This window comes from Patiria miniata, unplaced genomic scaffold (genome assembly GCF_015706575.1).
Source record: "Patiria miniata isolate m_02_andy unplaced genomic scaffold, ASM1570657v1 HiC_scaffold_13, whole genome shotgun sequence".
Lineage (NCBI taxonomy): Eukaryota > Metazoa > Echinodermata > Asteroidea > Valvatida > Asterinidae > Patiria > Patiria miniata.
Genome location: NW_024037051.1, coordinates 1636164 through 1699244, shown reverse-complemented (window position 1 = coordinate 1699244; position 63081 = coordinate 1636164). Strand labels below are relative to the sequence as shown.

General features: G+C 44.0%; 3 protein-coding genes across 4 annotated transcripts; 2 read left to right on the top strand and 1 right to left on the bottom strand.

Moving 5' to 3' along the window:
• The first annotated feature begins 3807 nt into the window (after positions 1–3807).
• Positions 3808–31463, top strand: LOC119719565 (apoptosis-resistant E3 ubiquitin protein ligase 1-like). Of its 2 annotated transcripts, none has more exons than XM_038189051.1 (16): positions 3808–4034; positions 8988–9208; positions 11124–11352; positions 12534–12718; positions 13852–14026; positions 14677–14885; positions 16431–16572; positions 17333–17454; positions 17928–18003; positions 19230–19339; positions 21219–21401; positions 22000–22125; positions 24494–24623; positions 25630–25775; positions 29733–29908; positions 30591–31463. In XM_038189051.1, the coding sequence occupies exons 2-16, from the start codon at positions 9008–9010 to the stop codon at positions 30691–30693; spliced, it is 2313 nt and encodes a 770-aa protein (XP_038044979.1). In that variant the 5' UTR covers positions 3808–4034; positions 8988–9007; the 3' UTR covers positions 30694–31463. The 2 variants fall into 2 exon arrangements, with proteins under 2 accessions (XP_038044979.1, XP_038044972.1); XM_038189044.1 differs by lacking the exon at positions 3808–4034 and adding an exon at positions 4448–4822.
• Positions 31464–37386: 5923 nt separating this feature from the next.
• On the bottom strand, positions 37387–39786 carry LOC119719155 (neutral and basic amino acid transport protein rBAT-like). The gene has a single exon (XM_038188489.1). It carries the CDS (start codon positions 39777–39779, stop codon positions 38016–38018), a length of 1764 nt encoding a protein of 587 aa, XP_038044417.1. The 5' UTR covers positions 39780–39786; the 3' UTR covers positions 37387–38015.
• A 459-nt stretch (positions 39787–40245) lies between these two features.
• LOC119721473 (alpha-glucosidase-like) lies at positions 40246–42088 on the top strand. Its single transcript, XM_038191553.1, has one exon. The coding sequence runs from the start codon at positions 40322–40324 to the stop codon at positions 42086–42088; it is 1767 nt and encodes a 588-aa protein (XP_038047481.1). The 5' UTR covers positions 40246–40321.
• Positions 42089–63081: the final 20993 nt, after the last annotated feature.

Here is a 63081-nt window from a genome sequence, read left to right as displayed (position 1 = left end):
GGCGTCGGACTTATGAGGCGTCGGATCTATGAGGCGGAATAAATAAATGTTATGACTCACAAGTCCGACGCCTCATACGTCCGAAATTTCGGACTTATGAGGTGTCGGACCTATGAGGCGTCGGACTTATGATACGGTCCCGCCTCAACCCCGGCCCGGTCCATGATATCGCAGTAAAAGAAAGTCTGGTCGGGAACGTCATTGCACCAAATTAAAAAGACAAACTTCACTTGTTGGACAATGTCAGCCCTCTTGGCGTGGTTTGAACACCACGCTCCGCCCCCCCCCCCCCCCGCCCCATCCCCAGGGTCGGAATATGGTATCCAGGGCAGGGGAAAGGAAAAAAAGAAAGTGGTATTCCCAATAATAAAGTCACATCATTTATCAGAAAACAAAACATCTTGATTATTTGGTGACTGCTCTATGTTCCGACACCCCTATGTTCCGACAACCTAGATTGTGTTACTCCCGGTTAGGGTTAGGGTTAGGAATAGGAATATGTGCAGTCGGAATTAACATAGGGTGTCGTCGGAACATAGAGGTGTAACCATTATTTTATTAATCTTGGGTTTTTATTAGAACGCGCGCGGTGCCGGCGGGCCGGATATAGCCGGCGTGATCAATTGAAAATCATTCGCAATTTTTGGCAGTTCCAGTGATAAATTTCCATGCATTTTGCTCGCGACCATCGCACTATTAAACCGACCACCCACTTAGGCCACACCATTCGCCAGCTAAAATACTCAACTACTCGGAATTAATTCATTTGATCTCAAACAAAATGTTGGAAGGAAGAAAAAAACAGGATTGAAAAGATGGACTCCCTTGGACAATACGAAGTTTGAGTTCCAAAAAGGAAAACGCTAAAACAATATTTTAATCGTCAAATCTCACCCTTTCATTTAACAATTTTGACGCTGTCTTCGGCAAAAGGAAGCGGACATCATTCTGTTGCTTTCAGCATGTAAAATTTCTGGCAGGTGCATCCTCCGATGTAGGCCTACAGTGATATTATTTATAAAACTGAAGGAGTCTGGCCGAAAATGGCCGAAGTAGATGGCATGCGCGTCAGCAAGAATTTCATGATGATGCTATAATGAGCGGCGCTGTTTACCTAATTTGCATATCAAGATTTCTGTGTTGGTGGGGGCCCCACCACCACCACCACCACCGCCCACTAGGGTCGGGATATGTTGCAAGGACCGAAAAAAAGAAAAGGAAATGTGAAATTCCACCCTCCTCCTTTTGAGCCCCCCCCCCCCCGCCGGATTTTAAGCTTCCTGGTTTTGAGTACTCTACCCCCGGCCCCCCTCTACACTCACGAGGCATCCTCCCCCACGCCCCCCCCCCCTCCACCGGCAACACCTTATGTGCACTCCCCTTCAATGGGGTCCTGATATGGTGCAGGTGTAAGAAATGAAAGACAGGAAATATTCCATTATCCTGGTTCTCAGTACCCCCCTCCCGTTCCTTTCCCCCCACCCAGGGGACCCCACCCCGCCCCTCAAGGTGTTGGGATATGTGCAATGGCCATTCAACCAAATAATGTGCATATTCCACCCACTGTGTCTTTGTTCCCCCCCCCCCCCCATCTCCTCCCCCTCCCCCTCCCCCTCCCCCTCCCCCACCCCACCTGCAGGCCTCCCCCACCCCACCCGCGGGCCATCCCCACCCCAACCCACCGCCCAACTCCGTTGCATCGGGATACAGGGTAAAAGGGACAGAAAAAAAGAGACACACACACATTTCATCAAACGGGATCCCTTTAATCAAACGGGATCCCCTTAATCTTCGTAACCGCCTTTCACTGAGCTATATATATCTCCTGCACGTTGCACGTGTTTATATCACGTGATTACTTCACTATCATTCGCAATTTTGGGCAGTTCTAGCGAGCAATTTTTATGCATATTGCTCGCGGCCATCGCCGTATCAGACCGGCCACCCACATATGCCACACCATATCAAAGCTGAAAACCTGTTCTATATGGAACTAATTCCCGTTTTCCGAACCAAATTCGAGAAGAAAGAAATTTAGGATTAAAAAGATGGACTCCCTCGAAAAATAAGAAGTTTTGGTTCCTAAAAAAAAACCGCTAAAAAATGTTTCAACTGTCAAAACTCAAGCAATTGTTCATCGATTTTGATGCTTTCTTCGGCAAAAGAAAGCAGATATCATGAGCTTTTTTACTGTAAATTTCTGGCATGTGCACTCTCCGATGCATAATGATTTCATTCATAAAACTGAAGCGAGTCGGGCTGAAATTGATGGCATGAGCGCAAGCACGAACTCAACGTTGACGTCATAATGAGGGGCGTGTTGACCCCAATTTGCATAGGTGAATTTCCGCGATAAGTTTGTATGTGCCTAGCCCAGGTGGACTCCCTTTCCTCCCTACGTAACGGAGGGAGTCCAGGCTATGAAGTGCTCAAAACCCAGTGTTCTCCAACTTTGAAAATTAAAGGTTGGCGCTGGGGTTGGCGGGGACTCCTGCAAGCGCGGAGCGCGAAGCCCTTACGACGTGGGGTCCGGGGCCTGCTTAAGGGCCCCGGGAAAATTTTGGATTCTAGATGCTCTGTGGTGCAATCTGAGGCGATTCCAGGCCAGTTCCCCCGATTTTTTTAGCATTCAAAAATTACCTTTTCAACCTAAAGCAGACTTCTCTCAGATCAAATGCCACCTTTTTGTAATTTGAAGAAGAAAAAAAGGGATACAAATTAGGGTTTTTGTACGCGATTTTATGGGTGGTGCCGGTGCCGTGCGATCGTCATCTTTATTTTCATGTTGCGTTTTGTCGTTGTCATCGTCATTTCCCCCCCAAATTTCCCTCTATTTATGACCTACCTGTATGTTCTTAATGTCGCCTAATACTACTAGTTTGGTAAGTCAAATAAATTAAAATTGGATTTTGTTCTCTTAGGGAACCGGGCCCATACACGATCGCCATTTGTAACTTTTGACAATCGGCATGATCGGAACACCATGTGCACGCGTGTTTTGCCCTCGAGCTCATTTGCCTCGTACAAGAACGTTTGGGAGTGATGACACATGAGTTTTTGTTGTTGCATATAACAGAGCCGATATAGCGCAGCGTGATTGTCCGGGCCGTGCACATCGTTCGTTTTTTTCAAGGCCACGTGCGCGCATCCCCGGTCAACGTGGCCGTACCGTGCACGGTGGCATCGTTTTTGCCAGACCTGTGCGCCCATTTGCCGGTCAACTTCTCCGTACCGTGCACGGTGACATCGTTTTTGCCAGCCCTGTGCGCCCACTTATCCCATCCTCGGTCGGTCAACGTGGCCGTACCGTGCACGGTGACATCGTTTGTGCCGGGCCTGTGCGCCCATTTACCGCGCCGGTCGACGTGCCCGCGTGCCGGGCCCGGCCCGGTCCTCGCGGCCGGGCGGGGCGCACCGGCCCGACGCGACGCCCTCTGTACATCGAGTATGCCCGCGCCGCACCCGTGATCGGTCTTGCCACAGATTTGTGCAACTTTTTCTGCTCCACGTGTATTCATTTCCATTAAGTCGACCTGTCTCAACGGTCGAGTTGTCTCAACGGTCATGACGGTCGACTTGTCCCGAGTCGAGTTGTCTCAACGGTCGACTTGTCTGACATTCACATCAATGCGTATTATATTATTGTGTACCGCGCGTGCAAGCACTGAAAAAAAGAAAGTCGGTTGGCTGCACGTAAGATCTGCCGTACGTACTCCTGCTGGTGTGTGTGTGTACTAATACAGATATATATTTTTGCGGCGGGGTTGTCGCTACTTGAAGTATCGGCACACTCCGGAACCGGGGATTCAGTTGTCACATCGTACTCCGTACAGTGCATGGGGAATCGCTGGTGTTTGGCCACGGCCGGCCGGCCCCCGTGTGTGATTGATTAAGCAAGATTTTAAGACAACCCCGATCGGGCTGGGATGACATCGAAATACATTGTCAATGTGTGGAAAAACAACTGAAATCAAGGATTGTAGTGGTTTCAATAGGCTGATGGATGTTTTTGTAAAAAGGGCACGACGGCCAAGGTAAATATGGGGCAAGGCAAGACTGGCCGTGAAGACGGGGATTTTTTGTGGGGCACCTCGGCCAGTGAGAAGGCAACGACGGCACTGGCCGTCGTGGCCGTCGTTTCAAGCCCTGCAATTTACTGGGAAGCAAACGAAACATTTTATTATATTATAAGGCTATCTACAACTGAAGTTCATGGAATACAACATCCAACAAAAGTTAGCCTTACCCCCGAAGTCTAGGGTTTATTTAAAACATCCTTTAGTCAAAGACTATTAAAAACGATGCCAATGCCCGCTGCAAATTCCGCAAACGTATTTAACAGTAACACGCACGTCGCCAGGCCGCAGTCCAAGCGCGCACGTGTGTACATGTACGTATATACGTACTGTACATGTACATGTACAGTACGTTGGTCGTGTAGCATTATTTTGCATGGGACAATGGTACATCTTGTTACCAGACGATCCCCGAATAATATGATGATAGAGGAGAACGGAATAGTCAGAACCAGACTAAACTGCATCGATCATATGACTCCTAGAGAATTGAGTTATGATCTGCGCGCATCGCAAACTTAGGTTCAGCGGGAAGTCATTCAATTTTATTCGAAAATGAAGTGGTTATTCTTGTTTCTAAATTCTTTTAGTTGTAAATGTACACTGTAGAGTCAAAAAATTTAAACCAGGCTGCAGGATGTTAAAGCTTGGCGGGGACTTCTTAAACATGGCGGGCGCCGCAGACACAATGGCAGAAAGCATGGCGGGGCGCCAGGTTTGTTCTACATGTTGGAGAACACTGCGCAGTACGTATCATAAAAGCATTGTAGAGGGCACTCAACAACCATGTAATCCGGATGTTGTTTTGGGAAAAAATAATTTTGTGTCCAGGCCGAATGCTGAATAATACTGATGTTGTGTACTTGGGGTAACTTTACAACTCAATAATTGACAGTGACACGGAGACTTTGATTTAGGGAAAGGGCCGAAAGTGGCCAAACATGTTGTCACTCGAAACTAGTATCACTTGAACAAGAGAGGGAAAGTACTGGAACTTTCCTAGCCCCATAAATGTGGCCTATTTACTGGACTGTCTCCATAAACATAGGCCACACATCCACATGTACAAAAACGTGTCGCACTTTGCCAAATTTTGATTTTCACATTTAGGCTTAGTTTGTAGGATTTTTTTGCTTTAGAAGCATACTCACCCTCTTTATAGGCTAGTCAGAAAGTGCTGCCTTTTTCAGATGTCTAATTTTTGTGAAATTTCATGTTGAAATTTTGATATGCAAACGTGTAAAAATGAATCTGGAAATTTCACGAAAAATGTACATCTGAAAAAGGCAGCACTTTCTGATTAGCCTATAAAGAGGGTGAGAATGCTTCTAAAGCAAAAAAAACCTACAAACTAATCCTAAATGCGAAAATCAAAATTTGGCAAAGTGCGACACGTTTTTGTACATGTGGATGTGTGGCCTATGTTTACGGAGGCAGTCCAGTAAATAGGCCACATTTATGGGGCTAGAACTTTCCATACAGATGCGGGCATGCATGTGCATAGACTAGTAGTACATTAATAGTCTACTAGCATGACTTGTGTTAATTCGGAGTAATTGCAGAATACCCTGCCACGCGAAAATTACCCCCTAAAAATAAATGGCTACGCAGTCGGAAAATGTTGCAGAAATGTCCAAAGTACATGTAGATGTCGGGAAGTGGATACGCGGATACAATTTACGGGGTGGATTTGAGCTCTGGAGGGTCTAAAGAGGGCGCTATTTCCCTGTATTATTTTTGAGAACGAAGCATCCATATATCCATGTTGGAAAATAACGAAGGCAGAGACAACGTGATTTGAATGGGGAGCAGGGGAAAAACGTCTAAGTCCAAAGTAGGTGCCGGGAAGTGGATACGCGGATACGGGGTGGTGCACGCGTGTGGTTTTGGGGAAAAACGTCTAAGTCCAAAGTAGGTGCCGGGAAGTGGATACGCGGATACGGGGTGGTGCACGCGTGTGGTTTTGGGGAAAAACGTCTAAGTCCAAAGTAGGTGCCGGGAAGTGGATACGCGGATACGGGGTGGTGCACTAGGGCTGAGTCAATTCGAATAATTGAATATTCGAATATTCGACCTTCCAATCGATCGAATATTCGAATATTCGGTTATTTGGCCATTCCAAATTCCTTCAAAAGCAAAAATATGCCATACATGTACATGTAGTCAACGTACGTGCGCACGTCAGCATGCCATGCATGATTTCTTCACAGGTAAGTCAGGTATTTGACAACAATCAGTTGTTCTTCAGTTGTCAGTAATTTAAAGATTAACAATAACCAGAGAAGCTAGAGTGAAGGATTCCTTGTTTGCATGGGGACGTATTAAGCCGTGAACCCCAAACACGGCGGGTGGCGTCAGCTATTGTGACTCTCCGACCCTTAACTCGCAAACAGGAACCGAGCATATCTATTACTGGAAGCTATCTTGAAGTCTACAAAACGGTGTACTTCCTAGTCACAGTATTGAGGATAAAAAAAATCACTTTTATAATAATAACTCGCACTTTTGTCACCAAGAATTGAGGAAATGATTTTATATCATTTTAAATAAACTTATTCTCAACAACCAAAAACTCCAAGAAAAAAACCTATGATATTTAATGTCTTTATTCAATGAAATATGGGTCTTTGAATTGTAAATGCATATTTAAGTTTATGCAAATAATGGGCGTGGGTGCGGCATACACACGCCCCAGCTTGACACGTGCAAAGCAGTATTTCCTTGTTTGCCCACAGCGGATGTATTATAAGCTGTGTACCCAAAACACGAAGGGTGACATTTCAGTATAAAAAAAAAAAATCGCAAGCCGAGCTCCGGCGGGCGCATTGTTGGCGGGCTAATTAGGGCACAGGTGCGTTGACCCGGTTCTTTTGTCTGGCTAAGTGCGTGCTCTGGAGATAACTTTCTAACAAATAGGCCACTAAAAGGTTTGGATATTCCAACTTGCAACATTTTGATACATTTTGTCTAGCTGTGGTTTTCTGCGCTGGGAATCAGGGGTACGGTGCGGTGAGTTGACCGCAAAGTCTGTCTGGCGAAATAAATGAGAGCTCTTTTGAATTTGAAATCCTCTCTGTTGTCTGCCCTTTTTCTTGCGTTTTTCTCAACTTGGAGGACATAAGCCAGAGGTTCCCGCTATTATTACTGAAAGTATAATTGCTGAACTAGTTTTTGAAGTGTTTATGTATGTTTTATTTGTGCAAATATTGGGTGCAATTAGCAGACTATCCCAGCGAACAAAGCTGACGGACAGCGAACGAAAATGTGTTCGATAAAAGGGTGCTCTGATCAGTTGAGAGAACTAGATTATTTTGTACATGTACATGTAAATAATTACGGAGGCATTGAGGCGAACATCTAACAGCCATAATAAATTTACCCCTAAAAGTAAACAAGAAATTCTTTTAGAAAAATCCCAGAGTCCGTAACGTAAATGAACCAAGGTTTTCAAAACGTTTTAATGTAATGTTGGGGTTCATGACAAGTTTTCTACAACACCGCCACGTGCTGTGAGCAGCATACTGCGTGCAAGGCGATTCCCTATAACCACGTGCATTCGACACGATTGAACAGGCGATGGAAAACTTTGGGGGGAATTGGCTTCGCTGTATCAGTGTAATGTACCGCTTCTTGTGCGACCCTGTGCGAGCAGTACGTCCTCAAAATAAGTACATGAAAACGGAAAATACAAAGGCCCACACAGAAAAAAGAAATCAAGTTCTTTGCATGAGATTGCAGAGGTCTTCTACATCGATGTTGGCATGCCATTTTCGCGATGTCAATAGCCGATCCAGTAAGCCCCTCCCACTGCGCACGTGGGCAAATTAACACGTGCTCCTCTCCAATGCCACGCTGCATTTTCCTATGCTGCACACATGTACATGTACATGTAACACCAACGCGCGGGGAAACTTGCCAGGATCGCATCGGGGAAAAACAGCGGCGGTTTTCTTTTGAAAGTAGGGATTGTAAGTAGGACAACAACAAACAAAAATACGGACAACGGAAACGTTACTACTCATGCTAGAAGTTTGATATGAAAAGGTGTCAGGAAGTGTTTTGTGAAGACATGAAAGACAAAATGTCTTGTTTATCTTGTCGGAAGCATCAGCGATTGGTGTTGCAGTCCGGCGTAAAAAAAATGGGCTGGCTTTACTGCAAGCACTCCCAAAGCAGAAGTAATATATGTATGGCATTATTGCTTGGCATATATACAAGCTACTTTTATGGGTTTTTTTGGCAGCAAATTGAAACTTAACTTTGAGAATACACTTTTGTTGTTTAAAAAAAGAGTTTTTTCCACCTTTTTATTTCATTGCATATCACCACCGAATATTCTTATTCGAAAATAAATATTCGAATATTCGTTTATCGATCGAATAACCGAATATCCGAATATTCGGCACAGCCCTATGGTGCACGCGTGTGGTTTTGGGGAAAAACGTCTAAGTCCAAAGTAGGTGCCGGGTAGTGGATACGCGGATACGGGGTGGCGCACGCGTGTGGTTTTGGGGAAAAACGTCTCAAGTCCAAAGTAGGTGCCGGGAAGTGGATACGCGGATATGGGGATACGGGGTGGCACACGAGTGTGGTTTTGGTTGAGCATCCAAGCGTGACTCCGTATCCGCGTATCCGGATACGAGGTGGGATAGGTGAGTGGCGGGGTATTCTGCAATTGTGCCGTTAATTCAAGTCCATACACAACACAACTGATCAAGTCTACTACGAATCTTTCTTCTAAACAGCAACTCACTAGGGGATTTCCCTGTTGTACTCTGGGGAGTAATCCTATATGTCATCAAGAACTTTTTGAGTCTAATTTCAAGTGAGCTACCACTTGTTTTCTTCAGTCCTCTTTTCAATGTTTGCACTGATCTTTCAACTGAGTATGTTATTAACTCCTCTGATCAGATCGTCTGCTCATCCTGACCATGCCCCTGGGTCTCCTCAGCTTCTGGGTCTGGGGTAACTACCAGCTAGCCCGGGGAATCCCCCAACAGCAGGGGCGGGAAAGGCCTTCGTCCATCCTCAACTACATCACAGGCAGTCTGCTGGACGTCAACTGCTGTAAAGTGGAGTGGGGCTGGGTGGAGCCGGCCGTGGTTGGCGAAACGATGAGCTTTATGATCAAGGTAAGACCGCGTCCGAATTACTTGGCTACGGCTGGAAATAACACACAGGTCTATGGGAAGTGGCTGTAGCCGCTACCATAGGCGCGTGTGTAATTTCACTTGGCTACGGCTGGGAATAACACACAGGTCTATGTGGAGTGGCTGCAGCCGCTACCATAGGCGCGTGTGTAATTTCAATTACTTGGCTACGGCTAGAAATAACACACAGGTCTATGGCAAGTGGCTGCAGCCGCTACCATAGGCGCGTGTGTAATTTCAATTACTTGGCTACGGCTAGAAATAACACACAGGTCTCTGGGGAGTGGCTGTAGCCGCTACCATAGGCGCGTGTGTATTTTCAATTACTTGGCTATGGCTAGAAATAACACACAGGTCTATGGGAAGTGGCTGCAGCCGCTACCATAGGCACGTGTGCAATTTCAATTACTTGGCTACGGCTGGGAATCACACACAGGTCTATGGGAAGTGGCTGCAGCCGCTACCATAGGCGCGTGTGTAATTTGAATTACTTGGCTACGGCTGGGAATAACACACAGGTCTATGGGAAGTGGCTGTAGCCACTACCATAGGCCTGTGTGTGTAATTCCAGCCGTAGCCACGTGAGAGCTCTTTGGGGAGAACAATCTGTATGCACGCAGTAATTCCACACGAAGAGCAGAGTATGTACAATTACTTGTTTCTTAATGTGCACTAACCTGCCTCTTTGTGTGGTCGTCAGACGTACAGTAGTAACGCATCCGAGTCCTACCTAACTCTTGCTTTGAAACCATGTGAGGGGGTTCTCGTGCACCAAGACCATAAGGGCTACATACAAAAGTACAGAGATTCATGATTGACAGACACTTGATCACCATTTGCCATTGTGCATTCAGACACTAGAAGTTTCTACACAGTCAGATAAAAAATCAATGCACGCACACAGATTGTTCAACACAGCAGAGCTGTGATGAGTGATGACTCTGCACCATCTACTGTTTCACTACTGTTTCTTTTCAAGTGCACTTTTACTAATTCAGTGGATGATGGCATTTTTGCATGGGGACTTATAAATTTCAATGGCTGGAATTTGGTATAAGGCTCACCTAGCAAACTCCAGAAGAGCTTAGGGAGGCCTCAGGTCAACTTGCTAGTTACTTGCGCTGCGACAGAGCCGTCGGCATCAAGCAGAATTGTAATGCTAAGTTCACAAACTGAGAAAGTTCTTGTGCAACAAACTGCATCTCGGCACAATATAATCTCAACCATGCTCACGTCACCCAGGACGCGATCACGATTCCTTGGCATAGACGTGATTATGTGACATCTTCAAAATAGCGGTGCGCGTGTTGATAACAATCAAACGGTCTGCCACGGACTCGTCTGTTCATTCGGTTATTTGTGCCACACGCTGATTGGTTACACAGTGAAATAAGTTGATCCGGATGTGAACATGACGTCATAACTTCACACAGGTCAACTGCCATTGATTCCTACCTGTCGGGAATACATTCCGTCAAGGCGCAAGAGTTGAAAGACTGTTCATTTTTTTTTTTATGCCGACTGATGCCGATCGTCTTAATATTGTCCCAGTTACACTCAGGTCGCAAAAAATCAGCAACTGATATGTTCCCGACAGTCATACTTCAGGCGCAGCTTGATCCTGAAAGTCTTGGGTCACTTGATCACTGTTCTGTGGCGTCGCAAGGTCAACCTGAGGGCGGCCTTAAGTCCCCCCCCCCCCCCCAGGCTTGCTAAAGACTCTGAGAATACAGTGCTGCGTGAAACCGCAACTCTTTTGGTGTAGGGCAAATGTTATATGGACCTTGGACCTTGGTACCCTGTAACCACCTATGAAAGCTCTTAATATCTTGCTTGATATTCTCACTTCTCAAATTCTTGTTTACTCGTATTTTGGTGAAAATCCTTTTTCTGGCAGTTTTTCCAACGGAATCGGAGGCCCTACATTATCAACCGAGACAACAGCCTCCCCGTCATCGTGGAGATCACGGCAAGCCAGCAACGCGTCGCCTGCTCGTTAGAGTACGGCACCATGAACGAAGTCAAAGCTTCCTTCACGGTCCGTCGGGCGGGGTTGTACACGATCACTGTCCGCCTGGGTCAGATGAACATCAGGGGAAGTCCCTACAGAATGAATTTCTTGCCAGGTAAGCGATAGTTATCGTTTAAATACAATATGATTTTTGAACAATGGAATTGACTGGAGTGGAGTTTGAACCTGCGACATCTGGATTGCCGTTCCAGTGCTCTACCAACTGAGCTATCCAGCTCTATGTTGGCAGTTCCTCATTTTGTCAGTGTCTTTGCTCGGTTGGTTTTGTGGTTTATTTTGAAAAAAATAAATACGATATGGTTTGAGGGGGAAGTGATCTGAAATTACTGGTCCTAAAGTTTTGGCTGATTTGGTTTGCATATCAGCAGGTAGTAACATCAGCCAATACTGAGAGATTCAGTTAATACTTTCCAAAAGAAACCATGGTTTATTTGTTTTGTCACACCTCGTACATTATCTTCATTAATTGTCAATCGCTGATACAATTCTGGGGTCAATCCCTCCCACAGAATTCGTTCAATAACCCTAACTCCCTAAACTCTTTTTCCCAGAACTAGCCTGACTCCTTCAATATCCTCCAATGGCACAAAGGTAAAATCTCTTTAAACACCCAAATCCTTCAAAATCATCCCTGTTTGTTGCTGGCAGTCCCTGCCTGGATCCATCGAATTCCTCCACTGGGTTTGCTGCCATGTTATTACATAGTTGGATTTCAATGCTCTTATGAGTTCATTAGCCTGAGTGTTGTTTGAAGCTTTTCATTTTGGATTGGTCTGTAGGTTTACGGGAACAGCATGGACAAATCTCTTTCTTTTTTTTCCCTTCTTTTTTATTTGTGACAAAGTGTTGGCTCTGAAGAGAGCTGTTGTTCTCACTACTGGCTCTCTTCATTGTCCAAGGTGTACCGACAAACCTACATCAATCAATCAATCAATCAATTTTTTTGCTTCAACCACAGGCTGTGTAGTAATTGGAGGGAGGCTTGCTTTTGAGCCACCAAAATTCTCAAAATTAATGTTTCCTCGCCGCCTTTATAAACTCGTCTCGGTTGAGGTTGGATGATGACGCCACAGCTTGCTCTAAAAGCGTTCCAATGCGGTTTCCAGGCTGTTTGAAGGAATCGGCATTGTATAGTAGCTGTTTGGTGTGGTGCTGGTTTGGTTGGCATATCAGGCGTGCGGTGAACTTGCGGCGTTGTGCAGTCACAAATTCCCAATTTATTAGCCTGTGTTATTTATTGAAATCCTCCGTTGTCTCGTTGTGTATTACCCACAGGTCCAGTGGATCCCTCAAAATCAGCCTTTGTGCGGCACAGTTCCACCATGGTGGTGACCCGGGGTAAGATGTGTCCGCTGTTAATTGAGCCTAGGGACAGGTTTGGGAATCCCTGCTTCACTCATCTGGATGCAGACAGGGGCAACAGGACCTATAATGATGACTACTGCCTACAAGTCACAGAGGTATGTGATGAGTGTTGAAGTCGAGTCCATCACAAGTCAGGTCACGGGTAAATCACTAGTCGCTTCACAAGTCCAGTAAGAAGTACATGTACATAGAACTGGTATCAGATGAATGCCTTTGTTGTAGTTCATTTGAATAGCTTACAACTTGACTTGAGACTGGAGGACTTGTGAATAAAGTGTGATTGACCATTGAGGACTTGTGAAGACTTGTGAGGACTTGTGAAGACTTGTGATTGACTTGTGAAGACTTGTGAAGACTTGTGATGGACTTGTGATTGACTTGTGGGGACTTGTGAAGACTTGTGAGGACTTGTGCGGACTTGTGATTGACTTGTGCGGACTTGTGATTGACTTGTGAAGACTTGTGAAGACTTGTGATGGACTTGTGATTGACTTGTGAGGACTTGTGATGGACTTGTGATTGACTTGTGATGACTTGTGATGGACTTGTGATGGACTTGTGATGGACTTGTGATGACTTGTGATGGCTTGTGATGGACTTGTATGGACTTGTGATTGACTTGTGATGGACTTGTGATGGACTTGTGATTGACTTGTGATGACTTGTGAAGACTTGTGATGACTTGTGATGGACTTGTGAGGACTTGTGATGGACTTGTGAGGACTTGTGATGGACTTGTGATTGACTTGTGATGACTTGTGATGGACTTGTGAGGACTTGTGATTGACTTGTGAAGACTTGTGAAGACTTGTGATGGGGAGAGGAATGTGACCCACCTTCCCTCCTCCCCCAAACTCCATTTGACATTTTGCTGTAGACAAAATCATCTTTTCGGGTCGGCCAAATTTGGCTCCTTGGGCAAAATAGGCCACCACTAACAGAATGAAATTGCTCAGACAAAATCAATTTCAACAGCCACATGCACAACGAAAGAATGAACTGACATTACAAAAGTTGTTAGGACGAAAATGGGAAATGGTCAGTGAGTGCTCAACGCCCGGCCATATTTTTGCACCAGGGTGTCCAGTTCTGTCCACCTTTAAAACATGTTCATGTTTTCTTTCGTCAAACTGTACACATTAGTTTGGCAACACCTGTGCCGATACCATTTGTGACAAAATGGTGAACCTACCTTGACTATTCTTTTTATCGATTTTATTAAACTCAGATTGGCAGTGATAGGTTTGACAGTGTCAGGCCACATTATGAGGTCAAGCCAAGCCAAGACAGTAGGCAGCTGGCTCTCCGTGTACGGATGGAATCCACCGGCTGCTACAAGGCCTTGGCTACATATAGAACGGAAAAGTTAAGCAACGGAGAGTTTAATATTCTTGTGCTATCTGGTGAGTGCATTTCACTTTAATTTATTGTAGGTCTTTCCAGTAATGAAACAAAGGTTCCTCAAAAGTGCACAAACGTTGTAGCTTCGAAGCCTGAAAAAACTAAGGCCTTATTTTTACGGATTTTGGGGTCTTTTGGGATTTTTGTGGGTTTTTTAGATTTGGATTTTTTTTGTGTTTTTTTTGTTTGTTTTAAAATGCTTGCTGCCTTGTCCTTTGTCAGCACCCTGTGCTGGATATCCACTAGATTGATTTTGCACAGTAGCTAACAGATGCAGATGAAGACCTATTTGTTCTCTCAGAGGCAACGTCAACATAATTGTGAACTTATTTCTGACTTTATAATGCGCTGCATAATTGCTGGTCAGGGTTGGACATTTTATGGAAAGCGCCATCAGCGCCCATCTGTGGTGGATACCGATGGTAGATACCGATGCTTTACAAGTCTTCTTCATTCATTCATGTAAAGTGTGAAGTTAGCATCTTCTGGACTCTCTGATTTGAGTGTGTAAATTTTTTTTTCAATCCCAGTTTTGGGTTGGAACAATTGATACCATTTTGTAGTTAACTCTAACTTTGGACTCACAGTGCATCTTTCTACATTTGCACCACTCCCCAAAATCAACCATCTGTAAATCCTTCTGTCGCAACAGAAAATGACTTTGAAAAAGTCAAGAAAAATCTGGACAAGAAGAGCACGGAAGGCTACGAGGCGACGCTTCTGTCCCACAACCACTCCAAACAACGACGACCAAAGAAGGTTTATTGTTACATCTCACCGAAACAGCTGACTGTCAAAGAGTTTTACCTCCGCATTATTCCCAAGAGGCTGCAGACGTTCAGGGTCTGTCCAGCTACTAAAGTAAGTCTGACAAATTTTGTGATGTAATCATGTTCTGCCTTCCATATCCTTCCAAATCCTCTATGAACATGATGAAACATGAAAGGTTAAAGGGTCTATGCAATATAATTTTTTTAATGCAATCCTTGAAAAAGCACCTCTGCGTCCTATTTAACCTGATTATCAATTTTCAGTTTGCCATTTCCAGGGGTATTTTGGTCCCTTTTTCATCCTCCTGACTGTAAGCCGGGAGGGGGATATTGCGATAGCGTATTCCTTCTGTGTGTATGTCTGTATGCGTGATCTGATACACCGTGCCCTCTGGAGACGTGTGTACAACAGGGAACAAAAGATTGTATACGTCTCCACAGGACAATTTCTATAGATGAATACGTCTCCACAAGACTTTCACGAAATAGATGTGTGCTAGTCCATTATTAACTTTAGGGCAAAACAGTTTTGAGTAATCTATTGTTTGAATATTCAATTTTGAATTGAACTTATCAAGTTAAACATGCATCAGCCTAAACTGGCCGCCAAGCGGGATTTGTGTGCGCCTGCGCTTGTCAAAAATGGACAAAGAGCTAATTAAGACATCATAAAGAACAGGTAGTGGAATGGCAGATATTTGACCGATTTTAAAAAGGAAATTTGAGCTAATATTACTTGTGGGAGCTCTCACATCATACCCTTTCAACAAAAGTGTGGCATCTGACAAACAATGAAACCACACATCTCCTGAAGACCGCTCACATTTTTCAAATATTTGATTTTATAAAATGCTCTTCGGTTGATGATTGAATATTCGAATATTTGGTATACTCGGCACAGCCCTTCCACACTTCTTAAAGAATCTCCCATTAATATACTCCATGTAATAATGGACTAGCACACATCTGCATGAAATAATAATTATAACTAAACTCCCCTAACATGAAACCTTGATATTGTCTTCAAATTAACTACACCCAATTCCTAAGCTCCAGAACATTTTGCTGAAAAATACAAAAGGTGTGCTGTGTCGTATTTTTTTACTGTGAGTACATTCTATTTTTGTGAAAGAATTTGACAGTCTGCATTTAAAGGCTCAAAATAGATTGTGCTTCTAAATTTGTTTTGACAGTTTTACCATCTTCATCAATGTGAAGTCAAAAATGAAAAGCTTGCAATACATCCCTGTGATATACAAGTTGCTAGAACAGAAGGCAATAGCTTGGGATGATCTGAATAAAATGTGTTTGAAAAAAATGGCCTAATGGGCTCTGTGCACAAACTATAGAGGGTGCTTGTTGACCACATTTAAGAGCACAGTGGATGGGACACACCACGTGCACATACTGGTTCGCGCGCCTATAATGTAAAATACGCATGACCAATTTTATTCTGAATATTCACAAAGCCATAGTGTCTTTGTGTGAGCATCAGGCCTCGTCAGCAATGCCTTCGAAGTCTCTCCAAGTGGTCTCCCCTGACTCCTCCTTTCTTGCCGTTAAGGGGGTCCATGTGTACGGAGCCCATACAGTTGCGATTCAAGCATGCAGTAAAGGCTCACAATTTCATTTGCAGTTCAATTTTACCGCGGACCACTCAGAGCAAGACGTGCCTGCATTTAGCATTGAGGACGGCTGTCAACCGCCCATGCAGCTCGCGTCCAAGCACAGGGACATCATGGCCGCTACCTTCACCAAATTCCTGCTCACAAATATCGGTAAGCCAGTCAACTGTAAAAGAGCCACTTCAATAAGACATGACAATAAGGTTTAGGCAAACTTAAATAATGTTATTTGCTAATAAATAGGTTTTGTCACCGACATAAAATTCATGAGCATCGTATACATGTACCGGTACATATCGAAATTCCAAAAGCATTGCCAATTGCAAATGTGCCAAAATATTTACGATAAATCAGAGTGAAACATGACACATGTATTTGTAACATTACCTGCTCTAGAAAAAAAATTAACTTCATGATTTCAGAAAAATAATGAAAAAGTACTCGGCGGCATCAAAATAGGGAAAGCATTATTCCTTAACCTTTTGTCATCTGATGAACTATAGTTGGGTAGTTGTTCAAAATTATTTTGGTGACTACGTGTCAGCATTTCTAACCATGACTGAATCGTATGTCATAGTTTTTGTAGTCATAATAATAAAATATAGTGCCTATATAGCGCTTTATACCAAGGTATAAAGGTACAATTATTACCCCTGTTCATCAGGCCATGAGACCAGTTTCTGCAGCAGCTCAAGATCAGCGCAATCTGGTCTCTACCTTCACAGGTACCCATTTATACTCCTGGGTGGAGAGAGGCGATTGTAGTAAAGTGTCTTGCCCAAGAACACAAGCACCATGCTCCCCGTCCGGGTTCGAACCCACGTACTGCGGCAAGTGAGTGAGAACACCATTGGACCACAGCGCTCCACAATGCTGACTTGTAATTTTGTTTTACATTTTTATCAATAATAAGGAGGGTCAGAGACATTTCAGGACAAGCAGAGATGTTTCCATCGGGAGGTGGTCAATCTTAGACCGCGGAAGTATCATTCAGTCCTCAACTTGAACATTGACAGGCACAGTCTCCTTGAGAGCGTAAGTGTTAATGTAACACCAAGAGAACGTTGTTTTTGGGGGCCATCTGTCAATCAGGGTAGGTGGATTCTGAAACCAGGGGGATTCTGACAACCACGGGAAGGGGATTCTGCCTCCTCTCCCCCCCCCCCCCCCCACCTCCACCTTCTGATATCAAGAACACAATGACTGACTGTCAGCATGCTTAACCCAAACCCATCTCAACCCTCCAAAATCCTCTTTGTGGTTTTGTCCCAAAGTACATTGCACTTTGCACGAGGACACAGAAACCCCTCGAGATTTCAAAGGCAGTGTTACATGTATAAACATGTACAGATATTTTTAATTAAATTAATTTAATGCAAAATTAATAGAACTTTCTGGTGTACACACTCCATCGAGAAGAAGCCAACAATCGAAAAAGAAATGTGAGTATGGGTACTTTGATTGAAGTAAGATCACTAAGAGTGTACTTTTCATTTTGTCATCCTCAGTCTATGAAAGCAACGAAGCCATATTCAACATCCGATTGGTGCAAGAAATTTGAGATCAACTTCTTAGGAGAAGAGGGTAAGAAGAGGAAATTAAAAAAACAACATAATTTTGTCTGTTGTCTGTTCTTTTCAGTAGGATTGCGAGTCGGCATAACGTAAGTCGTGCTCAAAGGAAGTTGTCCACTAGTTAGGCCATCAGCCTGGGATTTGGTCAGTATCAAATCAGGGCATAAATGATTATAGTGCGCATGCGTAAGGTATACTGCCCTTAGAGTGGTAACAAGCATTTTGATGGACATTTTGAAAAAAAGGTGATAATTAACACCCAAAAAGCTGCCACCGCTGCTATGCGATCACATATTTCCCAACTCTGGAGGTGTCTACCTTGCCAAAAATTGCTATGACGATTATTCCCCTCATTTGATACTGGTGGCCAAAATTTTGGACTGAGGCTGATGGCCTAAGTACCCTTGGCTGGTTTTTCTAACATGATACACGCACACAAATTCTTTATTTTATTTTTCTATATTCATTAACTAACCCTGCCAGATGCAACACAGTGCATCAGGTGGAAAAGAACTGGTGCACTTTGATGCATTCAGCTACCAACACCAGTGCATGAATGGCCAGCTCTGAAACAATGAGAGCTAATCCCATTGAACAATGCAACAATTGTATCCTGCTGCCTGCAGTGACCACAGACTCTGAGGCAGTGTGGCCTTGAGACTTTTCCCCTGATGGATCTTGCTACATTTGGCAGGCTTGTCACTTAGTCAAGTATTGCATGTTGCTACGTTTGGCAGGGTTCTAGCAAACATACCCTGGAGGATTAGGGTTAATACATTTCTAACCTATATTGTGTATTGGCGCATTACTATAAAGCGCAAAGGGTGTATTATGTGTGTGTTCACAAGTTGTTCGCTACGTCCCGCGAAGCTGCTAATCGCCCACGAAGCGGGCGACTCACCCGCGAAGCGGGGGCGACAGGGGGAGAAGCCACCTCCCAGCAACAGCAGTCGAGGCGTCGCCTCATTTTGCTATATTCTGTAATATGTTTTCTATCTTTTGTAAAAAGAGGAAGAGGATGTACTAGCAATACTAATTTTCAGCCCAAAATACACATTTCCATCTGTTGGGGATTAATATTCTTGCCTTCATGTCTATAGTTGAAACAATGGTAAAAATTACAAATCTGAGTGATTTAACTTTTTGAGAGTTGGAAGGGTTGGTTCATCGGTCCAGTCATCTGTTCATGTGCCTAAGTGATTAATAAAAACCGAGGAACGTTTTGACTTTGTTCAGGTCAAGATTGGGGTGGTCTGGGCAGAGAGTGGACGGAGTTGGTCTGTACGGCGCTCTTTTCCCCGGAGAATAAGTTCTTCAGGAGGTTTCGGGACAACAACCAAGGGCTGGTGAGTGTCTCTAGCACACAGGGAATATTTGAATGATAAAAACACTATGGTCATCTCATTAAATATCTAGGTTAAGTGTTGCAACAAGTTTATCCGCATTAGACCTATTGTTTCGGATATTAGCTGCAGGATTTTGAGCAACTTCCCCAGAATCTTCCCATAATGAAGTTATCAGCATTGTTTACACATTGATAACTTTGTTATGGAAAGATTCCATTTCTGTATTTTCACGAAGACAGAAACAAATTTACGGCTGATTTTCATCATTCAAATATTGTCTAAAACTTGGGAAAAATTGGTGAGGGATATTATGGACGCCATGCACGAACAGTAGATGGTGCATCGTCACCACTCAAAATGTCTCCTTTGCAGGACACACTATAATCGCGAGGACAATGCTTTGTGTTTCCCTTTGTCCATTCAATATAAAACCCTTCCATAGACTAAGCACACACACTCAAGATCGAGGACCGTTTTTGACAACAGAGGAACGCTCGAGGACAACAAAGAATCTGTTGTTCTTCCTTTGTCTGTCCTTCGGGTGTATGTAGTGCATGTACACATTGGTTCGTGTGCATAGCAAGAAGCACACACGACTAATTTTAGTCTTAATGTGCATAGACCTGTATCTTCACGTGAGCGGCGGGCATACGGCAGCAATGTGTATAAAGATATAGTCCATCATTTGCAATTTGTGCATTTTGTCCGTTTGAAGCAACACAAGTGCTCAAAATCAACAACTAACCTGATGAAGTTTCAGCTCAGCTTCAGCTGTATATTCCGAGAAAACAGCATTATAGGATCTCAATTTCAAATCAAAAGTTGCTGAACCATGTTTTGAATTGTTTTGAATTGCAGCTATACGCGATGTCGCGCACTGATCCGACGAATTATAGCAACCGGGGGCGCCTGTGCGTCGTGCCAATGCTTGCGCGCGCTGTGCCGAATAACAAAACGAACTACTAATTTAAATTTTCCTACACCGTTGGAAAGGCCTTCTTTCGTTGATTACTTCAAAATGACAGCTTGCCAGAAAGAATAATTTCACAGGGAGTTTAGTCCACTTACTATCTTTCAACCAAGTATGTTTTTCAACAATAATACGCCGGTTACTTTTTCGAATGGCTGCAAATGATGGACTATCACTTGATTGACTTTGACTGAACTGACAACTTGGCACAGAGTGTATGTTTCCATAGGCGGGATAGTGGAGTTCCCTGATGAGGACTTCAATGTTTCCCCGACTTTCCTCTTGCAGTGTTGCCAAAACTCTTTGTTAACAATTTTCAAATTCATTCAGTTAAACCTGGTACTTGAATCTTAATTATGCGTCCTATTGAACTCTTGTGAACAACCCTAGTGTCACAAAATTCAAAAACTGTGGCGTCCAGAAATTTGGCACAAAATTGGCTGAGAGGTCCCTAACATGCTTCACTTCAACAAATCTCAGAAATTCCAAAGTGAACATTTAATAATTTCTTTAAAGTTGATATATGCTGATAATCGTTAGAATCTCCACTGCCATATCCAAATACAGATTTGTCAGAAAATCACCTTCTTATACTTGGATGCAATTTTAAAGGGTTCATTGTGTACTTCAAAAGAAAACCCGAAAATGACATCATATTAAAATATCTCTCTTAAGTTTGTAACGCGTAGGCAAACTCAAAGTTTGTGAACAAGAATGTATGAGCTTGATGAAATAACACTTCATATGAAATTTGACGTTTGTTCAAGTGTTTATTCAAGCAAGGCAAAAGAGGCAAAAACTAAAGGGGCGTCACGTTGTGGGCTGCATTACGTTTGGAAACATCAACAATACCTGTGCACGGAGTCTTTAGCCAAGTTCCTGTTTTTTATGTTTCCTTTCACTCATCAGGTTCACCCTAATCCAGACAGACCACCTCACTTGTGCAAGGCTAAATTCTATGAGTTTGCGGGCAAGATGGTTGGCAAGTGCCTGTACGAGTCGTCGCTTGGCAGCGCCACCAGGCAACTCGTTAAGGCCAGGTTCTCACGGTCATTTCTCGCTCAGTTAATTGGACTCAGGGTGTCCCATAAGGTAAGTGTACCCGCTGTGGTCAAACAAAATAAACGAGCGAATATTGATTCAAACTGAACTGTTTTAGTATGCTATTAATGGCAGTAATTACAAGGAGTTAAAATCAGGCGTTATACGACCATCCAGGCCGATGTATTTGCTTGTTGTCTCAAGTTGGCCATTTTTAGCCAACGTATTGGCTTATTGAGTGAAATTTGGTGCGAATGAGGAGAGAATCATGTTGCAAAACATTTCACTTCCAAATTTGTTGGAGTTAAAATGTGTTTATTCAAGCTTTTCAAATTTGCAGCGCGAATGCTTGTTATGAATAATTCACATTGGCAATTAGTGTGAACTTTGAAAAGGGATTTCCAAATAAATTGTGCTTTGAAAAACTGTTGTGATGAAAGATATGCATTTTATATATCCCCCAATGTTGCCTGGCAGCAAAGTTTAAACTGAGAGTGCCATAGATGTAACAAATGCCATGTGACATTCCCCATCATTCAACAGTCATCATTATACCATTGACTGTTTGTATTCCAGATAGGTTGTATGTGTGGATTTGGGGGGGGGGTTGAGAAATTTCAAATTTTAATGTTGGCTGTCTTTCTGTCAGTATTTTGAGACAGATGACCCTGATTTTTACACCACCAAAGTGCGCTTCATATTGGACAATGATGTCAACGATATGGATCTGACATTCTCCGAAGAGGTATACAGCAAAGCTGGCCAACTTGCTCAGGTAGGATATGGTCTACACAAAAAAATAGTTCTGCTTCCAGTTACATGCATTTCAAAAATATGGTCGGTGGTAGGAAAATCTTTTTATATTTTTGTTTTTGTGCTGATTGAATGGGGGTTCAATCATAACTTAATATGTGTATTTTGGGACTGAATTATTTTCATTTGTACCACGAAAACTATCAAAACTGACCCTCAAAATTGATAAAAGCCTTGCTTGGATTAATGTAAATATATATTTAAGGTCGATGATTCTTAAAAATAACGGAGAATTTAAGTCATGCACACCATTATGCCCAACGCTAGTCACGCTGGCCAATACTAGCCATGTATCGCGCAGTATCGGTGTGCGTGACTACACTGTGTAGTGGGCAACGAACCATAAAATTAGGGTCGGTCGGGTAACTGCAAACAAATGGTTTTGTTTTGGCCCTAATGAAAAACATATAGACCTTATGCGGGCAATAGTTTTGTGTAGCTTTGACTGGTATGAGTAAACATTTTGTGCATATATTATACCTAAATTAAAATACCAAAGAACAGCCTCTGAGATACCTGCAACGCATAAGGTCTATAATAAGGGAATGAATGTGTGCTTGGCCGGTTTAAACACTCTGTTTAAGACCGGTTGGAGTCTGGATGCTGATAATTACTCGAGCCGAAGGCAAGGGTAATTATCAGCATCCAGACTCCCAAATGGTTGTTTAAGACCGGTTCGAGTCTAGAATGATGATAATTACCCGAGCCGAAGGCAAGGGTAATTATCAGCATCCAGACTCCCAACCGGTCGTAAACAGAGTATTTAATACCGTCCAAGCACATATTTATTCCCATTCATAAATACCTTTCGGTCAAAAAATTAAAATTTTTCGTCCAAAAGACAAAACAAGTCAAAAATTATATATTTCCAACTTTTTTTTCTTTCTACAATTTTACTTCATGTTTTTTGAAACACCCCTGTAGCTATATTATGGTTTTGTCCATGTCGTAAACAACTCCTTGTATACATGGAGATTGGCACACGCGTAATGCGCAATGTGGCGCGTAATGCGCAATGTGGCGCAGAACGCAGCTGTGCCGGTGTAGTGTGAATTTAGGACTATGAAACATTGACTCACTGGTATTATTGCGCATGCCAACGTTTGCATTGTGAACGTTCAACCAATAAAACGGTAACTAAAAGGCACCGGATTTCAAAGGCATCAAAATTTTATGTGACACTGGAAAAGTGTTCAAGACGAGGCAGCCGGTCTTTAAAAACCGGCCACGTGACGGGCTCTCGACCAAAATGAATGGGTAAACTGTCTTACGTATTTATGAATGATAAATAATTGCTAAGGTAATATTAATACTAAACCTCCTAATCCTTTAGAATTACCCATCCATGCATAGAGTCCGTAAAGTACAAATGTTAAAAAAATTAGCGTGTTGGTTGATCGACCTTCATCTGAAAATAATGCCACTGCTTCAACAAATTGTTCTCACATTTCTGTTTGCAAAAACGATTAAAACAAATGAAAGGTATACCATGTCTAAATACTCTACCACACGATGCTTTAAATAGCCTTCTGTGTTCATTTTCATGCTTGGAAAATGCCATATGTCTTTGTTGGATTGCCGTTATAAACTCCAAAGTTTGTACTTGCATCAAAACGTTCAGTATGGTAGCATGTTTCAGACAAAATACAATTGTCTTTCTTACCCCAAGTTTAAAAGCAGCGTCCATCGTTTGTAATTTGTGCGTTATGTTCGTTTGAAGCAACAAAAGTGCTCAAAATCTAAAGAAGGGTGCTGAACATGCTGAACAACTAACCTGATGAAGTTTCAGCTCAGTGAATACTGTATATTCCGAGAAAACATTCTAGGAACTCGATTTCAAATCAGAATTTGCTGAGTCATGTTTTGAATTCAGCGTTCGAGACACGTTCTCACTGAGTCAATTGCAGCATGGCGTTGTGGCGCAGTGAATTGACGAATTGGGCGCACTTCTCCAAATAAACAAAACGAACTACTATAAACAAAAATTTCCAAATCGTTGGACAGGCCTTCTTTCATTGATTTCTTCAAAATGACAGCTTGCCAGAAAGAATATTTTCAAAGAGAGTTTAGTCCCATTACTATCTTTAAACCAAGTATGCTTTTCAACAATAATTACGTCAGTTACTTTTTGGATAGCTGCAAACAATGGACTGTACCTTTAAAGAATTCACTTCAGTGATATTTGTTTTAAAGAGGACGACCTTGGAACCAATTTCACGAAGAAAGTATCCTTTCATCTGTGAAATTCTGTGAGCTTCGTAAAAAAAAATTGGGTAAAAATTTTGTACAGAGTTTTGTGAAGTTCGTTTCTTTTTCTTTTTTTCTTTCAGGAGGTGGATTTGATTCCAGGTGGGGCCAGTATCCCCGTAACCAATGACAACAAGATTGAGTATTTGGACAAACTGGCACACCATCGGCTGGCGAACAGCGTACAAGATGAAATAGAAGCGTTTCTCAAAGGTCGGGCATACATGGCAATTAAATTTATGTTTTCAATGAGAGTTGTAAAACTTAGCAGTTATTTTGAATGAAATCTGGTTGCCAACTTTGTTGTGGGTGGAAAGTGAGGTGGAGAGAGTTAGAACTAGAATAGAGATTTGGTCTGGGGAGTGAATGGTGCATTTTATCCTTGTGACTGAATATGAAAATTGAAAAATTGTCCATTAACCCTCCTATGCAAACATACACTCTGTGCAAAGTTGTCCTTTCAGTCGAAATCAATCAAGTGACTGTTAATAACAGATAAGAGCTCCCAGCAAACATAAAGCAGGATTGACTGGCTGTGATTGTTTATGTAACTTGATGCAGCTATGTTTGGACTATAGGTGATTGATAAACCAGCTGTACATACCATTTGTCTGCTTTTGTCTGATTGAATTTGACTAGTAGCAGTGCTTGCTTGAAATATTATCTTGACTGTTGGTGACCAGCCTGTGTAAAAGGCATGGCAGGGGAACATGATGTATTTTTTGCCTGTCTGTGACTGTTCAGACAGCAGAAGGCTTAATTGGATGTATTTTATCCATTAAAGGGGATATGTATACATCATTTGCTTTTGCTGTAAAAACCAAGAAAAACAATCATTTTCCTGTAGTCTGGTTCCCTGACTCCATTGAAGAAGAAACAGAGCAGTTTACATACATTGGGGAATTGTAAGGTCAGGGAACCAGTCTAGCTGGCTTGTACCCGTTCATAGTGTGTGTAATCGATTGCAAACAAGTGCGATGGTCAATTGGGGCCAGTATTTGAAAAAAAGCCAGTTTTTTCCAAAGCTGATCGGCCGATCAGCGTTGGAAATTGGTACAAAAATAGCACTTTTCTTGAAAATGACAGTATACCTGGTGCCATGATTTTACAGGATGCTTTACACTGTCATTCACTAACAGTCCAGCAAGGTATTTCAAAATGATTTGGTAGTTTTATTTTTTGATGTTTGCAAATGTTGTATTTTCCCTTTAACACCTAGGTCTTAACGATCTGATTCCGGACCAGCTACTGAGCATGTTTGATGAGAATGAGTTGGAGTTACTGATGTGTGGTACCTGCGCTTTCAGCGTCACTGACATGCAGAGACATTATATCCCATCAGGCCAAGGGGAACAGTTTACTCAGGTGAGCGACATTGAGTGTAATGAGTCAAAACTCACCCCTATGCAAGACTTGTTAAGCAATGTGGTACACGAACAACGCTAATGACTGACTGGGATGCAGACTTGCAGCGACATTACATCCACAGACTAATGCAAACAGCTTACTCAGGTGAGCGACATTGAGTGTAATGAATCAAAACTCGTCCCCTACTCAAGACTTGTTAAGCAGTGTGGTACACGATTAACGCTAATGACTGACTGGGATGCAGACTTGCAGTGACATTACATCTACAGACTAATGCAAACAGCTTACTCAGGTGAGCGACATTGAGTGTAATGAATCGAAACTCACCCCTACTCAAGACTTAGTAAGCAATGTGGTACCCCAACTTACACTAATGACTAACTGACGTGCAGTAGTATTACATCCCATAAGGCCAAGGGGAACAGTTTACCCAGGTGAGCGACTTTGCGTATAGTGAGCCACTGAGCCAAAACTCACTACTTCTCATTACTCATCAAGACTCATGAATTCCCTAGGCCCTTTTGGCTAGGAACCATCCTCAATCCTGCAAAATCCTCCAATTGCCACCATGTAAAAATTGGATTCAGCCTCAATCCTCCAACATCATCCGTTATTTCTTGAATTTGTTCAGTGGAGGGGTGACCATTGCCTCAATCCTTCAAAATCCTTAGCAATGACTGAACATACGTACATGTAATAATAATAATAATAATAATAATAATAAATTATTCTTAATATAGCGTTTTACATAACAAATCTCAAAACGCTTTATGAAATATCAAAACAACATAAAAACTAAACCAGTTATTTGAAAAGTAGTAGTTAGAAATAATACCTTTTAAAAAGAAATGTCTTAGGCCGAATAAAAAAAAAAACATGTTTCTCGTCCGGCTTTTCGGAAAAAAGGAGGAAGAGGGGCTTTTTCTTTTTTATTTTTTTCAAGATGGCCGCCATTTTAAAATTTCCTGCAACCGTTAGTGTTTCCACTGTTCAAAGACACTTTTAAAATGAAAGACAAGTTGGACAAGAGAACTAAACATATTAACAGTGTCATTTAGAGTTGTATTGGACTACAATGAACAGTTTTAGATGCATTTGCTTTAACCGTGAACTTTTTCTGTGTTTTTTTACTGCATTTGTCAAAAATAAAAAATAGTAAAAAAAATCCAGGCGGCCCCCAAAAAGGAAGCGGGCGGGGACGAGAAACATGCTTCTTTTTTTTTACTTCGCCTTAAGCTGGGATTTAAAAATTCCCAATTCATTAATGTTTCTCAAACAAGCTGGAAGTCATTTCCATAGAGTAGGTGCATAGATGGCAAAAGCACGATCACCGTATGCCTTGCTAGGCTTTGGACAAACCTTAGGATAAACAATGCTGGGTACAGCCTACAAACTCGACACAATGCATCCTCCAAAATCAACCAACACTTTTTGCCATTTTGCTTCAATCCTCCAAAATCCTCCAAAAGTGCCTGGAGGATTGAGGATAGAGTGTTAGGGTTAAGCAATATGGTGCACCACAAACACTAATGACCGACGGGCAGAAACATTATATCACTTCAGGCCAAGGTGAGGGGTTAACCCAGGTGACCGACTTTGAGTATAGTGAGCCGAAACACATCCCTAAGGCCCCCCAAAAAGTCTCCAGTTTCTTGTCTGTGCGCGTTGCCGTGGCGTAGCCATGCGCGTCAGCAAATTTATAAAAAAAAAGAAATTCAATGTAAGATGATGTCTCAAAACTGCCAAACTCACTGGTGGTACAGGAATCCTGCTGCTGCACAATTTTAACCTGTTTTTAGATGCTGCTTGGCTGCACCACTTTTGGGGCAAGCTCCATACCAGCAACCGGAGACTTTTGCCTTATTAACTCATTGAAAACACAGTTCAAGTGCTTTCAGTTTGACCAGCTCCACTAGAAATATGAGGGAGAAAAGGGACTCAAGGCACACGAAGATCTGTATTCAATTACCGGTAGCAGCCTATGACATTCGAGACCTTTTCTTATATTTGTCGTCACGAAAGAGAGCACCGAAGCCATCTGTTATAATGCTAATTTGTAACTCATCTGTTGGTTCCATCGTCCATGAGATGGTCTGTGTTGCATCTGTGGAGATGACCTTCTCTTATTTTTATTTTCGTCCTAGAGGTGGCCAGGCTAAAGACCTCTTTGCACCTGACTAGGGCTGTTCTGAATATACCGAATAGTTGAATGTTCAGTCATCGACCGAATATTCAAATAGCTCATTACCGGTTCGAATATTCAAAAGAAAAAAACTACGCATGTACGTACACAACTGTCATGTTATTTCAAACGCAAAGTTGCGGCGTTTTATTATTGTCAGGTGGCACTTTTTGTCGACAGTAACTTTTTTGTCGATGGCGGTTCATTGCTCTCCTATTTTTAGCATGTTAACGCCCTTGACAGTTTAACTGCAACACACTGCAGCGGTTCATTACAGCGATCGTTGCACGTGAAGTTTAACCTGCACGCTTTATGTGCAACTCTTGACGGACGCAGTACGCAGTTGCAGCTGGCACATGTAAACTTGATCAGCGGGTTTCGAATATTCGAATATTCTGTCAAACGCAGTTTCAAATAAGGCCCCCCAAAAAAGTCTCCGGTTTCTGGTATGGGGCTTGCCCAGAAAGTGGTGCGGCGACGCGGCTTTTTTTTTTTTTACCTGATTTTTTTGCTTCAAATGTCGGCTGATGACTGCTAATGGTGCCCGACTAAACTTAGTGCAAATAATATGGGAGTCCAGAGAGGCCACATAAAGCTTATTCTCGACCATAACCCCATCTAAAAACACGTTAAAATCGGCAGCAGCAGGATTCCAGTCAAACCAGTGAGTTTGGCGGTTTTGAGACATCATCTTTCATTGAAAAAAAAAGCGTTTTCATTTTGCCGACGCGCATGGCTACGGCGACGCGCGCGCATACCAGAAACCGGAGACTTTTTTGGGGGGCCTAATCAAATACTAAATTATTTGAATATGGACAGCCCTACACCTGACTGACTGACTGACGGACTGTTCGCCATATGTGAATTAGCCTGGTTGTTGGCTGTTGTTGAGAGCCAAGCAGTGTTATCATATACATGTAGGATTACCCCGTAATGGGCTAAAATGACCAAACACATCCTTCCCGTTGAAGTACAATAAAGGCTTTAGCTCAGCACTGGGTTTTAATACACACTACATAGATGATAGGCAGTACGTCACTTTGGAGTGGTGGTTTTCTGTATACGTTTTTGGGGATTCGTGAGTTTTCGCATGGGGGACTTAGGGTGGCCTCATTTTAATTAGGGGCCCTCAATAAGTTTTAACAATACAAAGCTAATTTCTGTCAACAAGTTCTGAGGGGGTTGGGTTGGGGAGTGTGGGAGCACAAGTAGGGAGAGGAAAAAGCTAATTTCAGGGGGTGTGTTTCTCAATCCGTCTCCCCATTTTGCCTCTATGAAACGGTTTGAATCAGTTTTTCATTATCTGTTGAGGTCATCTCTTTCTGAAAATTTTGAAGGCAGTAGCCATATGACATGTTGATGATGAGAACAACGATTCTGACAATGACAAGGACGACCGTTTTTAAAATGTTTTACCGGTAATCGTAATAAATTTGGAAAATAATTTTCACTATGTTTGCACCTTTGCCAGTTTATATTTTCTTTAGTTGAAAACTTGCAAGGATCCTTGCCCATTCATTCAAAGGGTAGGATTTAGCTTAGACGTCGGAAATACATGCCTTCATGTAAATACTGCACGTCCCTTTTGTTTTATCAATTCACATATTTCCCCAAGGTTGATTTTGGTTGATTTTTTGGGGGGAGATATACATGTGTAGCTTGAGTCCCAATAAACACAGAGCCACCAAAATTTACCTGTTAAATAAAATGCCAGGGTCCTGAGCATCAATTCTTACTGGACTGTATTCCTGCTTGATTTGTGCTTTCTTCAGATGCTGGATTGGTTTTGGACCGTCGTGGCCAGCTTCACCCAGGAGGAGATGGCTAGACTGCTACAGTTCACCACCGGCTGCTCCCAGCTTCCTCCGGGTGGGTTCGCTGAACTGAGCCCCAAGTTTCAGGTCATAGCTGCCCCGACGCACGGCACACTACCCACAGCACACACATGGTAAGTCACGTTTGTCTATCCCAGACAGCGGTCTCGTAAGGATTTGCGATCAGAGTTGGGGAAATAAACACCGCAACAAAAGAAGGTCCACACTCACTGTAGGGGACATGATTTTGAATATTATTTTGTCTTATGATGACGTCATTTTTATAGACCTTTGGGTAATTTTGTTAGCTACATTTTGATACCCCGTTGCGACCAAAGACTGTAAATCTTCCAAGATTGACAATGCTTTGTAAAAAATTATGCAGTTTGTAAAGTTACAAATTGAAAGATTATGCGAGGAGAAATGACTAAGTGTTACCACACACGTCCGTACACGGCCCCTATCGACTGCAATCTAGAGAAATCTTTTGAGCGAAGACAACACAGATAATTTTCAGATTCAGAGGCTGGAGAAATATCACCTAATATTCTCAGGAAAGCCAAGAAATCAGGTAGGGACTGAAAACCCAATCAGCCCTTGGCACTGTCAGCTAGCTAGCATAGAGAAATCTTCTGAGCGAAGACAACAAAGATAATATTCAGATTCAGAGGTTGACGAAATATCTCCAAATATTCACAGGAAAGCCTAGAAATCAGGTATGGACTGAAAACCCAATCAGCTTGCTGGTCTGGCTGGGATTTGTTCTTGGGCTTTTGAAACATGCAGTGGTTAATTGCAAATGAATCGTTTCCACAGCTTTAACCAGCTTTGCCTGCCAACGTACGACAGCATTGAGCACCTCCAGAAGGCACTGGTGTTGGCCATCAACGAGGGAGGTGAAGGCTTTGGGTTACTCTGATGAACCTTGGACTTTGAACCTTGACCCTTGCCGCCATAACCTCACCAAGGTAACAGTCCTTTCATTTTGCCCAAGCATTTGGAAGTATCTCCACTGGTCCAGAAGTCCAACAGGTATGTGGTTTGAGCAACTCTGGAACGGGACTTTGGAATGGATGAATGGAGGATGGACCAATGAAAATAGGACAGATGCATGAAGAAAGCAAGGGTGCATTTTCCTGTCATGTGAGAAAATCGTTAGAAAGTCGGGAATTTCTTTTTGAGATTATTAAATTCAAGGGTGCCTAAAAAAAAAACCACCTGCATTCATATCTCAGTGCATGCATTTGCTTTCAGGCAAGTCGTTCCTACCCAAGCCTTTATTTTGCTTTGTTTATCCTCAAAATCCTGTTTGCTGTAAGCTGTAGGTTTTTGTTTTTGGCTCAAAGTTAAAAAACAATTTAGCCAATTCCCATATTGAGTGCAATGTGCAGGGTTCGACCTTAACCATGTTAACTTATATTTCACTAGCCAGCCGGGCTGCTGAAAAAAGATTCTCAACTAGCCCACGGTCATTTTCACTAACCTGCATGTTTTTCTTTTATATAGTGTCTCATAAACAACAATGTGCTTACATGTAAAAAGGTGTATCCTGAGGCAATCTTGTCAGTGTTTTTAATAAATAGATCTATTAATTTAACCCTAAACAGTAATACAATTAGCTACATAGTGATACAGGTTTGCTTTCTGAATTTAATGATTGATTTCTTCCTGTCCTTTCATCTTTGCCTTAGCCCAATAATTTTTGACCCGCCAGCCAGGCTACTCAAGGAATAGTTTGACTAGCCCACCGCTGTTTTGACTAGCATTTGGCTAGCGGGCTACCGCTAAAGTCAAACCCTGATATGGGGCATCATCAGCTTTAACTGCTTTAAGCAGAGAGATTCAAAAATTGTAGAACATATAGAAACAAAAGTGAAGTCTTTGCCTTTCGGAAAGATAGTAAACTGGACTTCAGAGAGTAATAATCATCAGTTCATAATTTAAGCAAAATTGCTAAGAAATATATTTTGTTAAACAAAAGCTTAGAACGTGTCAGAAAAGCAGCATGGGTCACGGGATTGTTTTCCTGGAGCTTAGTTTTTTTGGTTTTTTTGTTGCTTAGCCAAAACGTTAATGTAACGTTACAAAAACAGACCGAGGAAGACATAACCCAATGTGAGTACTTACATGTACAAATTATGTAATCGCCATTATGATAAGTGAATTTTATTTTGTTTAAATTCAGTTTAAATCACCAAAGTTTGGGAAAATATGAATATTTTAGTGTTGCTGCTTAAGGTCTGTCTGTAACCATGTACATTTAGTTTTTTTTGTGTGCTGAAAGCCGAAATCCTTAAAAAAAATTCAAAATTGAAAAGGTGCAATCTGTATTTATTATGCTTAATATTCATTTGTTGTTTACATGTTGGATTTTTTTTTGTAAGATAATATATGTTTTTGTAAGCCTTGGCAGCGCTATTAGAGACCTGTCACAATTTTATGCAATCCTGCTGTAAAACGATATATTTAATTAAGTAATTTGGTTTTTATATATTTTGAGTTGCTAAACAGAAAAAAGATAGACAACGAAATATCAACTTTATCTTATCCGCAAACATAGAGTGCATTGGTTAGTTACTTAGCCTACCAACGCCGATGATCCTTGTTCTGTTGTACACGGACAGGATATTCTTTAACCGTATCCTGATAGTTCGGGTTTATCACATCATTTTCCTCCAGCGTCTAATACTGAAATTTCATCCTCTGTCTCCTATCAATCTAAATTTTGGAAACAAGGCAGAATATTTGTAATAATCAATGATCGGGATACCCAGGATAGATAAGAAACTAATTAGGTAACGATAAATAGAATGAGGAATCATGTATGTGTAGATTCATGCACAATATAAATAAGTGTCTTTGAAGGACAGACAGTGACTTGTGTTTTTGTAAGCTGCCCAGTTGGGGTGCATCTTGTAATTCACGGAGTGAATTGAAATGCGTAGAACTGTAATTAATGTACATGTAACTTTTACACCATTACAGAAATGCTTGTACAATAGTTTTTTCGCACACAGCATTTTGTACACAGATATTAAGTCAACTCATAAATGCTGTCGTCAAATTTGATAGTATATTTTTATTCAACTCTTTCAAGTTAGTAGGGAAGCCCAAGTAAAACCCATATTCAATCTGAAAATTTGACCAAAACGACAAAAAAAGGTATTTGCACTATTCTGTGATGGCAGCAATTGCAAACCCTGTGGTGCTTGAGTGTGATGGATGTATACTTTCATTCATTCATGAATGTATACAATGTGTATACAATGTGTATACATTGTGTTAAGCGCTTGCAAAGTGCATTTTCTATACCCCTTTGTATTTAAAACCATTCCAATAACAGCCGCAACTCAGGTGTAAGGTCGATTTTGTACGGTGTCTTTGAACATGAATTACAGAAGCTGGCAGTTTCATCCCCAAATTGAATGCACGAATAATCAAACAACGAAAAGGAATATATTGACATGTAAGATGTGCTTAGTGGTTTAAGCGGTGGACAGGCTCCAGCCTTTCATTTTTATTGCCAAGTTGGAAAAGAATGTCACTTGTCACAAGTTGGAAAAGAATGTCATTGTCACAAGTAGCTCAGTTTTTTTGGGGAAAAAAGAGGCACGTATAAATGTATTCGTTGTGTCTTTATGGAAGATGTATGCCTAAAGAAGGCATTTTTTTTTTCGAAACCATGTTCGTACATGACTTACATAGATAGAAACGTAAATGTCAAATGTTTTAAGTGTAGAATGGAAATCGTAAAAGAAAAAGAGGCAGAGATTGCAGTCAGTATCTGAGACATTCAAATTAGTTTAGACAGATTTGTTCTAGAGTTACAAGCTTTAAACCATCTCTTTTTTTAATAACCACTGAAATAGAATCATTCTTCTTCAGAAGAGAACCACGGTACATGTACCGGAAGCAGTAAAATTTAGAACATGTTCCGTGGCTTGAAGAGTTGAAGTTACTGTCATTATATATTGTGCCTGCTTGAAATGTATATTTTTTGAATTTGTTAACTTTTTTTGAATTCTTTCATTAATACTTCACTCTTAACGAGCATCTGCTTATCAACTGTATGCCCAAGTAGTGGACTTTTCAAATGATTTCATCGTGCATGTCTTGTGTTAGGCTATGTGATTTTCAATAGGAATTGCAGTTGGTATCTGTGTGATAAATGTATTGTATTGTTCATATCAATATGTGTTCAGAAAAAAAATGGATTTTATTGATATATGTATTTAGGCAATTGGAGATGAGAGTCCTTTAAATGATTTGCTTTGAAAAATGGTAGGAAACACAAAACGATATCAGTTCTGTTTGTGTTTATGTATACATGTACATGTACAATGTAGTTGCCATTTTGTGTTCCTTACAAGGTAAAATATTGTGCTTTGACTATTTTCTCTTTTGTTTCTTTGTAAAGCAGTTGTATCTTCATTGATCAGACTTATTACTCATTAATTATGAAATAACAATAATCTACATACCTACATGTATTTTGATAACCTTTTCATAAGGCCAAAAAAAAAAAGTCTCCGGTTTCTGGTATGGAGCTTGCCCAAAAAGTGGTGCGGTGACGCGGCTTTTTTTTTTTTTTTTACCTGATTTTTTTGCTTTAAATGTGTGCTGATGACTGCAAATGGTGCCCGACTAAACTTAGTGCAAATATATGGGAGTCCAGAGAGGTCACATAAAGCTTATTCTCGACCATAACCTAATCTAAAAACACGTTAAAATTTTGCAGCAGCAGGATTCCAGTCAAACCAGTGAGTTTGGCGGTTTTGAGACATCATCTTTCATTGAAAAAAAAACTTTTTCATTTTGCCGACGCGCATGGCTACGGCGACGCGCGCGCATACCAGAAACCGGAGACTTTTTTTTTTTGGCCTAAAGTAAGGTTACCTTTTAAAGGGGAACAAGATTTTAATCCACTTCTTTGGAAGGGGTCTACTTATTAACTTATTAAAAATAGCTTTTTTCCCCCTTCTTTTGAATGAGGCGAGTGATAAAGATAAACAATCAGATTTACAAAATATTCTTTGAATGCTTTAAATAATAATTGTGTGCTTGGCCGGTTTAAAACACTATGTTAAGACCGGTTGGAGTCTGGATACTGATAATTACCCAAGCCGAAGGCAAGGGTAATTATCAGCATCCAGACTCCAACCGGTCTTAACATAGTGTTTAATACCGGCCAAGCACATATTTATTCCCATTCATAAATACCTTTTCGGTCAAAAAATCAAAAGTTTTCGGTCAAAAAATCAAAACGTTCAAAAACCTGCAGAACGCAGCTGTGCCGGTGTATTGTGAATTTAGGACTATGAAATACTCCCTCACTGGTAGTGTTGCGCATGCCTGAGGATTGTGAACGTTCAACCAATAAAACGGTAAAAGGCACCGGAATTCATAGGAGTCCAAATTTCATGCGACACTGGAAAAATGTTTAAGACCAGCCAGCCGGTCTTTATCAACTGTTAAAACCGGCCACGTGACTTGCTCTCGACCAACAGGAATGGGTAAACTGGCTTAGGTATTTATGAATCTGTAATTGTTGTCATAATAGATATAAATGAAATCGGTTTTGTAGGGTGCTGTTTTTTCTTTAAGCTACGCCTCAAGGAAGATGAAGATGATGTTGTATCATGTTGTATGTGTAAATCTCAACAGAGTTATACCCTGAATGTTGTGTTGCGTTAAATTCAGTGAAATCACTGTAACCATTCAATTGCAGTATTCATCCGCTGTAATCTCAGTTTTGATGACCATTCAGTGTACCTGTTGTGATTAGAACTGGCGTTATTAAGATGGTGTCTTGGTAAGCTGCAAATAAATCATTTAATGTAAATACAACATGTACATGTAATTCAAAGTGCAATTTTCAATTAACAGTGACATGTTGTTTGTTGGAAAGAAAATGTACTCTACTGTCTTGTGCCATCCTAATTATGGTTTGTGCTTTGTTGCATATAAACTCCTGATCAGGGGCTTGTAGTCAATTAGTGGACCACCTCGGTTCTGTGAAGAGCATGCACAGCAACAAGGGGAACATGGGAGAAAACAAGTGTGGTCAGACATTCTTATTCAAGTGCAGTGCTGTGCGGGGCTCCAAGTACATGTAGAAAGGGGAAGGGTTCATTGGGTGACTTGGGGACCTCATTTTCTGGAGGGGCACTGATGAATATGTCTTGACTTGGGGGAGGGGAGCTGACTCCTTGTGCTCTGTCGGTTACGCTATGGCTTTCGTGCAAGCAAACCATCCCCTGGTTATGGAAACATCATGGAAGGGAGTCTTGGTCCAACTTCCAAGACTGGATTTGGAGGAAAGAATGTTGCATCCTGACGCCACTTTTTGCATCATGTATTAGCTCAATGAAGCTCAGTCATTGCAAAAAATGTTGAAAAGACACGAATCTGTGACTGAGAAACATTTCCAATTTTGTTAGATAATTATTGTGAAAATGCACTCAACTCTCCATAGACTTCGTACCCAGCACAGAGATTGCGTCTGGATACTACATTCTTTCCGATTGAATTTTGCACCCCTAAAAGCAACTGGTTCCGATCATCAATGATAACCACGACCAAGCCACCGCAGTGGTAGGGGGCGCTAGATCTACTACCACTTAAATCATCCGATCTTATTCTTGTTGATAATGCCTTCTAGTCAGGGCCTGGTTGGATTGGAAACGAAATCCAGATGCAGTTCTGGACCAAAGGCCACTACCTGAAACGCAACGCTTTTGTTTTTTTTCAGTTGGCTTTTTGCGTTCAAGGTAAACTTTACATGAAGTATACTGGAAGCTACGTTGACCAATACTTGTTTCATGAAGAAATTTAAAAAAAGAGGCAGTGTTCACTATTAGGTTTACACGCAAGTTACAGTTAGACCTTTTATTTAAAACAATTTAAGTTTTGCCATATATGCCATCAACTTTTTCCCTTCACCCCACCCACACCAATCTAGACCACCCTAACCCCACACCACAAAGGTTGTGTATACTTTACTATACTAAAACAATTTTGATTGTTTGAGACCCCCCAATAAAAGGCATTTACCCCTCCCTGTAAAGGCTAGCCCCATAAATGTGGCCGATTTACTGGACTACTTCCGTAAATATCGAAAACACCCGAGCCAAAATGTTAACGGAAACTGCTTTCGAGAAACTTCCAACCGGATACGGGGGCGGCCGGTGGAATGTTGCCCTTTATCTCATACCTGACTAATAGGTGCCTAATATGACTAATGAAACAGGGTAGATTTTGGCAGCTGAGATTTATTGGCCACCTCTTTCGCTTGCCTGATGTGGGAACTATGTAAGCTATGCCCTATGCATGTATTATGTTCCCTGTCTTGACAAACTAGGATGTCCATCTTTACACACACAGTGCCTGGTTGGAGCAGCAGGTCCATGATGCTTGTGCAAGAAGGTAGGCCGGGATATCCAGCTTAACGCTGGATCGGAGTGTATGAACTCAGAGAGATTGTGGTCGCCTCCTCCGCAGGAGAATGATGATGAATGACGATCAGAACGTCATTCATGCATTTATCCTGGGAGAGTTTCCGAGATCTCAAACCCCTGTACAAAAAAGATCCATATATGCTAAAAAGTTGATTTTTTCCTCCCGCAAGATGCTTTTTAAGGTTGTGGATCCTGATGATATACTTGAGTTTATGAGTTAGAAGATTCGTTTTTTTCCAATCCAAAAACGTGAAGATGTTACGATATTTTTAGTAGTTACGTTTCACTCCTAAACTAGGAGCTTCGTCAGACTGGCAACCATGTCCAATGCTCAACTGCCTTTTATACCCTTTCTTGGTCGTCACAGAGGGCGTAAGCGGGCGTGGCTTGGACAAGTTGGTCATACAGCTTGTATGCCCCGTCTTCTTTATTGAGTGTTCTTTACTGAGTAACAACTTCACGTTTTTGGATTGGAAAAAAAACCGAATCGCCTAACATATGTTTCACCAACAATCCAGATGAACGTATTTAAATACTTGAGTTTATTTTGTCTCGTACATCCTTTCGACTGATTTCTCATCCTTGGCATCATTGAATCACAATTACTTCAAGCATCCATAATGCTCATTGTAGAATACAGACCTCCCATTCAGTTGTTAATTTCTGCCTAGTGTTTTGTGACCTCATGCTGGCCTTTTCAGCTCAGAACAAAATACCCCTTAAACCCTTTATTTAAAAACCAAAACTGCGACGGAAAGAAAGGAGCAAAATATTCAAATTAAAATCAAATTAGCAACTTGATGACAAGTGCCTCTCCTGCTGCTAGAGAGATTCCATTCATCTCCTGCAGGTTCCCGTTACGATCCATATTGCTACTGACTTCAATGACCCCCGTGTCGCCCTCGGCTTTCAACATCATCTCCTCTAAAGCAGCGGAGTAGTCATCAGTCGACTCAGAAGTACCAGCGTTGACAATGATTAGGAAGGAATTAAGGCCCGGTGTATCAGGTATGCGAAGGAAGGAGAAGATCTTTTCAGTCACGACGACGTACTTGAGGTGGTTGGTTTGGAAGGCGGGCGCGTCTTTCCGGAGTGCTGCTAATTTCGTGTAGAGTGCCAACGCGGAGGTGTTATCTGCCTTTTGGTCAGCAACGTTGATTCCTGAGAGATAGTTCTGGTTGACAGGAAGCCATGTATCTCCGATAGTGGTGCTGAAGCCAGCATGAGATGACCTGTCCCATTGCATTGGAGAACGTTCGGGGTCTCGCGTGTACTCCTTCCAATGGTTGGGGTTGTTTTTGGCAAACGGATCCCGGCTTTCGTTGTAAGTGACCCAGATGTCCCCCATAGCTATCTCATCACCATAGTAGGTTTTGGGAGTTCCGGGGAGAAGGAGCTCAAGAACGTTTAAGGCTCGAGCGTAGTTGGCCCCTATACGATGAGGGATACGAAAATTGTCGTGGTTACAGATGATCCAGTTTGGCCATTTACCCGACGGCAAGTCTTTCATCCAATCATTGACCAGCTCGAATATTTTTGTCCCAGAGAGGTTCTCCCTCTTCAGTTGAGTCAAGACATAGTTGAAGGGAAAATCTGCTTCAGGTCGTTCCGGGGTTCCGTAGTATGGGAGGAGTGCCTTATGAGTATCGTAAGTCTCCGTTGCCATGAAACGGTAGTTTGGTTCCCCGCTGTACTTGTCCAAGACTCTTCGCCACACGTACATTAATTCGTGTACCTCGGGGAGATCAGCCGTTTTGTTGTGGATAAGGCTGTGATACTGGGGTCGCTCGCCTGGTATCGGCGTGTAGTCGGGGTTTATTGGTTCGTCCTCCAGGTCTTCGCTTTCGTAAATGTGTCTGATTGCATCCACCCGAATACCGTCTACGCCTTTTTCTAGCCAGAATTGTAGGACGCCTATTATCTCCAATTGAACAGCGGGATCACGGTGGTTCAGATCCGGCTGCTTTTTGAGGAACTGATGAAGATAGAACTGTTGTCTCTCTGGTACCCACTCCCATACTGTACCTCCTAGCAGACCCACCCAGTTATTCGGAATGCATTTCTCTGGTGGATCAGAACAATTTTTCTTCGGGTCTACCCACACGTAGTAATCTCTGTATCGGTTGGTGCTGTCTTTGTTTTTCTTGCTCTCGACAAACCACGGATGCTGATCGCTGGTGTGATTGGGCACAAAATCCATCACGAGTTTAAGGCCAAGCCGGTGTGCCTTACTGATCAGCTCATCGAAATCAGCCATGGTACCAAATATGGGATCTATATCTTTGAAGTCAGCCACATCATAGCCAAAGTCGGCCATGGGCGACTTGTAGACGGGATTCAACCATATGGTGCCTACCCCAATGTCGTTGAAGTACTCCAGACGGGACGTGATACCAGCCAGATCCCCCACACCATCACCGTCTGAGTCCATGAAGGAACGCGGGTAGATCTGGTACACGATCGTGTCCTTCCACCATTCATTCCATCTAAATCCAACAACCGTGTTTGATATAAACACGAACAGAAGAAAAGCGTGCTTTGCTGCCATGATGACTTTCGAGTGAAAACAAAATTATTTTAGTCATTGGTTTATTTTATGTTTCAATGCAGTCGTATGTTTACTAGTTTATCGTAAAAGTGATCATATTCACTTGTTATTCGGTGTAAACTGATCCATCTGGACGTCAAACTCTAGACGCGGCAACTCTAGACGTGAGGTATCTGGAATTGAAGGCGACCGTCTGGTAAATCCGTTGCGCAGTTTTGGAAGGTTGAACAGCTAATATTATTTACACACGAGCAACCCATCCCAAACAGGATCAACGTCTGGGAGACGATCGGGTTCAATCTCCCGTGGTAATTCTTTCCGTCATGCGCTCAGAGGGTGATGAGTTAAAGGATAAGTGGTGCGCGCGTGCGTTGTCAATTATATCAATTTCTAACCACCTCGTGTCTAGAGTTTCGGTTTTGTAGGCCTGAATTGCAAGCCGCGCGCTTCTTAAATGGATCGGTTAAATAACCACATTGAAACCACACAATATATATACCATAGGCCTATACAGGTTTGAGTACAATTATTTAAAAGTCACCATGGCAGTCATGCACGCTGTTCTTCTGTTCGTGTTCATTCAGACCTTTCCTGTGGGAGTTACATTAAACGAATGGTGGAAGGACACGATCGTGTACCAGATCTACCCGCGTTCCTTCATGGACTCAGACGGTGATGGTGTGGGGGATCTGGCTGGTATCACGTCCCGTCTGGAGTACTTCAACGACATTGGGGTAGGCACCATATGGTTGAATCCCGTGTACAAGTCGCCCATGGCCGACTTTGGCTATGATGTGGCCGACTTCAAAGATATTGATCCCATATTTGGTACCATGGCTGATTTCGATGAGCTGATCAGTAAGGCACACCGGCTAGGCCTTAAAGTCGTGATGGATTTTGTCCCCAATCACACCAGCGATCAGCATCCATGGTTTATCGAGAGCAAGAAAAACAAAGACAGCACCAACCGATACAGAGATTACTACGTGTGGGTAGACCCGAAGAAAAATTGTTCTGATCCTCCAGAGAAATGCATTCCGAACAACTGGGTGGATCTACTGGGCGGTACGGTGTGGGAGTGGGTACAAGAAAGACAACAGTTCTATCTGCACCAGTTCCTTAACATTCAACCAGACCTTAATTATCGCAATCCCGTCGTACATTTGGAGATGATCAACGTACTACGATTCTGGCTGGAGAAAGGCGTAGACGGATTTCGTGTCGATGCAGTCAGACATATGTACGAAAGCGAAGACCTGCAGGATGAACCAATCAATCCCGATTACTCGTCGATACGGAGCGGACATGTCGCGTATGGCAGCCTTGTTCATAGCAAGACGTTTGATCAACCTGAAGTCCACGACCTTATCTACGAATGGCGAAGAGTCTTGAACGAATACAGCATGCAATCAAACTACCGCTTCTTGACAATTGAAACTAATGACACTTACGAGATACTCCTCCCATACTACGGAACTCCGAGTCGTCCTGAGGCAGATTTTCCTTTCAACTATGGACTGACTGCACTCAGCATGGAGACATTTACTGGGAGCAAAGTTCACCAATTGGTCAATGATTGGATGAAGGACCAACCACATGATAAATGGCCAAACTGGGTAACCGGTAATCATGACTGTTTTCGCGTCGCTGATCGTGTGGGGATCCAGTACGCACGGGCTTTGAACGTCTTGAATCTGCTTCTTCCAGGAACCCCTAAAACCTACTACGGAGAAGAGATAGGTATGATGAATACTTGGGTCCCATTCAGCAAATCACAGGATTCTTATGCAGCCATTGATCCTAGCCACTGGAAGGAGTACACACGAGACCCAGAACGTTCTCCAATGCAATGGGACAGGTCATCTCATGCTGGCTTCAGCACCACTATCGGAGATACATGGCTTCCTGTCAACCAGAACTACCTCTCAGGAATCAACGTTGCTGACCAAAAGGCAGATAACACCTCCGCGTTGGCACTCTACAAGAAATTAGCAGCACTCCGGAAAGACGAGCCCGCCTTCCAAACCAACCACCTCAACTACGTCGTCGTGACTGAAAAGATCTTCTCCTTCCTTCGCATGCCTGATACACCGGGCCTTGGTTCCTTCCTAGTCATCATCAACGCTGGTACTTCTGAGTCGACTGATGACTACTCCGCAGCTTTGATGGAAGGTCACCAGTTGAAGATGGAAGGAAACATCGGGACCATCACAGTCAGTAGTAACATGGATCGAGACGGGGTGTCTCAAGACATGAGCAAGGTCTCTGTCGCAAAAGGCGAAGCACTCGTTGTCAAATGCTTTTGTTGATTTTAACATGAGTCCAGATCTGAAAAGCGAGGCTCTATCGAACTGTACGTTTATAAAGTCCGTTTTCACAGCTTTAAAGCACGAGAGGCAAATTGACAAATTCTTCTTTTAAGTAATGTTACCTGATTTTATGGCAAATACAGCATTTCATTTTATTATCATCTACTCAATACTTTGTGGTTTTATGATTATATAATTTCACCCGATCGGTTTTTTTTTGAGAAGGTAGTAAATCATAGGTCAAGCTATTTACTTTAACAGAAAATATTGGGTTAAAAAGGCTTTATCTGGTGGCAAGGGTTTAGTCTGTGTGTTTCAGAGCACGGTCAAGTTCCCGACGCACCTAAGTGGGAGTCGAACGTACGTGTTGGCCTCTGCTTTTCTGGAGCTATCATTGGGTCGCTTTTATTAAATTCTTCTTTCGCTCCACGAAGTGACGTATTCTGTGCATAAAGTCAATGGTCGATCCAGCACTTGGATGGTGCACCCGAAAATAGACATAGTTATAACGTCATACATCGGTAATGGGCTGCAATAACCTACTCACATTCACTGCATTATCAAGTGGAGGACACCCCCTCCCCTCCCCCGTGACATTTTGATATTTTTTTAAAAGGGAAATCAGCACCTCACATCTGATATACCAATAGTAACTCTCTTCCCTACCGGCGATGCTGGAATACGTACAGTGCCACCTAATGTGTGAAAGTGCTCAAAACTGTCCGATTTTAACACTGTCCCCAATAGTGAGATGGAGCCACTCTCCCTCCACCCCTTACAAAAACTACAAAATTACAAAAACTGTATGCTAAAATTGCCCTTACTGCGTTGCTTTGTCACTGTTAGTTCATGCATCTAAATCTGTTTAGCTTACATATTTGAGTGGGCGTGTCCCTCAGTTACTGCATGGCAATGGTAGATTATGATTAATTGGGCTATTAGCTTTGTGCACTTTTTCAATTGTTTACTATGATTATTGTACTCTCGGTTGATCAAGTCCTATAAAAGGCAGAACGGGATTTATTGAACCCCACTTCTAGAACTTCTATCCTCCTGGCTTGAGGGGAGGTGGGACCAATAGAAGTCAAAGTAGTTTCATGTTTTCAATTTGTTTGGGTGTGATCCACTACAATCCCCAATCTACTTAGTTTATCCGACCAGTCTACTACAAAGGTCATCCACATCATCCACCTAGTCCACCTCATCCACTTAGTCCACCCAATCCCGCAAGGTAACCTGCCTAGTCTATACCAATCCACAAGGTAACCCACCTAGTCTACCCAGTCCATTAGGTATCCCCACAGTCCACCCATTCCAACCTGTCAACGAGGAAATCCACTCTTCCCCTTAGTAAATTCACTTGCTGGGCCCTACTGTAAAAAACGGGACATCTAATCATCAATAAGAAGTGCATACCGGGGCCATCAACCGCAGGGATTGAACGTCATTGGACATTATTCCAGGGCAGGAACGTTAAAGATATAGTCCATCATTTGTAATTTGTGCATTTTGTTCGTTTGAAGCAACAAAAGTGTTCAAAATCTAATGAAGGAAACTGAACAACTAACCTGCTGAAGTTTCAGCTCAGCTTCAGCTGATATATTCTGCGAAAAAACAGCATTCTAGGATCTCAATTTCCAATCAAAAGTTGCTGAACCATGTTTTGAATTGGGCCTGAATTCAGCGTCCGAGACACGTTCTCACTGAGCCGATTGCAGCTATACGCGATCAGGGGCGGATCCAGAAATTTTCGCGGGGGGGGGGGTTTCATCAGCAAAAAAATCTGAAAATGTACGAGGTTTTTTTCTCCGGACACTTGGCCTCCGTAAAATCAAGGGGGGGGGGGGCCCTAGTACCGTATTTCAATAGGGGGCGCTGTTCAAATTCGACCATTATTAGCACTAGATTACAGAATAGTGTACCGTATTTTAAACAGGCAGACGTTATACCAGTATAATTTTTTTTTTTGGGGGGGGGGTGTAACAGAAGGGGGGGTTTCGACTTATTTTTTTGGAATTTGTATGGAAAAAAAGACCCCCAAACCCCCCCTCTGGATCCGCGCCTGGCGATGTCGCGCACTGATCCGACGAATTATAGCAACCGCGCGCGCGTGTGCGTCGTGTCAATGCTTGCGCCCGCGACACGAGCTTCGTATATCGCCGTCTAAAGGTACCTTAACCTGGGAAGTTCTGCACAAACTATACCTTGTTCGGAAGCTTATGATCAGGCCAACAAGCTGGCAAATGGACAGGTCTTGAAACCAAGTGGTTGAGGAGAAAATTCAAGATATAGCGCATCAATGCCAGTAGTAACAGCAATGCCTGCAAGCGCCCGCGACACGAGCTTCGTATATCGCGGTCTAAAGGTACCTTAATCTGGGAAGTTCTGCACAAACTATACCTTGTTCGGAAGCTTGTGATAAGGCCACCACGCTGGCGAAAGGACACGTCTTGAAACTGAGTGGTGGTGGAGAAAATTTAAGATATAGCGCATCAATGCCAGTAGTACCCCTATGTGCAGTCAGTCTAACAGCAATGCCTGCAAGCGCCAACGACACGAACTTCGTATATCGCGGTCTAAAGGTACCTTAACCTGGGAAGTTCTGCACAAACTATACCTTGTTCGGAAGCTTGTGATGAGGCAAACAAGCCGGCAAAAGGACAGGTCTTGAAACCCAGTGGTTGCGGTAAAATTTTAAGATATAGCGCATTAATGCCAGTAGTACCCCTATGTGCAGTCAGTCTAACAGCAATGCCTGCAAGCGCCCGCGACACGAACTTCGTATATCGCGGTCTAAAGGAACCTTAACCTGGGAAGTTCTGCACAAACTATACCTTGTTCGGAAGCTTGTGATAAGGCCAACAGGCTGGCGAAAGGACACGTCTTAAAACCAAGTGGTGGCGGACAATTCAAGATATAGCGCATCAATGCAAGTAGTACCCATATGTGCAATCAGTCTAACAGCAATGCCTGCAAGCGCCCGCGACACGAACTTCGTATCTTGCGGTGTAAAGGTACCTTAACCTTGCAATTTCATCACAAACTATACCTTGTTCAGAAGCTTGTGATCAGGCCACCACGCTGGCGAAACGACAGGTCTTAAAACCAAGTGGTGGCGGAGACAATTCAAGATATAGCGCATCAATGCCAGTAGTACCCATATGTGCAATCAGTCTAACAGCAATGCCTGCAAGCGCCCGCGACACGAACTTCGTATATCGCTGTCTAAAGGTACCTTAACCTGGGAAGTTCGGCACAAACTATACCTTGTTCGGAAGCTTGTGATAAGGCCAACAAGCTGGCAAAAGGACAGGTCTTGAAACCCAGTGGTTGCGGTAAAAATTTAAGATATAGCGCATCAATGCCAGTAGTACCCCTATGTGCAGTCAGTCTAACAGCAATGCCTGCAAGCGCCCGCGACACGAACTTCGTATATCGCGGTCTAAAGGTACCTTAACCTGAGAAGTTCTGCACAAACTATACCTTGTTCGGAAGCTTGTGATAAGGCCAACAGGCTGGCGAAAGGACACGTCTTGAAACCAAGTGGTTGCGGAGACAATTCAAGATATAGCGCATCAATGCCAGTAGTACCCCTATGTGCAGTCAGTCTAACTGCAATGCCTGCAAGCGCCCACGACACGAGCTTCGTATATCGCGGTCTAAAGGTACCTTAACCTGGGAAGTTCTGCACAAACTATACCTTGTTCGGAAGCTTGTGATAAGGCCACCACGCTGGCGAAAGGACACGTCTTGAAACCAAGTGGTGGCGGAGACAATTCAAGATATATCGCATCAATGCCAGTAGTACCCCTATGTGCAGTCAGTCTAACTGCAATGCCTGCAAGCGCCCGCGACACGAGCTTCGTATATCGCGGTCTAAAGGTACCTTAATCTGGGAAGTTCTGCACAAACTATACCTTGTTCGGAAGCTGGTGATAAGGCCACCACGCTGGCGAAAGGACACGTCTTGAAATTGAGTGGTGGTGGAGAAAATTTAAGATATAGCGCATCAATGCCAGTAGTAGCCCTATGTGCAGTCAGTCTAACAGCAATGCCTGCAAGCGCCCGCGACACGAACTTCGTATATCGCGGTCTAAAGATACCTTAACCTGAGAAGTTCTGCACAAACTATACCTTGTTCGGAAGCTTGTGATGAGGCAAACAAGCTGGCAAAAGGACAGGTCTTGAAACCCACTGGTTGCGGTAAAAATTTTAAGATATAGCGCATTAATGCCAGTAGTACCCCTATGTGCAGTCAGTCTAACAGCAATGCCTGCAAGCGCCCGCGACACGAACTTCGTATATCGCGGTCTAAAGAAACCTTAACCTGGGAAGTTCTGCACAAACTATACCTTGTTCGGAAGCTTGTGATCAGGCCACCACGCTGGCGAAAGGACACGTCTTAAAACCAAGTGGTGGCGGAGACAATTCAAGATATAGCGCATCAATGCCAGTAGTACCCATATGTGCAATCAGTCTAACAGCAATGCCTGCAAGCGCCCGCGACACGAACTTCGTATATTGCGGTGTAAAGGTACCTTAACCTTGCAATTTCATCACAAACTATACCTTGTTCAGAAGCTTGTGGTGAGGCCAACAAGCTGGCGAAACAACAGGTCTTGAAACCCAGTGGTTGCGGAGACAATTCAAGATATAGCGCATCAATGCCAGTAGTACCCATATGTGCAATCAGTCTAACAGCAATGCCTGCAAGCGCCCGCGACACGAACTTCGTATATTGCGGTCTAAAGGTACTTTAACCTGGGAAGTTCTGCACAAACTATACCTTGTTCGGAAGCTTGTAATAAGGCCAATAAGCTGGCGAAAGGACACGTCTTGAAACCAAGTGGTGGTGGAGAAAATTTAAGATATAGCGCATCAATGCCAGGAGTACCCCTATGTGTAGTCAGTCTAACAGCAATGCCTGCAAGCGCCCGCGACACGAACTTCGTATATTGCGGTCTAAAGGTACCTTAACCTGGGAAGTTCTGCACAAACTATACCTTGTTCGGAAGCTTGTGATGAGGCCAACAAGCTGGCGAAAGGACACGTCTTGAAACTAAGTTGTTGCGGAGACAATTTAAGATATAGCGCATCAATGCCAGTAGTACCCCTATGTGCAGTCAGTCTAACTGCAATGCCTGCAAGCGCCCGCGACACGAACTTCGTATATGGCGGTCTAAAGGTACCTTAACCTGAGAAGTTCTGCACAAACTATACCTTGTTCGGAAGCTTGTGATAAGGCCAACCAGCTGGCGTAAGGACACGTCTTGAAACCAAGTGGTTGCGGAGACAATTCAAGATATAGCGCATCAATGCCAGTAGTACCCCTATGTGCAGTCAGTCTAACTGCAATGCCTGCAAGCGCCCGTGACACGAGCTTCGTATATCGCGGTCTAAAGGTACCTTAACCTGGGAAGTTCTGCACAAACTATACCTTGTTTGGAAGCTTGTGATAAGGCCACCACGCTGGCGAAAGGACACGTCTTAAAACCAAGTGTTGGTGGAGAAAATTTAAGATATAGCGCATCAATGCCAGTAGTACCCCTATGTTCAGTCAGTCTAACAGCAATGCCTGCAAGCGCCCGCGACACGAACTTCGTATATCGCGGTCTAAAGGTACCTTAACCTGGGAAGTTCGGCACAAACTAACCTTGTTCGGAAGCTTGTGATGAGGCCAACAAGCTGGCAAAAGGACAGGTCTTGAAACCCAGCGGTTGCGGTAAAAATTTAAGATATAGCGCATCAATGCAAGTATGTGCAGTCAGTCTAACAGCAATGCCTGCAAGCGCCCGCGACACGAACTTCGTATATCGCGGTCTAAAGGTACTTTAACCTGAGAAGTTCTGCACAAACTATACCTTGTTCGGAAGCTTGTGATCAGGCCAACAAGCTGGCGAAAGGACACGTCTTGAAACCAAGTGGTTGCGGAGACAATTCAAGATATAGCGCATCAATGCCAGTAGTACCCCTATGTGCAGTCAGTCTAACAGCAATGCCTGCAAGCGCCCGCGACACGAACTTCGTATATGGCTGTCTAAAGGTACCTTAACCTGGAAGTTCTGCACAAAGTATACCTTGTTTGGAAGCTTGTGATGAGGCCAACAAGCTGGCAAAACGACAGGTCTTGAAACCCAGTGGTTTTGGAGACAATTCAAGATATAGAGCATCAATGCCAGTAGTACCCCTATGTGCTGTCAGTCTTAGTGCAATGCCTGCAAGCGCCCGCGACACGAACTTCGTATATGGTGGTCTAAAGGTACCTTAACCTGGGAAGTTCTGCACAAACTATACCTTGTTCGGAAGCTTGTGATAAGGCCAACAAGCTGGCAAAAGAACAGGTCTTGAAACCCAGTGGTTGCGGTGAAAATTTAAGATATAGCGCATCAATGCCAGTAGTACCCCTGTGTGCAGTCAGTCTAACAGCAATGCCTGCAAGCGCCCGCGACACGAACTTCGTATATGGTGGTCTAAAGGTACCTTAACCTGGGAAGTTCTGCACAAACTATACCTTGTTCGGAAGCTTGTGATAAGGCCAACAAGCTGGCGAAAGGACACGTCTTGAAACCAAGTGGTTGCGGAGACAATTCAATATATAGCGCATCAATGCCAGTAGTACCCCTATGTGCAGTCAGTCTAATTGCAATGCCTGCAAGCGCCCGCGACACGAGCTTCGAATATGGCGGTCTAAAGGTACCTTAACCTGGGAAATTCTGCACAAACTATACCTTGTTCGGAAGCTTGTGATAAGGCCACCAAGCTGGCGAAAGGACAGGTCTTGAAACCAAGTGGTGGTGGAGAAAATTTAAGATATAGCCATCAATGCCAGTAGTACCCATATGTGCAGTCAGTCTAACTGCAATGCCTGCAAGCGCCCGCGACACGAACTTCGTATATCGCGGTCTAAAGGTACCTTAACCTGAGAAGTTCTGCACAAACTATACCTTGTTCGGAAGCTTGTGATAAGGCCAACAAGCTGGCGAAAGGACACGTCTTGAAACCAAGTGGTTGCGGAGACAATTCAAGATATAGCGCATCAATGCCAGTAGTACCCCTATGTGCAGTCAGTCTAACAGCAATGCCTGCAAGCGCCCGCGACACGAACTTCGTATATCGCAATCTAAAGGTACCTTAACCTGGGAAGTTCGGCACAAACTAGACCTTGTTCGGAAGCTTGTGATGAGGCCAACAATCTGGCAAAAGGACAGGTCTTGAAACCCAGTGGTTGCGGAGACAATTCAAGATATAGAGCATCAATGCCAGTAGTACCCCTATGTGCTGTCAGTCTTAGGGCAATGCCTGCAAGCGCCCGCGACACGAGCTTCGTATATCGCCGTCCAAAGGTACCTTAACCTAAAAAGTTCTGCACAAACTATACCTTGTTCGGAAGCTTGTGATGAGGCAAACGAGCTGGCAAAAGGACAGGTCTTGAAACCCAGTGGTTGCGGTAAAAATTTAAGATATAGCGCATCAATGCCAGTAGTACCCCTATGTGCAGTCAGTCTAACAGCAATGCCTGCAAGCGCCCGCGACACGAACTTCGTATATTGCGGTTCAAAGGTACCTTAAACTTGCAATATCTTCACAAACTATACCTTGTTCAGAGGCTTGTGATGAGGCCAACAAGCTGGCAAAACGACAGGTCTTGAAACCCAGTGGTTGCGGAGACAATTCAAGATATAGAGCATCAATGCCAGTAGTACCCCTATGTGCTGTCAGTCTTAGTGCAATGCCTGCAAGCGCCCGCGACACGAGCTTCGTATATCGCCGTCCAAAGGTACCTTAACCTGAAAAGTTCTGCACAAACTATACCTTGTTCGGAAGCTTGTGATGAGGCAAACGAGCTGGCAAAAGGACAGGTCTTGAAACCCAGTGGTTGCGGTAAAAAATTAAGATATAGCGCATCAATGCCAGTAGTACCCCTATGTGCAGTCAGTCTAACAGCAATGCCTGCAAGCGCCCGCGACACGAACTTCGTATATCGCGGTCTAAAGGTACCTTAACCTGAGAAGTTCTGCACAAACTATAGCTTGTTCGGAAGCTTGTGATAAGGCCAACAGGCTGGCAAAAGGACACGTCTTGAAACCAAGTGGTTGAGGAGAAAATACAAGATATTGCGTATCAATGCCAATAGTACCCCTATGTGCAGTCAGTCTAACAGCAATGCGTACAAGCGCCCGCAACACGAACTTCGTATATCGCGGTCTAAAGGTACCTTAACCTGGAAGTTCTGCACAAACTATACCTTGTTCGGAAGCTTGTGATAAGGCCAACAAGCTGGCGAAAGGACATGTCTTGAAACAAAGTGGTTGTGGAGACAATTCAAGATATAGCGCATCAATGCCAGTAGTACCCCTATGTGCAGTCAGTCTAACAGCAATGCCTGCAAGCGCCCGCGACACGTGCTTCGTATATCGCCGTCCAAAGGTACCTTAACCTGAAAAGTTCTGCACAAACTATACCTTGTTCGGAAGCTTGTGATGAGGCAAACGAGCTGGCAAAAGGACAGGTCTTGAAACCCAGTGGTTGCGGTAAAAAATTAAGATATAGCGCATCAATGCCAGTAGTACCCCTATGTGCAGTCAGTCTAACAGCAATGCCTGCAAGCGCCCGCGACACGAACTTCGTATATCGCGGTCTAAAGGTACCTTAACCTGAGAAGTTCTGCACAAACTATAGCTTGTTCGGAAGCTTGTGATAAGGCCAACAGCTGGCGAAAGGACACGTCTTGAAACCAAGTGGTTAGAGAAAATACAAGATATTGCGTATCAATGCCAATAGTACCCCTATGTGCAGTCAGTCTAACAGCAATGCGTGCAAGCGCCCGCACACGAACTTCGTATATCGCGGTCTAAAGGTACCTTAACCTGGGAAGTTCTGCACAAACTATACCTTGTTCGGAAGCTTGTGATGAGGCCAACAAGCTGGCAAAGGACAGGTCTTGAAACCCAGCGGTTGCGGTAAAAATTTAAGATATAGCGCATCAATGCCAGTATGTGCAGTCAGTCTAACAGCAATGCCTGCAAGCGCCCGCGACACGAACTTCGTATATCGCAGTCTAAAGGTACTTTAACCTGAGAAGTTCTGCACAAACTATACCTTGTTCGGAAGCTTGTGATAAGGCCAACAAGCTGGCAAAAGGACAGGTCTTGAAACCCAGTGGTTGCGGAGAAAATGTAAGATATAGCCCATTAATGCCAGTAGTACCCCTATGTGCAGTCAGTCTAACAGCAATGCCTGCAAGCGCCCGCGACACGAACTTCGTATATTGCGGTTCAAGGTACCTTAAACTTGCAATATCTTCACAAACTATACCTTGTTCAGAGGCTTGTGATGAGGCCAACAAGCTGGCAAAACGACAGGTCTTGAAACCCAGTGGTTGCGGAGACAATTCAAGATATAGAGCATCAATGCCAGTAGTACCCCTATGTGCTGTCAGTCTTAGTGCAATGCCTGCAAGCGCCCGCGACACGAGCTTCGTATATCGCCGTCCAAAGGTACCTTAACCTGAAAAGTTCTGCACAAACTATACCTTGTTAGGAAACTTGTGATGAGGCAAACGAGCTGGCAAAAGGACAGGTCTTGAAACCCAGTGGTTGCGGTAAAAAATTAAGATATAGCGCATCAATGCCAGTAGTACCCCTATGTGCAGTCAGTCTAACAGCAATGCCTGCAAGCGCCCGCGACACGAACTTCGTATATCGCGGTCTAAAGGTACCTTAACCTGAGAAGTTCTGCACAAACTATAGCTTGTTCGGAAGCTTGTGATAAGGCCAACAGGCTGGCGAAAGGACACGTCTTGAAACCAAGTGGTTGAGGAGAAAATACAAGATATTGCGTATCAATGCCAATAGTACCCCTATGTGCAGTCAGTCTAACAGCAATGCCTGCAAGCGCCCGCACACGAACTTCGTATATCGCGGTCTAAAGGTACCTTAACCTGGGAAGTTCTGCACAAACTATACCTTGTTCGGAAGCTTGTGATAAGGCCAACAAGCTGGCGAAAGGACATGTCTTGAAACAAAGTGGTTGTGGAGACAATTCAAGATATAGCGCATCAATGCCAGTAGTACCCCTATGTGCAGTCAGTCTAACAGCAATGCCTGCAAGCGCCCGCGACACGAACTTCGTATATCGCCGTTTAAAGGTACCTCAACCAGAAAAGTTCTGCACAAACTATACCTTGTTCGGAAGCTTGTGATGAGGCGAACAAGCTGCTAAAAGAACAGGTCTTGAAACTCAGTGGTGGCGAAGAAAATTTAAGATATAGCGCATCAATGCTAGTAGTACCCCTATGTGCAGTCAGTCTAACAGCAATGCCTGCAAGCGCCCTTCGACACGAACTTCGTATGTCGCCGTCTAAAGGTACCTCAACCAGAAAAGTTCTGCACAAACTATACCTTGTTCGGAAGCTTGTGATGAGGCGAACAAGCTGGCAAAAGAACAGGTCTTGAAACCCAGTGGTTGCGGAGAACAATTCAAGATATAGCGCATCAATGCCAGTAGTACCCATATGTGCAATCAGTCTAACAGCAATGCCTGCAAGCGCCCGCGACACGAGCTTCGTATATCGCGGTCTAAAGGTACCTTAACCTAGGAAGTTCTGCACAAACTATACCTTGTTCGGAAGCTTGTGATAAGGCCAACAAGCTGGCGAAACGACAGGTCTTGAAACCCAGTGGTTGCGGAGACAATTCAAGATATAGCGCATCAATGCCAGTAGTACCCATATGTGCAATCAGTCTAACAGCAATGCCTGCAAGCGCCCGCGACACGAGCTTCGTATATCGCGGTCTAAAGGTACCTTAACCTGGGAAGTTCTGCACAAACTATACCTTGTTCGGAAGCTTGTGATAAGGCCAACAAGCTGGCGAAAGGACACGCCTTGAAACCAAGTGGTTGCGGAGACAATTCAAGATATAGCGCATCAATGCCAGTAGTACCCCTATGTGCAGTCAGTCTAATTGCAATGCCTGCAAGCGCCCGCGACACGAGCTTCGAATATCGCGGTCTAAAGGTACCTTAACCTGGGAATTCTGCACAAACTATACCTTGTTCGGAAGCTTGTGATAAGGCCACCACGCTGGCGAAAGGACAGGTCTTGAAACCAAGTGGTGGTGGAGAAAATTTAAGATATAGCCAATCAATGCCAGTAGTACCCCTATTTGCAGTCAGTCTAACTGCAATGCCTGCAAGCGCCCGAGACACGAGCTTCGTATATCGCGGTCTAAAGGTACCTTAACCTGGGAAGTTCTGCACAAACTATATCTTGTTCGGAAGCTTGTAATAAGGCCACCACGCTGGCGAAAGGACACGTCTTAATACCAAGTGTTGGTGGAGAAAATTTAAGATATAGCGCATCAATGCCAGTAGTACCCCTATGTGCAGTCAGTCTAACAGCAATGCCTGCAAGCGCCCGCGACACGAACTTCGTATATCGCGGTCTAAAGGTACCTTAACCTGGGAAGTTCGGCACAAACTAGACCTTGTTCGGAAGCTTGTGATGAGGCCAACAAGCTGGCAAAAGGACAGGTCTTGAAACCCAGCGGTTGCGGTAAAATTTAAGATATAGCGCATCAATGCCAGTATGTGCAGTCAGTCTAACAGCAATGCCTGCAAGCGCCCGCGACACGAACTTCGTATATCGCGGTCTAAAGGTACTTTAACCTGAGAAGTTCTGCACAAACTATACCTTGTTCGGAAGCTTGTGATAAGGCCAACAAGCTGGCGAAAGGACACGTCTTTAAACCAAGTGGTTGCGGAGACAACTCAAGATATAGGCATCAATGCCAGTAGTACCCCTATGTGCAGTCAGTCTAACAGCAATGCCTGCAAGCGCCCGCGACACGAACTTCGTATATCGGCGGTCTAAAGGTACCTTAACCTGGGAAGTTCGGCACAAACTATACCTTGTTCGGAAGCTTGTGATAAGGCCAACAAGCTGGCGAAAGGACACGTCTTGAAACAAAGTGGTTGCGGAGACAATTCAAGATATAGCGCATCAATGCCAGTAGTACCCCTATGTGCAGTCAGTCTAACAGCAATGCCTGCAAGCGCCCGCGACACGAACTTCGTATATCGCGGTCTAAAGGTACCTCAACCAGAAAAGTTCTGCACAAACTATACCTTGTTCGGAAGCTTGTGATGAGGCGAACAAGCTGCTAAAGAACAGGTCTTGAAACTCAGTGGTGGGCGAAGAAAATTTAAGATATAGCGCATCAATGCTAGTAGTACCCTATGTGCAGTCAGTCTAACAGCAATGCCTGCAAGCGCCCTCGACACGAACTTCGTATATCGCCGTCTAAAGGTACCTCAACCAGAAAAGTTCTGCACAAACTATACCTTGTTCGGAAGCTTGTGATGAGGCCAACAAGCTGGCAAAAGAACAGGTCTTGAAACCCAGTGGTGCGGAGACAATTCAAGATATAGCGCATCAATGCCAGTAGTACCCTATGTGCAATCAGTCTAACAGCAATGCCTGCAAGCGCCCGCGACACGAACTTCGTATATCGCGGTCTAAGGTACCTTAACCTAGGAAGTTCTGCACAAACTATACCTTGTTCGGAAGCTTGTGATAAGGCCAACAAGCTGGCGAAAACGACAGGTCTTGAAACCAGTGGTTGCGGAGACAATTCAAGATATAGCGCATCAATGCCAGTAGTACCCATATGTGCAATCAGTCTAACAGCAATGCCTGCAAGCGCCCGCGACACGAGCTTCGTATATCGCGGTCTAAAGGTACCTTACCTGGGAAGTTCTGCACAAACTATACCTTGTTCGGAAGCTTGTGATAAGGCAACAGCTGGCGAAAGGACACTCCTTGAAACCAAGTGGTTGCGGAGACAATTCAAGATATAGCGCATCAATGCCAGTAGTACCCCTTATGTGCAGTCAGTCTAATTGCAATGCCTGCAAGCGCCCGCGACACGAACTTCGTATATCGCGGTCTAAAGGTACCTTAACCTGGGAAATTCTGCACAAACTATACCTTGTTCGGAAGCTTGTGATAAGGCCACCACGCTGGCGAAAGGACAGTCTTGAAACCAAGTGGTGGTGGAGAAAATTTAAGATATAGCGCATCAATGCCAGTAGTACCCTATTTGCAGTCAGTCTAACAGCAATGCCTGCAAGCGCCCGCGACACGAACTTCGTATATCGCGGTCTAAAGGTACCTTAACCTGGGAAGTTCTGCACAAACTATATCTTGTTCGGAAGCTTGTAATAAGGCCACCACGCTGGCGAAAGGACACGTCTTGACCAAGTGTTGGTGGAGAAAATTTAAGATATAGCGCATCAATGCCAGTTAGTACCCCTATGTGCAGTCAGTCTAACAGCAATGCCTGCAAGCGCCCGCGACACGAACTTCGTATATCGCGGTCTAAAGGTACCTTAACCTGGGAAGTTCGCACAAACTATACCTTGTTCGGAAGCTTGTGATGAGGCCAACAAGCTGGCAAAAGGACAGGTCTTGAAACCCAGTGGTTGCGGTGAAAATTTAAGATATAGCGCATCAATGCCAGTATGTGCAGTCAGTCTAACAGCAATGCCTGCAAGCGCCCGCGACACGAACTTCGTATATCGCGGTCTAAAGGTACCTTAACCTAGAAGTTCTGCACAAACTATACCTTGTTCGGAAGCTTGTGATAAGGCCAACAAGCTGGCGAAAGGACACGTCTTGAAACCAAGTGGTTGTGGAGACAATTCAAGATATAGCGCATCAATGCCAGTAGTACCCCTATGTGCAGTCAGTCTAACAGCAATGCCTGCAAGCGCCCGCGACACGAACTTCGTATATCGCGGTCTAAAGGTACCTTAACCTGGGAAGTTCTGCACAAACTATACCTTGTTCGGAAGCTTGTGATAAGGCCAACAAGCTGGCGAAAGGACACGTCTTGAAACCAAGTGGTTGCGGAGACAATTCAAGATATAGCGCATCAATGCCAGTAGTACCCCTATGTGCAGTCAGTCTAATGCAATGCCTGCAAGCGCCCGCGACACGAACTTCGTATATCGCGGTCTAAAGGTACCTAAACCTGGGAAGTTCTGCACAAACTATACCTTGTTCGGAAGCTTGTGATAAGGCCAACAAGCTGGCAAAGGACAGGTCTTGAAACCAGTGGTGGCGGAGAAGATAAAAGATATAGCGCATCAATGCCAGTAGTACCCCTATGTGCAGTCAGTCTAACAGCAATGCCTGCAAGCGCCCGCGACACGAACTTCGTATATCGCGGTCTAAAGGTACCTTAAACTGGGAATTCTGCACAAACTATACCTTGTTCGGAAGCTTGTGATGAGGCAACAAGCTGGCAAAAGACAGGTCTTGAAACCCAGTGGTTGCGGAGACAATTCAAGATATAGCGCATCAATGCCAGTAGTACCCTATGTGCAGTCAGTCTAAGTGCAATGCTGCAAGCGCCCGCGACACGAGCTTCGTATATCGCGGTCTAAAGGTACCTTAACCTGGGAAGTTCTGCACAAACTATACCTTGTTCGGAAGCTTGTGATGAGGCCAACGCTGGCAAAAGGACAGGTCTTGAACCCAGTGGTTGGCGGAAAAATTAAGATATAGCGCATCAATGCCAGTAGTACCCCTATGTGCAGTCAGTCTAACAGCAATGCCTGCAAGCGCCCGCGACACGAACTTCGTATATCGCGGTCTAAAGGTACCTTAACCTGAGAAGTTCTGCACAAACTATACCTTGTTCGGAAGCTTGTGATAAGGCCAACAAGCTGGCAAAAGGACACGTCTTGAAACCAAGTGGTGGCGGAGAATTTAAGATATAGCGCATCAATGCCAGTAGTACCCCTATGTGCAGTCAGTCTAACAGCAATGCCTGCAAGCGCCCGCGACACGAACTTCGTATATCGCGGTCTAAAGGTACCTTAACCTGGAAGTTCTGCACAAACTATACCTTGTTCGGAAGCTTGTGATGAGGCCAACAAGCTGGCAAAGGACAGGTCTTGAAACCCAGTGGTTGCGAGAAATTTAAGATATAGCGCATCAATGCCAGTAGTACCCCTATGTGCAGTCAGTCTAACAGCAATGCCTGCAAGCGCCCGCGACACGAACTTCGTATATCGCGGTCTAAAGGTACCTTAACCTGGGAAGTTCTGCACAAACTATACCTTGTTCGGAAGCTTGATGAGGCCAACAAGCTGGCAAATGGACAGGTCTTGAAACAAGTGGTTGCGGAGAAAATTTAAGATATAGCGCATCAATGCCAGTAGTACCCCTATGTGCAGTCAGTCTAACAGCAATGCCTGCAAGCGCCCGCGACACGAACTTCGTATATCGCGGTCTAAAGGTACCTTAACCTGGGAAGTTCTGCACAAACTATACCTTGTTCGGAAGCTTATGATAAGGCCAACAAGCTGGCAAAAGACAGGTCTTGAAACCCAAGTGGTTGCGGAGAAAATTCAAGATATAGCGCATCAATGCCAGTAGTACCCCTATGTGCAGTCAGTCTAACAGCAATGCCTGCAAGCGCCCGCGACACGAACTTCGTATATCGCGGTCTAAAGGTACCTTAACCTGAGAAGTTCTGCACAAACTATACCTTGTTCGGAAGCTTGTGATGAGGCCACAAGCTGGCAAAAGGACAGGTCTTGAAACCCAGTGGTTGCGGAGAAAATTTAAGATATAGCGCATCAATGCCAGTAGTACCCTATGTGCAGTCAGTCTAACAGCAATGCCTGCAAGCGCCCGCGACACGAACTTCGTATATCGCGGTCTAAAGGTACCTTAACCTGGGAAGTTCTGCACAAACTATACCTTGTTCGGAAGCTTGTGATAAGGCAACAAGCTGGCAAAAGAACAGTCTTGAAACCAGTGGTTGAGGAGAAAATTCAAGATATAGCGCATCAATGCCAGTAGTACCCCTATGTGCAGTCAGTCTAACAGCAATGCCTGCAAGCGCCCGCGACACGAACTTCGTATATCGCGGTCTAAAGGTACCTTAACCTGGAAAGTTCTGCACAAACTATACCTTGTTCGAAGCTTGTGATAAGGCCAACAGCTGGCAAAGGACAGGTCTTGAAACAAGTGGTTGCGGAGAAAATTTAAGATATAGCGCATCAATGCCAGTAGTACCCCTATGTGCAGTCAGTCTAACAGCAATGCCTGCAAGCGCCCGCGACACGAACTTCGTATATCGCGGTCTAAAGGTACCTTAACCTAGGAAGTTCTGCACAAACTATACCTTGTTCGGAAGCTTGTGATAAGGCCAACAAGCTGGCAAAAGGACAGGTCTTGAAACCCAGTGGTTGCGGAGAAATTTAAGATATAGCGCATCAATGCCAGTAGTACCCCTATGTGCAGTCAGTCTAACAGCAATGCCTGCAAGCGCCCGCGACACGAACTTCGTATATCGCCGTCTAAAGGTACCTTAACCTGGAAGTTCTGCACAAACTATACCTTGTTCGGAAGCTTGTGATGAGGCCAACAAGCTGGCAAAAGGACGGTCTTGAAACCCAGTGGTTGCGGAGAAAATTTAAGATATAGCGCATCAATGCCAGTAGTACCCTATGTGCAGTCAGTCTAACAGCAATGCCTGCAAGCGCCCGCGACACGAACTTCGTATATCGCGGTCTAAAGGTACCTTAACCTGGAAGTTCTGCACAAACTATACCTTGTTCGGAAGCTTATGATGAGGCCAACAAGCTGGCAAAGGACAGGTCTTGAAACCCAGTGGTTGAGGAGAAAATTCAAGATATAGCGCATCAATGCCAGTAGTACCCCTATGTGCAGTCAGTCTAACAGCAATGCCTGCAAGCGCCCGCGACACGAACTTCGTATATCGCGGTCTAAAGGTACCTTACCTGGGAAGTTCTGCACAAACTATACCTTGTTCGGAAGCTTGTGATAAGGCCAACAAGCTGGCAAAAGGACAGGTCTTGAAACCTAGTGGTTGCGGAGAAAATTTAAGATATAGCGCATCAATGCCAGTAGTACCCCTATGTGCAGTCAGTCTAACAGCAATGCCTGCAAGCGCCCGCGACACGAACTTCGTATATCGCGGTCTAAAGGTACCTTAACCTGGGAAGTTCTGCACAAACTATACCTTGTTCGGAAGCTTGTGATGAGGCCAACAAGCTGGCAAATGGACAGGTCTTGAAACCAAGTGGTTGCGGAGAAATTTAAGATATAGCGCATCAATGCCAGTAGTACCCCTATGTGCAGTCAGTCTAACAGCAATGCCTGCAAGCGCCCGCGACACGAACTTCGTATATCGCGGTCTAAAGGTACCTTAACCTGGGAAGTTCTGCACAAACTATACCTTGTTCGGAAGCTTATGATAAGGCCAACAAGCTGGCAAATACAGGTCTTGAACCAAGTGGTTGAGGGAAAATTCAAGATATAGCGCATCAATGCCAGTAGTACCCCTATGTGCAGTCAGTCTAACAGCAATGCCTGCAAGCGCCCGCGACACGAACTTCGTATATCGCGGTCTAAAGGTACCTTAACCTGGGAAGTTCTGCACAAACTATACCTTGTTCGAAGCTTGTGATAAGCCAACAAGCTGGCAAAGGACAGGTCTTGAAACAAGTGGTTGCGGAGAAAATTTAAGATATAGCGCATCAATGCCAGTAGTACCCCTATGTGCAGTCAGTCTAACAGCAATGCCTGCAAGCGCCCGCGACACGAACTTCGTATATCGCGGTCTAAAGGTACCTTAACCTGGGAAGTTCTGCACAACTATACCTTGTTCGAAGCTTGTGATGAAGGCCAACACGCTGGCGAAAGGACAGGTCTTGAAACAAGTGGTTGAGAGAAAATTCAAGATATAGCGCATCAATGCCAGTAGTACCCCTATGTGCAGTCAGTCTAACAGCAATGCCTGCAAGCGCCCGCGACACGAACTTCGTATATCGCGGTCTAAAGGTACCTTAACCTGGGAAGTTCTGCACAAACTATACCTTGTTCGGAAGCTTGTGATGAGGCCAACAAGCTGGCAAAAGGACAGGTCTTGAACCCAGTGGTTGCGGAGAAAATTTAAGATATAGCGCATCAATGCCAGTAGTACCCCTATGTGCAGTCAGTCTAACAGCAATGCCTGCAAGCGCCCGCGACACGAACTTCGTATATCGCGGTCTAAAGGTACCTTAACCTGGAAGTTCTGCACAAACTATACCTTGTTCGGAAGCTTGTGATAAGGCCAACAAGCTGCAAATGGACAGTCTTGAAACCAAGTGGTTGAGGAGAAAATTTAAGATATAGCGCATCAATGCCAGTAGTACCCCTATGTGCAGTCAGTCTAACAGCAATGCCTGCAAGCGCCCGCGACACGAACTTCGTATATCGCGGTCTAAAGGTACCTTAACCTGGGAGTTCTGCACAAACTATACCTTGTTCGGAAGCTTGTGATAAGGCCACAAGCTGGCAAAGGACAGGTCTTGAAACCAAGTGGTTGCGGAGAAAATTTAAGATATAGCGCATCAATGCCAGTAGTACCCTATGTGCAGTCAGTCTAACAGCAATGCCTGCAAGCGCCCGCGACACGAACTTCGTATATCGCGGTCTAAAGGTACCTTAACCTGGGAAGTTCTGCACAAACTATACCTTGTTCGGAAGCTTGTGATGAGGCCAACAAGCTGGCAAAGGACAGGTCTTGAAACCCAGTGGTTGCGGAGACAATTCAAGATATAGCGCATCAATGCCAGTAGTACCCCTATGTGCAGTCAGTCTAACAGCAATGCCTGCAAGCGCCCGCGACACGAACTTCGTATATCGCGGTCTAAAGGTACCTTAACCTGGGAAGTTCTGCACAAACTATACCTTGTTCGGAAGCTTGTGATGAGGCCAACAAGCTGGCAATGGACAGGTCTTGAAACCAGTGGTTGCGGAGAAAATTTAAGATATAGCGCATCAATGCCAGTAGTACCCCTATGTGCAGTCAGTCTAACAGCAATGCCTGCAAGCGCCCGCGACACGAACTTCGTATATGCGGTCTAAAGGTACCTTAACCTGGGAAGTTCTGCACAAACTATACCTTGTTCGGAAGCTTGTGATGGGCCAACAAGCTGGCAAAGGACAGGTCTTGAAACCAAGTGGTTGAGGAGAATTTAAGATATAGCGCATCAATGCCAGTAGTACCCCTATGTGCAGTCAGTCTAACAGCAATGCCTGCAAGCGCCCGCGACACGAACTTCGTATATCGCGGTCTAAAGGTACCTTAACCTGGGAAGTTCTGCACAAACTATACCTTGTTCGAAGCTTGTGATAAGGCCAACAAGCTGGCAAAACAGGTCTTGAAACCAAGTGGTTGCGGAGAAAATTCAGATATAGCGCATCAATGCCAGTAGTACCCTATGTGCAGTCAGTCTAACAGCAATGCCTGCAAGCGCCCGCGACACGAACTTCGTATATCGCGGTCTAAAGGTACCTTAACCTGGAAGTTCTGCACAAACTATACCTTGTTCGGAAGCTTGTGATAAGGCCACAAGCTGGCGAAAGGACAGGTCTTGAAACCCAGTGGTTGCGGAGAAAATTAAGATATAGCGCATCAATGCCAGTAGTACCCCTATGTGCAGTCAGTCTAACAGCAATGCCTGCAAGCGCCCGCGACACGAACTTCGTATATCGCGGTCTAAAGGTACCTTAACCTGGGAAGTTCTGCACAAACTATACCTTGTTCGGAAGCTTGTGATGAGGCCAACAAGCTGGCAAAGGACAGGTCTTGAAACCAAGTGGTTGCGGAGAAAATTTAAGATATAGCGCATCAATGCCAGTAGTACCCTATGTGCAGTCAGTCTAACAGCAATGCCTGCAAGCGCCCGCGACACGAACTTCGTATATCGCGGTCTAAAGGTACCTTAACCTGGGAAGTTCTGCACAAACTATACCTTGTTCGGAAGCTTGTGATAAGGCCAACAAGCTGGCAAATACAGGTCTTGAAACCAAGTGGTTGCGGAGAAAATTCAGATATAGCGCATCAATGCCAGTAGTACCCCTATGTGCAGTCAGTCTAACAGCAATGCCTGCAAGCGCCCGCGACACGAACTTCGTATATCGCGGTCTAAAGGTACCTTAACCTGGGAAGTTCTGCACAAACTATACCTTGTTCGGAAGCTTGTGATAAGGCCAACAAGCTGGCAAAAGGACACGTCTTGAAACAAGTGGTTGAGGAGAAAATTCAAGATATAGCGCATCAATGCCAGTAGTACCCCTATGTGCAGTCAGTCTAACAGCAATGCCTGCAAGCGCCGCGACACACGAACTTCGTATATCGCGGTCTAAAGGTACCTTAACCTGGAAAGTTCTGCACAAACTATACCTTGTTCGGAAGCTTGTGATAGGCCAACAAGCTGGCGAAAGGACACGTCTTGAAACCCAGTGGTTGCGGAGAAATTAAGATATAGCGCATCAATGCCAGTAGTACCCCTATGTGCAGTCAGTCTAACAGCAATGCCTGCAAGCGCCCGCGACACGAACTTCGTATATCGCGGTCTAAAGGTACCTTAACCTGGAAGTTCTGCACAAACTATACCTTGTTCGAAGCTTGTGATAAGGCCAACAAGCTGGCAAAAGGACAGGTCTTGAAACCCAGTGGTTGCGGAGAAATTTAAGATATAGCGCATCAATGCCAGTAGTACCCCTATGTGCAGTCAGTCTAACAGCAATGCCTGCAAGCGCCCGCGACACGAACTTCGTATATCGCGGTCTAAAGGTACCTTAACCTGGGAAGTTCTGCACAAACTATACCTTGTTCGGAAGCTTGTGATGAGGCCAACAAGCTGGCAAATGGACAGGTCTTGAACCAAGTGGTTGAGGAGAAAATTTAAGATATAGCGCATCAATGCCAGTAGTACCCCTATGTGCAGTCAGTCTAACAGCAATGCCTGCAAGCGCCCGCGACACGAACTTCGTATATCGCGGTCTAAAGGTACCTTAACCTGGGAAGTTCTGCACAAACTATACCTTGTTCGGAAGCTTGTGATAAGGCCAACAAGCTGGCAAATACAGGTCTTGAAACCCAAGTGGTTGCGGAGAAATT

Coding starts and splice junctions, on each gene's coding strand:
- LOC119719155 (XM_038188489.1), bottom strand. CDS start 39,779: ATGGCAGCAAAGCACGCTTTTCTTCTGTTCGTGTTTATATCAAACACG.
- LOC119721473 (XM_038191553.1), top strand. CDS start 40,322: ATGGCAGTCATGCACGCTGTTCTTCTGTTCGTGTTCATTCAGACCTTT.
- LOC119719565 (XM_038189044.1), top strand. CDS start 4,714: ATGTTAAAGCTTGGCGGGGACTTCTTAAACATGGCGGGCGCCGCAGAC. Junction 11,353..12,533: donor CAGAATGAATTTCTTGCCAG/GTAAGCGATAGT, acceptor TATTACCCACAG/GTCCAGTGGATCCCTCAAAA. Junction 25,776..29,732: donor AAGGGGAACAGTTTACTCAG/GTGAGCGACATT, acceptor TGCTTTCTTCAG/ATGCTGGATTGGTTTTGGAC.